The 72,089-nt window shown below is 47.6% G+C and overlaps 1 protein-coding gene across 1 annotated transcript; it reads right to left on the bottom strand.

Annotated features, from left to right (window-relative positions):
- Window positions 1-23,406: 23,406 nt before the first annotated feature.
- Window positions 23,407-67,396, bottom strand: EBI3 (Epstein-Barr virus induced 3). Its single transcript, XM_075347513.1, has 6 exons — window positions 67,149-67,396; window positions 34,831-35,076; window positions 33,664-33,781; window positions 31,440-31,618; window positions 26,013-26,176; window positions 23,407-24,624 (listed from the first exon to the last, which is right to left on the bottom strand). The coding sequence occupies exons 1-6, from the start codon at window positions 67,315-67,317 to the stop codon at window positions 24,451-24,453; spliced, it is 1,050 nt and encodes a 349-aa protein (XP_075203628.1). The 5' UTR covers window positions 67,318-67,396; the 3' UTR covers window positions 23,407-24,450.
- Window positions 67,397-72,089: the final 4,693 nt, after the last annotated feature.

Below are 72,089 nucleotides of genomic sequence, written 5' to 3'. Positions count from 1 at the left end.
AATGCCGTGCAGCGCCGGTGATCGGGGATCGGTGAGTATGAGAGAGGGGGGGACACTTCAGTCAATCGGGGGATTAGCGGTCACCGGTGAATCCTTCACAGGTGACCGCTAATCAGTACTCGACACAGACAGAGCCGCGGTATGAGGATGAAGTCGGGTGAAGTTCACCCGAGTTCATTCTCATCGCGCAACTCTGTCTGCTGTCAGCCGACATTTATAAACGACATTGTGCATCACACACACGGACATTACACACGGACATTACACGTACACATACACGTTAATTCCACACGCACACACGGACGTTCTGCACACAAACACGGCTAGCATACGCAATTCACACAGGTGCCACACGGACCATAAAAACGGACACAAAAACGGGACACGGACCCGAAAAACGGCCCGTAACACACGTGCGTGTTTTTCACGGACGTGTGAAGGGGGCCTTAAAGATAATCTGTCAGCAAGTTTTTGCCACCTTATCTGAGAGCAGCACACCGTAAGAGCAGAGACCCTGATTCCAGTGATGTGTCACTTACTGAACTGCTCAGTGTGGTTTAAATAAAATCACTTTAATTAGCAGTAGATTATCATTAGAGGACTACTTGTCCTGCTGCCAGGTAGTCCAACATATTCATGAGCTCGGTATAACTGCTAGATCTGCAGCAGAGAAAACATTGATTTTATCAAAATGACAGCAAACAGCTCAGTAAGTGACACCTTGCTGGAATCAGGATCTCTGTATTTACATTATGCTGCTCTCAGATGAGGGAGAAAAAAACCTGGTGACAGATTCCCTTTAACAAATGCAATTTTAACAAGATGGTCTATGCTATTTACTTTATCTCTCAATGGTAGAAGGCAGACAAGCCCTACTGTGGAAACGGCATGTGTCCAAATTTCTAATCAATGTGCGATGGGCAAAGGCCATATAATTTTGTGAGTAAAATTGAAATATTACCTTCAAAATTAGGCAGCTGTAGTCTAAAACTGCTGCAGTAAGGAAGGGATCCTGTCATCCGCTTTCGCGCCCATTCAATAAAGTGGGTGAAGCTTAGTGTGGAGGGGTCATCAGTTTAATATGCCAGAGATTGGCGTAAATAATAGTGCCATCCTACGTCCTTTACTGGCATAGTATTGATTTTCTGACACCCAGAGGTGTATACCTACCTTAATGACAGGGATGTGTCCTATAATAAATTACTCACATTTTGTTCCTGCAGGCTTTTCATTGAAACCAGTGTAAAATATACCATAATGCATTCTCCTTGTTCAGAAGGTAATATGTGACAATGCTACAAAATGAAGTTGTGAAATCCATTTTAGGTTCAAGAAATATTTTATTATATAAATGCTCTATCACAGGCGAAGAAACATATTACCAAAGGAAACAAGAGGGGAAGAATAAAATAAAAGCCGCATATACAAGATACAAAGTGTCATAATAACCATATATCTGCATAGTCAAGAGTGTAAAGGAGTTATAGAGCTTTGAATTGGAGACAGCACAAACTTTCTACTTTTTGTGTCACTGGTAGAGTTGAGCGCTGTTCGCGGTTCGAGGTTCTCCAGTTCGCGGCTCGAGTGATTTTGGGGCATGTTCTAGATCGAACTAGAACTCGAGCTTTTTGCAAAAGCTCGATAGTTCTAGAAACGTTCGAGAACGGTTCTAGCAGCCAAAAAACAGCTAAATCCTAGCTTGGTTTCCGCTGTAATAGTGTAAGTCACTCTGTGAATCAAACTATTATCACATTTCAGTGTATAGTGTGCGTGAACAGCGCCTTCAGATCACTGCTGTTTCTATAATGGCGATCGCCATTTTTTTTTTTTTTTTCTTGTCTTCCTTCCCTAAGCGCGCGCGTCTTGTGGGGCTGGCCAGCATGTCAGCCAATCCCAGACACACACACAGCTAAGTGGACTTTTAGCCAGAGAAGCAACGGCATGTGTGATAGGATGTCCATGTCACATGTCCCTGCATTATAAAACCGGACATTTTCTTCACGAACGCCATTATCTGCCTTCTGCGTCTTTGGTGTCAGACATCAGTGTCGCAGTTCCGTCCTTTGTCCTATCGCCGATACAGCTGTATGCGCTGCATACACAGCGTTAGACAGCTTAGGGAGAGCACTTTCTAGCAGTCCTTTTAAGGGCTCAAAGCGGCAGGGTCAGAGAGCCATAAGTGACAGGTCCTGCAAACAGCAACAGCGTCTGTGTAGCCCAGGTCAGGGATTTCCTCCCTGCATTTCACCATTAGGAGGGAATAGAAAGGCAGGCTTCCATTCCTCTACCCAGAGCCCCACAATCCTGCCACTGTACCCTCCTGTCCTCTGCACACTCCAACTCATTGTTACTAAGCCATTATACTAGCAAACACTCAGTGTACCTAGTGGCATCCTAAACGTGGCTATTGGACTTTGCTATAGTCCCACTAGTGCAAAGACATTTGCAGAGCACGTCTGCCTGCATTGCACACTACAACTTTTTTAAACTAAGCAATTTTACTAGCAAACACTCAGTGTACCTAGTGGCATCCTATACGTGGCTATTGGACTTTGCTATAGTCCCACTAGTGCCAAGACATTTGCAGAGCGCATCTGCCTGCGTTGCACACTCCAACTAATTATAACGAAACCATTATACTAGCAAACACTCAGTGTACCTAGTGGCATCCTATACGTGGCTATTGTACTTTTGTCAATTCACAGTATTGGAACGTTATTTGCATGACATCTGCCTGCATTGCACACTCAAACTTTTTTAAACTCAGCCATTATACTAGCAAACACTCACTGTACCTAGTTGTATCCTAAACGTGGCTATTGTACTTTTGTCAATTCACAGTATTGGAACGTTATTTGCAGCACGTCTGCCTGCATTGCACACTCAAACTTTTTTAAACTCAGCCATTATACTAGCAAACACTCACTGTACCTAGTTGTATCCTAAACGTGGCTATTGTACTTTTGTCAATTCACAGTATTGGAACGTTATTTGCAGGACATCTGCCTGCATTGCACACTCTAACTTTTTTAAACTCAGCCATTATACTAGCAAACACTCACTGTACCTAGTTGTATCCTAAACGTGGCTATTGTACTTTTGTCAATTCACACTACTGCAAATCTATGTGCAGCACCTCTGCATGACAACCTCGTGCTCTGTTTTTAATAAGCTATAATGATAGCACAAAATACTGCCATTTTGTGGCATCATAGAACTGGCTGTTGTATTCCATTAGTGCCCCACTGGTGACAAGCTATTTCTAGCACCTCTACATCACACCCTCATGCACATTTTGCTACGCTAATGTTATAGCAAACTCATGGAATTCATTGCTGCATTTCATAATTCGGAGGGATAGAAAGTCAGGCTTCCTTTAGCTTTTCCTTCTGTTCATAGACAGCATCTCCAAGACAAATTTCCCCTCCACGTCTAAGTGTGGAGAGGCAGCTAGTGCGCATGCGTGTGCCGATGTACCCCAGCTGCAGCATAATTACAGTGTTTCGCCTAGTGAGTATGCTCAGCCTGACTGTGCCATTCCTGACGCTAAGTTTTCATTTCGGGATACAGCGCATGCTCCCACACTAAGTGTGAAAAGCCTCTTTGCACAGGTGCTTGCATTCCGTGCCGGGTATAAGTCCTGTTTTGGGCATAGACACCATGCTAAAGCTGATAGTCTTTTTTCAGAGACTGTATTTCATGCTACTGAGCATGCTCAGGCACTTCCTGCATCAGAGACTAGGTCCGGTAATGAACTCTTTGGCCCTGGCCCTGATGTGGGGGTCCCATATAGACCACAGGGCATCAGGTGTCCTCCCAAATGGCTTGCAGAGGCCCACACCTATGACTTGTCACCGCATTATTGATGCTCAGACGATGACTGGTGAGGTGTTTGGGTCATGGCAGCCATGAGGTCATCATTGAAGTTGCGTTTCCAAATAGGACGCTAGTTATGCCACTCATGACGTGTCACTCTACTTTTGTCTCCAGGAGGTGCATTGTGGTTCACCCTGGTTTGGGGCGGACCCAGGTTATAAAAGGGGCTGGAGCCAACAAGGAGGTGCGCAGTCTTCTATTATGCTCCGAAAGAGCACACCTCCATGTGTTGAACCAATTGCGGCTTTAGGCCAGAGGTAGGCAGGGATCGGGTGGTGGATGCAGGCCACCACCACAGTTGGTAACGCAGAACGGTTAAGACCAGCTCCTGTCCTAACAGTCCTGCTTGTGCAGCCCAGTGGCATTAACAGGCCTGCTGCTGCTGATGCGCCTGCTGTCCACAGGTGTGGCCCCTACGCACACGGTCAGCGTACTCAATGGCCCCTGTGTTGTTAACAGGGAGTTCCTGGGCTGGGTGGGCATGTGGACCCTGTGACGCTAACAGGGCTCACAGTCTCCAGATCCGAATGGCGTCTAACTCGGTTCAGGCTACTATTAGTTTCATAGCCACACAGCTCTGTATCCTCCACCAAACCTTCAAGTTGCCAACCTCTCCTTTTCCAACTGGGAGCACGGTGGACACTGACTGCTGATGGGGATATATACCTTTCTCTTTCTTTTCTTATTAATTTTCGTTATATAGCGGTCACAGATTATATACCACTTTATCCAAATCTGCCAGTCCCACTGTAACAGATGTTGTTTCTTCAGCAAATGTTACAGTTGCTTAACCACCAAATCCACGGACCAAAACTTTTTTCCCTTTTCCAACACACCTGTTCCCCTTTCCAACAGCATCTGTCCTTTTTCAACTCATTTTGGGATATGACCAAAAGTGCAACTGTGCAGGGACACCGTACTCAACGCCATCTCAGCACAGCAGCCATCCCTCGGTCCCTCCGATGTGGACAAGTAAAAGACCATTTCCTCCTATCCATGACAAAGCGTTGAGATTCACTCTGTGCAGCACTGGTGTTTAGTGGACAAGTAGATCTAAGATTGCGTACCACATTCTGCAGATACTCCTGTATACGTGCGTCTATTTCTATGGCAGGAATTAGTTCGCCAAATTTTGTCTTGTACCGGGGATCTAACAGTGTGGCAACCCAGTATTCAGGATTAGTTCAAATTCATACAATCCGAGGGTCATGTAGGTAGTGCAGCAAGAAGGCGCTCATGTGTCTTGTGCATCCAGGAGGACCAAGTCCTTGGTGTGTTGGTGGCAGAGAGGTGAGAATCGTGCATCCTTCCTCTGCCCTCTCCCCCCAACCTCGCACAACCGAAATGTGAGCAAGCTCTCACTCATCTGCTGAGTCTTCCATGCCCATCGCCAGTTCGTCCTCCATTTCTTCATGGGCTCCTGCACTTTCATCAACACTTTTTGCTGATACTATGCGCCCTTGTTAATCCCTCTCCCTCACCATGACTGCCGCATAGGTGCCGCTGACCATCTGGACCTCGTAGATCTTGTTATCCCTTCCGCATATGACTCCTCCTGTACTTCCTCCCCTTCCTCTTGTCCCAACACCTGACTCCGAATAATAATTACAGTGTGCTCCATCATGTAGATGACCAGAATTGTCACGCTGAGAATGACATTGCCAGTGCTAAACATCTTCGTCGACATTTCAAAACTGTGTAGCAGGGTGCATAGGTCCTTGATCTGACACCACTCCAGCAGCGTGATCTGCACCACCTCTGGATCAAGTTATCCCAGGCTATATGTCTTACCGTATTTCAGCAGGGCTCTGCGGTGCTGCCACACACGCTGCAACATGTGCAGATTCCAATTCCTGCGTGTCGAAACATCGCATTTACGGCGTTTAACTGCCAGACCCTAAGACTTCCGGAGTGATGAAAGTTGTTGAGCTGCTGTGTGCGCACGATGGAAGTGAGCACATAGCGAGCGTGCCCACTGCACAAGGCCATGTAGGCCGTGATGGTGTTTTAAAAATTGCTGGCGAATTCGGTTCAACACGTGAGCCCTAAAAGGCACGTGTGTCACATTGCCCTGAGGATGGCCCGCAGCCAGGTTTGCATCATTGCCGCACACGGCTGTTAAGTCACCAACGGAGTCCGCTCCGTCAATTTGTACTCCGGTCGCCAGGTGACAACGTGTTCCTTTCATGAATAGTGCTGATGATGGGAGAGTAGTCGATGCCAGCGGCGCAGGTGGACGCAGGTTATGCTCACCCACTGGGCTGCATTACCTTGACAGATGCAGAATCTCTGGCTGAATGTAGCTGGTGGGTATCTCACAGATGAAATACCATCATTCAGCTACAACCAATGGGAAGACACCACACCCTTTTTTATGCCCATCCTGTCTGCAGACCACTGCCAGACATAGCTATGAACCTCTGGTTAATTTTACCCCCAGTTCAGTTTTATGATTTTGTGTGCTTGTTACCTGACTACTTTTCCTGCTTGCTGTTTATGTACCTTGTTGGCCGATACGCATTTCACCTCTGCTTGTTTTCTGATTCTTTCCTGGCCGTCCCATTCTGTTCCTGTTCCTCAATTAATGTTTTGACCCTGCCTGACTACTATTCTCTGTAATAGCGGTGTGACTCACATTTCCCATACATTTCAAAGTAAAACTTTGACCGCCTGATGGCATTGAGCTCTGCTGCCAGCATAGTAAGGAGGTGTGTGGTAGTCCTTGTGCGCAGTTGCAAGGAAGGGTGGCCTGACCACACAGGGTTTGCGCCAAGGTAGAGGACCCACACGAGGTTGAAGAGGCAGAAGCAGTGTATTAACTTCTACATACAGAACAAGGATTGAAACAACTCGTGGGGACGGCAAGACTTGTACAGCAGACCCTTCTCCATCTCTCACCATAGTTTGCCAGTGCCCAGTCAGTGACATGTAATGACCCTGTCTATGCTTACTGGTCCAAGTATCTGTGTTGAAATGCACCCTGTCGCACACAGATTTTCTCAAGGAAGTGGTGATGTTGTGTGCGACATGCTGGTGTAGCGCGGGCATGCTTTTCTTGGAGAAGCAGTGGTGATTGGGCATCTGGTACTGGGGCACAGCGACAGACATAAGGTCTGTAAAATCCTGTGTGTCCACTACGCGTAAAGGCAGCATTTCGGTAGCCAACAGCTTACAGAGGGATAGAGTCAACCACTTAGCTTTGTCATGGGTCGCAGTAAGTGGCCTTTTATTTGACCACATCTGAGGGACAGAGATCTGGCTGCTGTCTGTAGACGGTGTTGAGTAGGGTGTCCCTGGAAAAATGCAGGTTTGTGAGAAAAGTGCAGGCGGAGACATGATGTTGCCTTCATCTTGCCTTCAGATCTGTTCATCTTGTATCATTTTTAAAAAACACAGCAAGCAAGGGTTACTCCAAGCGGAGTCTACCTTTTTTCCCCAAATTGGGCACACAGACACCCCATCAGTGGCAGGACTTGTGCCCTAGTTGCAAACAGGATGTTTTGATTTGCATCAAGCACATTCCAAATCCACAAGCATTTACTCTCCCCAGGATGACACAGGGGTAGTAAATTCCTTCTGGATCCATGACTTGTTCATTTTGATGAACGTCAGTCTGTCCACATTGTCACTGGACAGACGCGTGCGCTTATCTGTCAGCACACACCCAGCAGCACTGAAGACACGTTCAGAGACAACGCTGGCAGCTGGACACGACAAAATCTTCAAGGCGTAACTGGAGAGCTCTTGACATTTTTCTAGATTTGAAGCACAAAAGGAGCAAGGCTCCATTTGCAAAGTCATTGCATCGATGTTCATTTGGAGATACTCCTGTATCATCCTCTCCATCCGTTGACTATGTGACACACTTGATGTCTCTGGTGGCCTTGCAAAGGAGGGTCTAAAAAAATTATGAAAAGATTCCATAAAATTGCTGTTACCAGCACCAGATACGGTCCTACTGGTACGGGTAGACTGTTGAAGATGACGAGGCCGTCCCATGTTTGTCAAGTTACAACTGGGAGAATCACTCCCTTCACCTGCACGGTTGTTTGGTGGAAAAGCCGAGCTAAGATCGAGTAACAGCTTCTGCTGATACTCCTGCATACGTGCGTCCCTTTCTATGGGTGGAATTATGTCACAAAATTTGGACTTGTCCCGGGGATCTAATAGTGTGGCAAGCCAGTAGTCATCATCACTTCTAATTTTGACAATACGAGGGTCATGTTGGAGGTAGTGCAACAAGAAGGCACTCATGTGTCTTGCGCAGCCATGCGGACCAAGTCCACGCTGTGTTTGTGGCATAGAGGTGCTAACCGTTCTTTCTTCCTCTGACATCTCCCCCCAACCTCTTTCAACTTAAATTTGACCAAGGTCCCCCTCATCAGCTGAGTCTTCCATGTCCATGGACAGTTCGTCCTCCATATCTTCATGTCCTCCTGCACCTTCCTCAACATCTCGCCTGCTACCATGCGCCCTTGTTGATCCCTGTCCCCCATGGTCCCATGCCTGCCGCGTTGGTGATGATGAACGTCTGGACCTTGGTGATGTTGTTGTGTCTTGCGCATATGAATCCTCCTGTAGTTCCTCCCCTTCCTGTTGTCCCACCCCCTGACTCCGAATAGTGTTTAGCGTGTGCTCCAGCATGTAAATGACTGTAATCGTCATGCTGATAATGGCATTGTCAGCGCTAAACATATTCGTCGCCATGTCGAAACTGTGCAGAAGGGTGCATAGGTCCGTGATCTGAGATCACTCCATCAGGGTGATCTGCCCCACCTCTGCATCTCGTTGGCCCAGGCTATACGTCATGACGTATTGCACCAGGGCTCTGCGGTGCTGCCACAGTCGCTGTAACATGTGGAGAGTTGAATTCCAGCGTGTCGCCACATCGCATTTCAGGCGATGAACCGGCAGGCCGAAAGACTTCTGGAGCGATGCAAGTCGCTCAGCTGCGGCGCTTGAACGGCGGAAGTGAGCACTGCAGACAGTTTCCGTGCCCTGGTCAGAAGGCCATCTAGGCCGGGATAGTGTGTTAAAAATTGCTGGACAACAAGGTTCAACACGTGAGCCATACAAGGCACGTGTGTCACCTTGCCCAGGCGAAGGGCCGCACCCAGGTTTGCAGCATTGTCGCACACGGCCTTACCAGGCTGCAGGTTGAGTGGAGACAACCATTTATTAAACTCGGACCGCAGAGCTGACCACAACTCCTCAGCTGTGTGACTCTTATTCCCAAGACATGTCAAGCTAAAGACCGCCTGATGCCGTTGCGCTCTGCTGCCAGCATAGTAATGAGGGGTGCGTGATTCCTTCTGCGCAGTGAGAACGCTGGTGGCCTGACCAGGCAGGCTTGGGGCGGAGGTGGAGGACCCAGATGAGGTGGAGGATGCAGAAGCAGTGGCGGAACTTGGACAGACAGAGGATTGACACACAAGTCGTGGGGACGGCAAGACTTGTGCAGCAGACCCTTCACCATCTATCACCATAGTTACCCAGTGCCCAGTCAGCGACATGTAACGTCCCTGTCCATGCTTACTGGTCCAAGTATCGGTGCTGAAATTCACCCGTTCACACACAGAGTTTCTCAAGGAAGCGGTGATATTGTGTGCGACATGCTGGTGTAGCGCGGGCACACCTTTCTTAGAGAAGTAGTGGCGACTAGGCATCTGGTACTGGGGCACAGCGACAGATATAAGGTCTCTAAAATCCTGTGTGTCCACTAGGCGGAAAGGCAGCATTTCTGTAGCCAACAGCTTACAGAGGGATAGAGTCAACCTCTTCGCTTTGTCATGGGTCGAAGGAAGTGGCCTTTTATTTGACCACATCTGAGGGACAGAGATCTGGCTGCTGTGTGTAGACGGTGTTGAGTAGGGTGTCCCTGGAAAAATGCAGCTTTGGGAGGAAAGTGCAGGCGGAGACATGATGTTGCCTTCATCCAAAGTTGGTGCTATCGATGTCTGAGAGAGCTGTACACACTCACTTGTTTCCCCTTCCAAACCAACTGACGACCTACCAAGCAAACTGCCTGTTGCGGTTACAGTGGTGGAAGTTGTGGGTGGAAAAACAGGTGTGACAGCTGTCCCCACAGTCCTAGAAGATGACGAGCGCGCGGATGCCCTGGAAGGGGCAGGCGGTGGATGGTTGGCTCCACTAGGCCGCATTGCAGCACGGTGAGCTTCCCACCAGGCCATATGATATTTATTCATGTGACGATTCATGGAAGAAGTTGTCAAACTGCTGAGGTTTTGACCTCTACTAAGATAACCATGGCAAATGTTACAGATCACATAATTTGGCCGATCTTTTTTTATGTCAAAAAAGGACCAGGCTAGGCAAGGCTTAGAGGCCATGCGACCTGTTGATCCACCCCGAATAATGCTCAGAGGCAGAGTGGTGGCTGAGGATGCAGTTGTAGACGTGCTACCAGTGCTCCGACTGTGTCCAGGAAGGCGCCAGGTTACTTCGACGTCGGTTGCATCCTCCTCCACCGCCTCTATTGACCTCCTCGAGTGTCTGACTGTGGGTTGACAGTAGGTGGGATCTAGAACTTCATCATCAATTGTTGTGTTTGCACTCCCCTCCCCCTCAGACCGAGTTTCTTCTTGCCCTGACCGAATATTTAAGTTGTCATCCCAATCGGGTATCTGCGTCTCATCTTCATCAGTATGTTCCTCATTGCCTATAACCACAGTTGTTGGAAAGGCAGCATTTTGGTAGCCAACAGTTTGCATTTTATGAAAGTCAACCTCCAAGCCATGTCATGCCCTTCTAAAAGCATGTATAACACAGCGAGGGGACTCCAACCACAGTCTCCCTCGTTGCCACTCACTGGGCCACACACACCCCACTTGACTGGCATCGGTTGAGCCCCCTTTTGAAAAAGAAAAAGATGCTTTGCATGAAGCACTCTCAAAAATACGCGTGCCTTTCCCGTCCCCTGGCTGACCCCGGGGAAGAAAAGTCCTCTGAGAGCCATGACTTGTTCATCTTGGTTCTTTTAGAAACACAGCGAGGGGACTCCAACCACAGTCTCCCTCGTTGCCACTCACTGGGCCACACACACCCCACTTGACTGGCATCGGTTGAGCCCCCTTTTGAAAAAGAAAAAGATGCTTTGCATGAAGCACTCTCAAAAATACGCGTGCCTTTCCCGTCCCCTGGCTGACCCCGGGGAAGAAAAGTCCTCTGAGAGCCATGACTTGTTCATCTTGGTTCTTTTAGAAACACAGCGAGGGGACTCCAACCACAGTCTCCCTCGTTGCCACTCACTGGGCCACACACACCCCACTTGACTGGCATCGGTTGAGCCCCCTTTTGAAAAAGAAAAAGATGCTTTGCATGAAGCACTCTCAAAAATACGCGTGCCTTTCCCATCCCCTGGCTGACCCCGGGGAAGAAAAGTCCTCTGAGAGCCATGACTTGTTCATCTTGGTTCTTTTAGAAACACAGCGAGGGGACTCCAACCACAGTCTCCCTCGTTGCCACTCACTGGGCCACACACACCCCACTTGACTGGCATCGGTTGAGCCGACTTTTGAAAAAGAAAAAGATGCTTTGCATGAAGCACTCTCAAAAATACGCGTGCCTTTCCCGTCCCCTGGCTGACCCCGGGGAAGAAAAGTCCTCTGAGAGCCATGACTTGTTCATCTTGGTTCTTTTAGAAACACAGCGAGGGGACTCCAACCACAGTCTCCCTCGTTGCCACTCACTGGGCCACACACACCCCACTTGACTGGCATCGGTTGAGCCCCCTTTTGAAAAAGAAAAAGATGCTTTGCATGAAGCACTCTCAAAAATACGCGTGCCTTTCCCGTCCCCTGGCTGACCCCGGGGAAGAAAAGTCCTCTGAGAGCCATGACTTGTTCATCTTGGTTCTTTTAGAAACACAGCGAGGGGACTCCAACCACAGTCTCCCTCGTTGCCACTCACTGGGCCACACACACCCCACTTGACTGGCATCGGTTGAGCCCCCTTTTGAAAAAGAAAAAGATGCTTTGCATGAAGCACTCTCAAAAATACGCGTGCCTTTCCCGTCCCCTGGCTGACCCCGGGGAAGAAAAGTCCTCTGAGAGCCATGACTTGTTCATCTTGGTTCTTTTAGAAACACAGCGAGGGGACTCCAACCACAGTCTCCCTCGTTGCCACTCACTGGGCCACACACACCCCACTTGACTGGCATCGGTTGAGCCCCCTTTTGAAAAAGAAAAAGATGCTTTGCATGAAGCACTCTCAAAAATACGCGTGCCTTTCCCGTCCCCTGGCTGACCCCGGGGAAGAAAAGTCCTCTGAGAGCCATGACTTGTTCATCTTGGTTCTTTTAGAAACACAGCGAGGGGACTCCAACCACAGTCTCCCTCGTTGCCACTCACTGGGCCACACACACCCCACTTGACTGGCATCGGTTGAGCCCCCTTTTGAAAAAGAAAAAGATGCTTTGCATGAAGCACTCTCAAAAATACGCGTGCCTTTCCCGTCCCCTGGCTGACCCCGGGGAAGAAAAGTCCTCTGAGAGCCATGACTTGTTCATCTTGGTTCTTTTAGAAACACAGCGAGGGGACTCCAACCACAGTCTCCCTCGTTGCCACTCACTGGGCCACACACACCCCACTTGACTGGCATCGGTTGAGCCCCCTTTTGAAAAAGAAAAAGATGCTTTGCATGAAGCACTCTCAAAAATACGCGTGCCTTTCCCGTCCCCTGGCTGACCCCGGGGAAGAAAAGTCCTCTGAGAGCCATGACTTGTTCATCTTGGTTCTTTTAGAAACACAGCGAGGGGACTCCAACCACAGTCTCCCTCGTTGCCACTCACTGGGCCACACACACCCCACTTGACTGGCATCGGTTGAGCCCCCTTTTGAAAAAGAAAAAGATGCTTTGCATGAAGCACTCTCAAAAATACGCGTGCCTTTCCCGTCCCCTGGCTGACCCCGGGGAAGAAAAGTCCTCTGAGAGCCATGACTTGTTCATCTTGGTTCTTTTAGAAACACAGCGAGGGGACTCCAACCACAGTCTCCCTCGTTGCCACTCACTGGGCCACACACACCCCACTTGACTGGCATCGGTTGAGCCCCCTTTTGAAAAAGAAAAAGATGCTTTGCATGAAGCACTCTCAAAAATACGCGTGCCTTTCCCGTCCCCTGGCTGACCCCGGGGAAGAAAAGTCCTCTGAGAGCCATGACTTGTTCATCTTGGTTCTTTTAGAAACACAGCGAGGGGACTCCAACCACAGTCTCCCTCGTTGCCACTCACTGGGCCACACACACCCCACTTGACTGGCATCGGTTGAGCCCCCTTTTGAAAAAGAAAAAGATGCTTTGCATGAAGCACTCTCAAAAATACGCGTGCCTTTCCCGTCCCCTGGCTGACCCCGGGGAAGAAAAGTCCTCTGAGAGCCATGACTTGTTCATCTTGGTTCTTTTAGAAACACAGCGAGGGGACTCCAACCACAGTCTCCCTCGTTGCCACTCACTGGGCCACACACACCCCACTTGACTGGCATCGGTTGAGCCCCCTTTTGAAAAAGAAAAAGATGCTTTGCATGAAGCACTCTCAAAAATACGCGTGCCTTTCCCGTCCCCTGGCTGACCCCGGGGAAGAAAAGTCCTCTGAGAGCCATGACTTGTTCATCTTGGTTCTTTTAGAAACACAGCGAGGGGACTCCAACCACAGTCTCCCTCGTTGCCACTCACTGGGCCACACACACCCCACTTGACTGGCATCGGTTGAGCCCCTTTTTGAAAAAGAAAAAGATGCTTTGCATGAAGCACTCTCAAAAATACGCGTGCCTTTCCCGTCCCCTGGCTGACCCCGGGGAAGAAAAGTCCTCTGAGAGCCATGACTTGTTCATCTTGGTTCTTTTAGAAACACAGCGAGGGGACTCCAACCACAGTCTCCCTCGTTGCCACTCACTGGGCCACACACACCCCACTTGACTGGCATCGGTTGAGCCCCCTTTTGAAAAAGAAAAAGATGCTTTGCATGAAGCACTCTCAAAAATACGCGTGCCTTTCCCGTCCCCTGGCTGACCCCGGGGAAGAAAAGTCCTCTGAGAGCCATGACTTGTTCATCTTGGTTCTTTTAGAAACACAGCGAGGGGACTCCAACCACAGTCTCCCTCATTGCCACTCACTGGGCCACACACACCCCACTTGACTGGCATCGGTTGAGCCCCCTTTTGAAAAAGAAAAAGATGCTTTGCATGAAGCACTCTCAAAAATACGCGTGCCTTTCCCGTCCCCTGGCTGACCCCGGGGAAGAAAAGTCCTCTGAGAGCCATGACTTGTTCATCTTGGTTCTTTTAGAAACACAGCGAGGGGACTCCAACCACAGTCTCCCTCGTTGCCACTCACTGGGCCACACACACCCCACTTGACTGGCATCGGTTGAGCCCCCTTTTGAAAAAGAAAAAGATGCTTTGCATGAAGCACTCTCAAAAATACGCGTGCCTTTCCCGTCCCCTGGCTGACCCCGGGGAAGAAAAGTCCTCTGAGAGCCATGACTTGTTCATCTTGGTTCTTTTAGAAACACAGCGAGGGGACTCCAACCACAGTCTCCCTCATTGCCACTCACTGGGCCACACACACCCCACTTGACTGGCATCGGTTGAGCCCCCTTTTGAAAAAGAAAAAGATGCTTTGCATGAAGCACTCTCAAAAATACGCGTGCCTTTCCCGTCCCCTGGCTGACCCCGGGGAAGAAAAGTCCTCTGAGAGCCATGACTTGTTCATCTTGGTTCTTTTAGAAACACAGCGAGGGGACTCCAACCACAGTCTTCCTCGTTGCCACTCACTGGGCCACACACACCCCACTTGACTGGCATCGGTTGAGCCCCCTTTTGAAAAAGAAAAAGATGCTTTGCATGAAGCACTCTCAAAAATACGCGTGCCTTTCCCGTCCCCTGGCTGACCCCGGGGAAGAAAAGTCCTCTGAGAGCCATGACTTGTTCATCTTGGTTCTTTTAGAAACACAGCGAGGGGACTCCAACCACAGTCTCCCTCGTTGCCACTCACTGGGCCACACACACCCCACTTGACTGGCATCGGTTGAGCCCCCTTTTGAAAAAGAAAAAGATGCTTTGCATGAAGCACTCTCAAAAATACGCGTGCCTTTCCCGTCCCCTGGCTGACCCCGGGGAAGAAAAGTCCTCTGAGAGCCATGACTTGTTCATCTTGGTTCTTTTAGAAACACAGCGAGGGGACTCCAACCACAGTCTCCCTCGTTGCCACTCACTGGGCCACACACACCCCACTTGACTGGCATCGGTTGAGCCCCCTTTTGAAAAAGAAAAAGATGCTTTGCATGAAGCACTCTCAAAAATACGCGTGCCTTTCCCGTCCCCTGGCTGACCCCGGGGAAGAAAAGTCCTCTGAGAGCCATGACTTGTTCATCTTGGTTCTTTTAGAAACACAGCGAGGGGACTCCAACCACAGTCTCCCTCGTTGCCACTCACTGGGCCACACACACCCCACTTGACTGGCATCGGTTGAGCCCCCTTTTGAAAAAGAAAAAGATGCTTTGCATGAAGCACTCTCAAAAATACGCATGCCTTTCCCGTCCCCTGGCTGACCCCGGGGAAGAAAAGTCCTCTGAGAGCCATGTCCACATTGTCAGTGGACAGACACGTGTGCTTATCTGCCAGCAGACCCACAGCAGCACTGAAGACAGGTTCCGAGAGAACGCTGGCTGCAGGACACGACAAGATCCCCAAGACGTACGTGGCGAGCTCAGGCAATTTATCAAGATTGGAAGCCAAGAATGAGCAGGGCTCAAGTTGCACAATAATGGCATGTTTCCTTGCATATACTCATATATCTGTGTGTCCTCCTCTTTTTCCTTGTCCAGCTCTTTTGTTTTCGCATGAGTATATGTCCTTGTCACTTTCCCATGTGTTGTGAGTTGTTTGTGACCTTTTGGACACCTTTGAGGGTGTTTTCTAGGTGTTTTTCTGTGTTTGTGATTGCCTGCCATTGTTTCCTATGCAGTTCGAGTTCGGTTCGTCGAACGTTCGACGAACCGAACTCGAACGGGAGGTCCGTTCGGCGAACCAACCTCGAGCCGAACCGCGACCGGTTCGCTCATCTCTAGTCACTGGATATAATTAAAATCCAAGTATTTATATAGATTTATTAATTTGCATGATTATGAAAAGCCCATTTTAAAGGGCTCCTGTAGATATAGGCAACTTCTTCTCAAAAGTGGAGCAACATGAATAGAACAAATCTTATAATACAAATTCCTGAGTAAGGAGTAAGCAGTAAGGAGTAAAGTATAAGACACAATAGTATTAATTAGCCTGCGAACGACTATATGTAAAAAATGTACAGTAGGTGGTCGCGGTAGCTGGGGGCGTGCTGAAGGCCTTACGTTACCTTAATGGTCCTACTGTGAAGCCCACCCCGTGAGTGAACTTCATAGGAGAATGACTTCTTCACTATATATTGCAGTATTATTGAAATCTGTAGTATAAGAGATGGAACGATCACAAGTTCAAGCCCCCTAAGGGGGCTAAAAATAAGGTTTATAAATATACATTGAGGCCCTGTGCGTACGCTGTGGATTTGCCGCGGAATTGCTGCAGAAAATGTGTCTAAAGCCCTGTGTGCACTAGATGGAATTTCCCGTGGATTTCCTGCGGATTTGCTGCATGATTCTCTGCATATTATGTTCATAACATCTCTGCAGTGATTCACCAGCAAATCCTATGGGAAAAAAAAATGCTGTACGCACTAGACGGATTTTGACAGCTGCATGTTTTGCTGCGGGATTCCCGCAGCAAAAACAATTGCATGTCCCTTTTTTTCCGCAGGTAGCTGAGGGACTGGCTAACGGAGGAATCTCCAGTAATGCCAGGCCTAGATTCAGTAACCTGCACTGAACACCGGAGCTGTCACCTGAGCTCCAGAGTGCAGCCTAGACTAAACTGCGAGCGCCGAGTGATTGATTCCCCAGCGATTGCAGTTTAGTTCAGGCCGGGCTGATCTCCGGAGCTCAGGTGACAGCTGTAGAGAGGCCGGGCTGCACTCCGGAGCTGTCACCTGAGCTCCAGAGATCAGCCCGGCCTGAACTAACCAGCAATCGCCAGAGAAACAATCACTCGGCGCTCGCAGTTCAGTTTAGGCTGCACTCCGAAGCTCAGGTGGGAGCTCCGGAGTTCAGTGAAGGTAACCACGGCCAGGCCTGTTATTACTGGAGATTCCTCCAGTAGCCAGTCCGACGCTGGCTGTGGCATTTCCGCACCAAATCCGCAACAAATCCACAGCAAAACGCAACAAACCGCATACGGATTTGGAAGCGGATTTCGGTGCGGTATTTTCCCGCAGGTGCGGAAATCTTACTGATACTGAGCCTCCGGAATTTTCTTAAGAAAATTCGTTTTTCTAGTGTGCACAGGGCCTAACATTGCTGCAGTCATTCCTCAGCAAATTCTATGGGTTTTAAAAAATGCTGTGCGCACACTGCGTTTTTTTATACCAGCTGCGGAATTAATGAGCATGACACTTCTTTTCCGCAGGTACCTGCAGTTTTTGCCATAGATAACGGTAAAAACCGGGGGGACCAACTTGCAGAAAATCCGCGGTAAATCTGCGGCAAACCGCGGCAAATCACGGCAAAAACGTGGGTGCGGTTTTACCGCGATATTGACCACGGGGGCGGGATTCTTTCATAGGGTCCGTTTTTTCTCAAGAAAAATGCACTTTCTAGTGCGCACTAAAGGTGGCTTTACACGCTACGAGTTCACTAAAGTGATCTCGTTGGGGTCACGGAATTTGTGACGCACATCCGGCCGTTGTAGCGATCTCGTTGTGTGTGACTCCTATGAGCAATTTTAAATTGTCGCAAAAACGTGCAAAATCGCTCATTGGTGACATCCCCCCTCTTCCCAATTATCGTTGCTGCTGCAGTAACGATGTTGTTTGTCATTCATGTAGCAGCACACATCGCTGTGTGTGACGCCGCTGGAACGAAAAACATCACCTTACCTGCATCCACCAGAAAAGGAGGAAGGAAGGAGGTGGGCGGCATGTTCCGGCCGCTCATCTCCTCCCCTCCTTTTCTATTGGGCGGCGGTTCAGTGACGCTGCTGTGACGTCGCTGTGACGCTGAACAAACCGCCCCCTTAGAAAGGAGGCGGTTCGCCGGTCACAGCGACGTCACTGCACAGGTATGTGTGTTACGCTGCCGTAGCGATAATGTTCGCTGCAGCAGCAATCACCACATATCGTCCGTACGATGGGGGCGGGTGCTATCACGCTAGCGATGTCGCAGCGTGTAAAGCCCGCTATAGCCTTAACCATTTTTCCATTTAAAAAAACATATTTGGTATCACCTTGTTCATAAAAAGTCCAATTTATCAAGATTATTTTAACCATATACAGTCATTTGAAAAAGTTTGGGCACCCCTATTAATGTTAACCTTTTTTCTTTATAACAATTTGGGTTTTTGCAACAGCTATTTCAGTTTCATATATCTAATAACTGATGGACTGAGTAATATTTCTGGATTGAAATGAGGTTTATTGTACTAACAGAAATTGTGCAATCCGCATTTAAACAAAATGTAACCAGTGCAAAAGTATGGGTACCTCAACATAAAAGTGACATTAATATTTTGTAGATCCTCCTTTTGCAAAAATAACAGCCTCTAGTCGCTTCCTGTAACTTTTAATGAGTTCCTGGATCCTGGATGAAGGTATATTTGACCCTTCCTGTTTACAAAACAATTCCAGTTCAGTTAAGTTTGATGGTCGCTGAGCATGGACAGCACGCTTCAAATCATCCCACAGATTTTCAATGATATTCAGGTCTGGGGACTGGGATGGCCATTCCAGAACATTGTAATTGTTCCTCTGCATGAATGCCTGAGTAGATTTGGAGCGGTCTTTTGGGTCATTGTCTTGCTGAAATATCCATCCCCTGCGTAACTTCAACTTCGTCACTGATTCTTGCACATTATTGTCAAGAATCTGCTGATAATGAGTTGAATCCATGCGACCCTCAACTTTAACAAGATTCCCGGTGCCGGCATTGGCCACACCGCCCCAAAGCATGATGGAACCTCCACCAAATTTTACTGTGGGTAGCAAGTGCTTTTCTTGGAATGCCGTGTTTTTTTGCCTCCATGCATAACGCCTTTTTGTATGACCAAACAACTCAATCTTTGTTTCATCAGTCCACAGGACCTTCTTCTAAAAGGTAACTGGCTTGTCCAAATGTGCTTTTGCATACCTCAGGCGACTCCGTTTGTGGCGTACTTGCAGAAACTGCTTCTTTCGCATCACTCTTCCATACAGCTTCTCCTTGTACAACGTGTGCTGTATTGTTGACCGATGCACTTTGACACGATCTGCAGCAAGATGATGCTGCAGGTCTTTGGAGGTGGTCTGTGGATTGTCCTTGACTGTTCTCACCATTCTTCTTCTCTGCCTGATATTTTTCTTGGCCTGCTACTTCTGGGCTTAACAAGAACTGTACCTGTGTTCTTCCATTTCCTTACTATGTTCCTCACAGTGGAAACTGACAGTTTAAATCTCTGAGACAACTTTTTGTATCCTTCAGCTGAACAACTATGTGGAATAATCTTTGTTTTCAGATCATTTGAGAGTTGTTTTGAGGAGCCCATGATGCCACTCTTCATAGGAGATTCAAATAGGAGAACAACTTGCAAGTGGCCACCTTAAATACCTTTTCTCATGATTGATTCTAAAGTGCCTGCAGGCAAATGGCAGCGCTTAACCCTGAAAAAAACCTGCTATATTCTTGCAGCTTGGTTCTATTGGCAAAGACACCCCTTTACTTAGCCAGGTTTTAATAAGTTATATAAGGGATTTTATACAAAAAATCCACAAAGAACCAGCGCTAAATGGGTTTTTTTATATATAAATTTATTGAAGAAAATATTGCTATCCTTGTTCCAAGGCAAGGTATTTAATAGTACACAATACACTAAAAAAATTTTTAGAACCACATATACCAGAAAAAACACAAATTGAATAAATCAGAATTGAAAATAAAAAATAATAAAAATAATGAAAATAATAATAATAAAAATAAAAAATAAAAATAATAATGAAAATAATATGGTACAGATAAATCAAAAACCACACAATGGGTTTTGGTATAATCCCGTTTCCTCAGAGGTGATCCGAAATTCACAATAATTAATTTCTAACTTAGCTATCGTAATGCCCCGGCCGGTGGCATATACTTAATTTAGTAAAATATTGTGACTGATAGCATATAGGTGTACCTCACCACCTCTGACTGATTTGCAAGCCTATTTTGCACACATCAAGCTTTGCACAAGCTGTTGTAGAAATCAAAAACCCTCAATCCACAATGTGAGATCAGTGGGATTTGCCAGCAGATTTTGGTCTGCAGTAATATAGACTTGATTCCTCCGTTAGATAAACTGAAGTCGTTGTCAATGCAGGATTAACTTGTTAAATTTTCCAAGCACCTACTTGGAAGCATGTGGTCATGAACAATACAGGTTGTGGAGGAGATGTCAGGTTACCACAACCCCCTTAGTTCGAGTCTCTAGACCACTTTACGGTGCCACAACTAAGCGGTCCCGTATTGTCCCAGTTACCCAGCAGCTAGGTACAGCCGCTGGAAACACCGATTATTTGCTGCAAATAGAATGTAAAATCAGCGGTTTTACTCAACCTCTCCAGCGGGCAGTCCGATCTGTGTCCAGTGTGAGCTGAATGTATCCACACACCGAAGGAATTTACTTGGCAAGCTGACACTACACAGGTAAAGCAGACAGTGCAAGATTCCACTCCAGTCCACTTCCAATGTGAACAATGAGTAGCCGTAGAGGGCACCACTGGAGGATGGTCGCAGGCAAAAATAACAGCGGTAACTTCTCAACCTTTTCAGCAGACAGTCCGGACCATGTCCTTTAGAGGCTGACTAGTGCCGCACAAGGGAGAGGTTGTTTGACAGAGTATCACCACACTGCTCACACTGGACACAGATCGGACTGCCCGCTGGAGAGGTTGAGTAAAACCGCTGATTTTACATTCTATTTGCAGCAAATAATCGGTGTTTCCAGCGGCTGTACCTAGCTGCTGGGTAACTGGGACAATACGGGACCGCTTAGTTGTGGCACCGTAAAGTGGTCTAGAGACTCGAACTAAGGGGGTTGTGGTAACCTGACATCTCCTCCACAACCTGTATTGTTCATGACCACATGCTTCCAAGTAGGTGCTTGGAAAATTTAACAAGTTAATCCTGCATTGACAACGACTTCAGTTTATCTAACGGAGGAATCAAGTCTATATTACTGCAGACCAAAATCTGCTGGCAAATCCCACTGATCTCACATTGTGAATTGAGGGTTTTTGATTTCTACAACAGCTTGTGCAAAGCTTGATGTGTGCAAAATAGGCTTGCAAATCAGTCAGAGGTGGTGAGGTACACCTATATGCTATCAGTCACAATATTTTACTAAATTAAGTATATGCCACCGGCCGGGGCATTACGATAGCTAAGTTAGAAATTAATTATTGTGAATTTCGGATCACCTCTGAGGAAACGGGATTATACCAAAACCCATTGTGTGGTTTTTGATTTATCTGTACCATATTATTTTCATTATTATTTTTATTTTTTATTTTTATTATTATTATTTTCATTATTTTTATTATTTTTTATTTTCAATTCTGATTTATTCAATTTGTGTTTTTTCTGGTATATGTGGTTCTAAAAAATTTTTTAGTGTATTGTGTACTATTAAATACCTTGCCTTGGAACAAGGATAGCAATATTTTCTTCAATAAATTTATATATAAAAAAACCCATTTAGCGCTGGTTCTTTGTGGATTTTTTGTATAAAATCCCTTATATAACTTTTCTCATGATTGGATACACCTGCCTATGAAGTTCAAAGCTCAATGAGGTTACAAAACCAAATTAGTGGTTTAGTAAGTCAGTAAAAAGTAGTTAGGAGTGTTCAAATCAAGAAATTGATAAGGGTGCCCATATTTTTGCACCGGTCAAATTTTGTTTAAATGCGGATTGCACATTTTCTGTTAGTACAATAAACCTCATTTCAATCCAGAAATATTACTCAGTCCATCAGTTATTAGATATATGAAACTGAAATAGCTGTTGCAAAAACCCAAATTGTTATAAAGAAAAAAGGTTAACATTAATAGGGGTGCCCAAACTTTTTCATATGACTGTATTATATGCTGAAAAGGAAAAAAAATGTCAAAATGCATGAACAGAACTTTTTTCAGTCTCTGCTCCACCCATAAAAAATGCAATAAAAATAGATCAAAATGTCATAGGTACACCAAAACAGTATGAATAAAAATGTAGGCTCAGTGCACAAGAAAACAATGCTTCAAACTGCTCCACTGATGGAAAAATACAGTTGCGAGTGACACAAACCTTTTTTTTTCATTTCAAATCTCTGAATCTTTTTACTATATATGTACTGTATATATACACCTACAGTATATGTGGTAAAAGGATTCAGAGTTTTGTAACTCCCCAAAAATAAGACCTATCCTGAAAATAAGCCCTAGTAAGATTTATTGAGCATGCTTAAAAGATAAATCATACTCCAAAAATAAGCCCTACTCCAAAAATAAGCCTTAGTTGCAGTTCCATAAGGAAGTGTCCAGGCAGCTATAAAAGTAAAAAAATACAGCAGGACTCTTCAGCAATGGAAGCAGACATCTCCAAAAGAAAGTAGACACCCAGAAAAGAAAGTAAATCGCACTCACCTGACTCCAAACAATTACAGTTGGCAAGTGCTGATGGTGGATGGACTCTCACACTGAGATCATCATCGCTTTCAGGTCCCTCACCGTTTTAGCTGCATTGCACTGCAGCTCTCACAAGCAGATCGGGTACCAGTATCGCTGCATGTGAGTGATACTGCTTTCAGTCACAAGAGGGAGCCAACCACTGTAGAATGCAGGGGAATCTGACAGCGACGCAAATTTGTATGTGAGAGCCCATTCACTTTCCAACTGTTTGGGGTCTGGTAAGTGCGATTCTTTTAGGGGGTGTCTGCTTTCTTTTGGGGGTAAACTCAACAGTACATAGAGAATAATACATTTAAGCAAGTAACTTAAACCTTTTGTAAATATGATATGTACACACCACTATAGGACTGGTTCTGCACTATGAGAAAAGCAGATCAGATAAGAAAATGTGCATCTGAACCAGTAATAGGATTAACACAACATGTTGATGTTCCAGAATGTGATGACATGATGATTTTTGAATAAATGTTGATTTTTTTTTTGTGTTGAAGAATAAATGTGGATTGTTGTTCGTGGGAAAATATAAGACATCCCCTGAAAATAAGCCTTAGTGCATCTTTCAGAGCAAAAACTAATATAAGATCCTTTCTTATTTTTGGGGAAACACGATAACTGCATAATATAATATACATATTATTTATTTATTGTGTTTCCCCAAAAATAAGACTGCCAGGTTATTTTTTTTTACCAGATAATGATTGCCGTAGGAACATTAGGAACATAAAAAAAGCAGACTTTTTTTCACCATTTTACCAGACTTAGATTTTTTTTCCTTGTATTTTAGTACATAACATAGAAAATTGCATCATTCAAAATGTAATATTTCCTCTCACAAAAAAGCCTGTATAGATGGAAAAAGAAACAAGTTATAGAAAAAAAGTTACATTAATAAAAAAAATTAAACTCAAAAATATAACATTAAGGAATTAAAGGGAATCTGTCAGCCCGTTTTTACCATGTAATCTGAAGACAGCATGCTGCAAGGGTTAACATTCAGATTACAGCTATTTGTTTCTTATCTCAAAACTGTGCTTTTGTTTACCTGCAATGTTAGGCTGCTTTCACACTACGTTTTTTTAACATGCGTCATGAACGTTTTTTTGCTGTAAAAGCGGATCCTGCTTTTACAGCAAAAAAACGCATGCAAACGCATGTGTTATTTTGCAGGATCCTGTCACTTTAAGTTTATGGGCGGGCATTGGAGTCATGTGATCGGGAGTCAGTGGAACTGAACGTGATAGACTTGGAGCCGGATCGTAACCAAGGTAAACATCGGGTAACTTGCTTGGATACCCGATATTTATCTTTGTTGCCAGCATCTGCAGATGCTAGGAGCCGGGCTCCCTGCCTCCCTGCACATGTAACCAACGTAAACAATGTTAAAAAAACGTAGTGTGAAAGCAGCCTTAGTGTAAATTCCTGGCTTTATCATTAGTCTGACTGAGGAGCAGGAGAGCTGACATCTAACTCCGCCCCCTTCTGTGATTAGCAGTTTCTGTCTATGGAAATGTACACTGAAAGTCTGGTGTGGGCGAGGGCAGCTCCCAGAGCTCTGCTACATACAAAAAAATAAAATGTTTGATTATATCAGAACGCCTGCACCCAGCAAATTAAGTGATACATCTTTAGATTCAGGATCTCCTTGCCTACATCATGCTGCTCTCAGATGAGGTAGCAAAAACCTGCTGACAGATTCCCTTTAACAGAGCTCACTTTAGCCCCCTAAAGCAATTAAGGTATGCGCAGACCATATAGGCAATTTGAAGTATGTGATACAATGTGTAATTATTGCTTATATAGAAAAACACATAAAATCATGTGGCTTCCATGGACGACCAGTCACTACTTCACTCCAATCACTGTTGTGTCCCATGTCAGTAATATCTTTAGCAGCCACCTGAACATGTACAAAGGTCCCTGGTCGAATTCCAGTGAGCACTATGGAGGTGTGTTCATAGGGTCCAACCTGCAGGGTGAAGAAAACATAATGTGCAAATTGAATATAGTCACATTTCTGTAAGTACATGACGGAGAATCTGTCACTGAGTTTTGCTACCTCATCTGACAGCAGCAATATAGAGGTAGAGACCCTGATTCTAGCAATGTGTCAGTTTGTAGGGCAACAGTTGTGATCAACTCACAGCTTTCTCTGCTGCAGACGTAGTCATTCTCTGAATGCTGAGCCCTGCATAACCCCACCCACACCACTGATTGGCAGTGTTATAGGTACACTGTATATTGACAGCTGCTAATCAGTGATGGTTGTCGGGTTGCACAGAGCAGGAGGACTACAGGGCACAGGACAACTACTCCAATAAGCGATTAGCTCACTGATTTTATTGAAACAGCATAAGTGAATCAGTGTCTTAGCCCCTACATTATACTGATGTCAGATTACATAGCAAAAACCTGCTGACAAATTCACTTTAAGAATTGTCTGGTGAAAATAAGTTATCACCTATCCACAGGATCAGTAGGGTCTGGCTGCTGGGACTTGCACCGATCAGCAGAATAAGCCATAATATACATGCTAAACCTGCACTCCATTCATTCTCTATGAGGATGCTGAGTGGTTTATTACTACATCCCTAGTGAGCACGGTGGCTCAGTGGTTAGCACTGAAGTCTTGCAGCGCTGCGGTCCTGGGTTTGAATCCCACCAAGGACAACATCTGCAAGGAGTTTGTATGTTCTCCCCGTGTTTGCGTGGGTTTCCTCCGGGTTCTCCAGTTCCCTCGCACACTCCAAAGACATACAGATAGGGAATTAGATTGTAAGCCCCAATGGGGACAGTGTTGCTAATGTATGTAAAGCGCTGCGGAATATGTTAGCGCTATAAAAATAAAGAATTGTTTTATTTTAAATGTGGTCGGGTGTGTGACCTGACACTTTATATGGTATAAGGGATAAAAATTCCCCATTCTGCTGATTGTCCCATCGGTCAGATACCCAATGATCAGCAAGTTGATAGGTGATGAATGATAACTTGTTTCTACTGATCAACCTCTTCAAAATGTTTGCTCAATTTTATTTGCAGCTATGAAATCAATGACAGGTTAGGGAGTACAGCACTGAAGCACAAACTGCTCCTCTGAAAAAGGACTGTGCTGTAAATTTGTTAATCATGGGTATACACATAAGAGATTGTAGTTATATGGGGGAGGAGGTTGCACAAGTGCAATATGCTGATGAATATGGGATGAATATGGGATGGCTGCTTACTATAATACTTAGACATGGATAAGGCTTCCATACAGTTACATTGTTACATATAGGGCACCGTGTCGGTTCATGACCTTTAACTGATGATATGTTGTGTACATTGAAAGACATAGTATATATTTGTGTTTCTTACCACTGTGTAGAATTTGGAGCCCTCCTTTCTGTAGCGGACATTGTACTTTAGGGGAAAAAGGTCTGGATATGGCCAAGAATATGGAGGTCGCCACTGCATATATAATTTCTTGCTTTCATGACATATAGGAGATATGCTGACATTCACAGGAGGATCCGGGCGTACTAGTAAAGAAAACACATTAAATGTAATGAACTATATACCCTCTACAAGTGCTCACATGGCAAATCTTTAGCTCTATCAGATTGACTGTTTCTCCCATGGGAGTACTGATCCTGTCACTGCTATGGGAACAATGGTGCGCTTACTGACTACCATGGCCATTATTAAATACTACATTCCCCCTTGTAAAAATAAAAATACCCTATTTTCCTTTGAAGGGAGCACTCAGGCGACCGTTTAACACAGTCGATGATCCATATTGATGGTATGTCTATGCAGGTGCCGTGCTCGGGCCACTGGCCAGTCTGAGCGTTGTGATGCGATCTTCATGCGTACTATACGACCATCTGACGGCTCCCTTAGCGCCGGTCTCCCAACACTTGCAAGGCATTGCTATGCCATGTGAACCCTGCAGGCAATCAGCGGCAGATATTGAGCTGCTGTACTATTGTGGCGCCCCTGCGGCTTCAGTGAGGTGCAGTACTCATCTCGGATGCGGAGGAGGTCGTTGCCGGTAACAACCACACTCAACCAACACATAACACGGGGGTTCTGTCACTGGGACCGGGCTAGGGTAGTGCTAGGGTGGCCATCACGAGGTATGGGACCTTATGCCCACAAGTCAGGAACCCGGGAGGCGGGGCACCCACAGGGGAAGTTAGAAGTCATCATACACACAAGAGGCAGTCAGCACTGGACAGTGTCCGTGTGAGGAGAAGACAGCAAATAAACAGTTTGGGGCCTGTGGTCAGGAACTGGAGGCTCGACCCGGGTTCTTAAGGAAAGAAGGGGAATCCCAGGGTTCGCGGGGAATGCAGCAGGCACCCGTGACCCGTTCCACGGCCCAGGAGCTGGGGTGGAGGGGACCATTGAAAGGAGACTAAAGGAAGGGACCACCGGTCATGACCTCCAAAGTATTCGGGTCGGCTGGAGCCCATCACAGCAGGAATCGGCACTACCAACGACAGTGTGTGTGAGCAGTGAGTAAACAGAACTTGAACTGCACCGCTTGTGTCATCCTGTTACTGCTGGCGCCCTTGACTCGCCCACCCCAAGGCTATGGGACACCCGGTGCCTGGCCGGACTAGTCCGGGGGTCGTCAGTGGTGGCGGGGCCCGACTCCGTGGCCCTGGTGGGTGTCAGTTAAATATGGCTGGTGAATAAAGTTTATGGTTGTCATGACGCCACCTGTGGTTTGCGGCTATTAAGCCGCCACTGCTGTATGGGGCCTCCGGGGCTGATGGAATGGCAGCTTGGATGGTCCTGCCCCCCACAGGTGGAGCGGTACCCCGGGGCAACAGTTGGTGCTCGTGAGAGTCTATGGTGTGATGTTGTGTGAATAATACAGTAGAAAAAGCCACAGCCACACCATTATTTACCAAACACATATATGAGCATTACGGATCATATTATGACTAGAAAACTGGATGGGGACTGAGGAAAAGTCGCAATTATATCAAAAAACAGGAGAAAACACACGACCATGATCCAAGGTGCAAAAGTGAAATCTTTATTGACATAGGAATAGGTGCGGGGCGGCACAGAGCAAGTGAGGACAACGACCATCTAGCAATGACCAAAATACACACACAGTTGTCAAAGTGGTAGATGTATAAGTCCATCCATAGTGTACTGCAAAAAATAATGTATTCCACATAACAGTATGTCAAAATATACCATATAATGATAAATATATGGACACAAATGTCAGTAACCACAAGCATAAACATTCACATTGTAAACAGGGAATAATTTCCCATCGATCCCATCCATATGGGTCCCCAATGAAAATCAGGGATAACAAAATAGATTGGTTAAATTAGGGTGATGTGAAAAAGGATAATGAATATACTTGTAAAATCACATATTTGTGAGCTGACATTCCCTGTCCACATATAATATGGAAAAGTCATGTACCAACAAACATTGTCCGCAGTTACTGCATATAGGACAAAAATACAAGTGTCAACCAGGTTGGGCAAGACCACTATAGTGTGAGAGGGAATAATTCCTGTGTCCCATCCACATAGGTCCCTAGGTCAAAAATCAATGGCCAATAACATAGCCAAAATCTCACCATGATGGTCCATGGAGAGAAGTGGAAAAAGGGACCTCCAAACTACATGGTTCAAAGGATTGATAATGCACTATACCTGGGAGATTTGTGGTCAGAGGGCAATGTCCTTGTCCTTCCCGACGGCCGTTTCGGCAGAGAAGCCTTTTGCACCTTGGATCATGGTCGTGTGTTTTCTCCTGTTTTTTGAATAATACAGTGCAGAGCCGACAGGCAGTGAAAGAAACAGGCACAAACAGTAGTCTCTTTACCTTCTCCTCTTTTACTTGGCAACAGTTTAGTCCAGGGAGACCGTCACAGGTGGTAAAGATGATCCGGCCGGCCTGGAAGTGCCTGGGGGTGATATCCTTGGCCAGTTGAGTATGAGGCCTACTCCCTAATCTTTATTTTCTTCTACAGGACCCTGCACTCTGAATTTAGCAATGGCCCTCTTGCTGCTGGGACCGGTGGTTCGTCCCTTTTTCTGTGTGGTAGGCTGCGCAGGCCCTCTCTGGTGCTTCTCTGCTGGAGTCCACACCGGGCCCTTGGGATGCAGCTGTACCTTCAGATTGCTTCTGGGCCAGGGGGCTTGCAGCTCTCCTGCCCTCCGGATTCGGACACCAGGGAAGGATTTTATACCCTGGCAACCACAGACTCCGATGTCTGAGTCTCTTCTGTGCCTCTCTGCGAATCTTGCTTCACTGGGCCAAGCTATTCCAGCTCCAGGCCCCAGTTCCACAAGACAGCACACTCTGCGTCTGCTTTCTCTGCTTTCCCTCTACAGACTGACTCTAACTCCTCCCTCAGGTCAGACTTAAGGAATGCTCCCTGGAACTCCACATTCAGAGCTCCCCCTGCTGGCCTGAGGGAGAAACTACGTTGGATGTTAAACTTACTAGCCAATGATTCCCCCAATTACCTCCAGGCTCAGCATTACCCCTTTGGAGGGGCAATGCTGTTGTGGCGACCAGGTCCTGGGGCGCCACACCCTCACTATCGCACACCCAGCGCTGTCAGCGTCTGCGAGACTATAACCACCATCATCCTCCCTGGGGCCTAGCTCTACCTGTGAAGAGCTGCAACACCCGAGCTGTGTCACCATCCGCCCCAGCAGAGAAAGCACCCGCAGCGGCAGCTGATATTGGCCGCGCACCACAGGTGGCGTCACAAATAACTACCCCCATCAGCCCCATCCTTTGCTTTATTGACACTGCCAGGATCATGGAACCGGGCAAGGCCTTCGCCACAACTCAGCAGAAGCACTGCGGCCCGGTAACAAGTAATCCCCCGACCCCGTGGGTGCATCACTATCACTTCCATCAAATGAGCCTGGGATGTCTGGGGGGAGGTGTGAGCACTGCAGCCCAATAATGGCCACTAATTGGCTGCAGGGCTAATATGACAAATCAATGTCACGTGAGTCTTGGGGGGACGCAGCAAAGACATCGCTGGAATGGCGCCAGTTTGGGTGGTGACTATAGGGTATCTTTATTTTACAAGGAGGAATATAGTATTCAAGATGGGATAATCTAAATAGTGCACAACCCCTTTAAGGAAGAAATTAGCATTATTAGTGCAGCTACTACAATAATGCTAATTGCAATATTGTACCACTAACTGTTCTCAGCTGTATCATTATTGTCCATTATACTGTTCGTAGCAGAGTAGTAATATTGCTATGATTGGAAACTGCAACAATAGCAGTCTTAATGAACCGGCCACTATGTGACCATTTACAAAAAAATATCAAAGGGGCTCTCAAAAAATTGCAAGTTGTCATTTATCTATATTATTGCTGGAGATTGAGCGTGTACACCACCGCTCCGTTCATGGTAGAGCTCCATTCTCTGGATCATTTGGGGTCTTAGGCTCAAATCCCCAGTGATCGGGCAGACCTCCTTTATGGTGTAAATATCTTTATTTTATGAATTATGTCATGTCTGCCTTGTTAAAGTGGGGATGAAAATATATTCTTAATTTATGAATATAAAAAGATACAAATGTAAAATATATAGAAATGCTAGTGTTGGCTGTGTTTTTATTCTACAGAGTGTCAATGTTTTCAATCTCAGCCACAGCACTGTCCTGTGTGAATAAGCCTATAAAACTGCAGAACATTGTATATACAATCACACCTATATTACTATTAGTGATGGGCAAGCACTACCATGCTCTGGTGCTTGGTACTCAAAATGATTAGTGATGAGTGAGCACTACCATGCTCGTGTGCTTGGTACTCGTAACGATTAGTGATGAGTGAGCACTACCATGCTCGGGTGCTCGGTACTCGTAATGATTAGTGATGAGTGAGCACTGCCATACTCGTGTGCTCGGTACTCGTAATGATTAGTGATGAGTGAGCACTACCATGCTCGTGTGCTTGGTACTCGTAACGATTAGTGATGAGTGAGCACTACCATGCTCGGGTGCTCGGTACTCGTAATGATTAGTGATGAGTGAGCACTACCATGCTCGGGTGCTCGGTACTCGTAACGATTAGTGATGAGTGAGCACTACCATGCTCGTGTGCTTGGTACTCAAAATGATTAATCATGAGTGAGCACTACCATGCTCGGGTGCTTGGTACTTAAAGTGAGCAGTTGGATGCTCGGATGGACATAACTTCAGTACCCAAACATAAACGAAGTCAAAGGGGAACTTGAGCATTTTTCCATTGACTATATTATACTTGGTACTCAAGTTGCGCCCATCCGAGCGTCCAACTGCTTGTTACGAGTACCCAGCACCCAAGCATGGTAGCACTCACTCATCACTAATCATTATGAGTACCCAGCACCCAAGCATGGTAGTGCTCACTCATCACTAATCCTTACGAGTACCGAGCACCCGAACATGGTAGTGCTCACTCATCACTAATCATTACGAGTACTGAGCACCCGAGCATGGTAGTGCTCACTCATCACTAATCCTTACGAGTACCGAGCACCCGAGCATGGTAGTGCTCACTCATCACTAATCATTACGAGTACCGAGCACCCGAACATGGTAGTGCTCGCTCATCACTAATCATTACGAGTACCGAGCACCCGAACATGGTAGTGCTCGCTCATCACTAATCATTACGAGTACCCAGCACCCGAGCATGGTAGTGCTCACTCATCACTAATTGTTATGAGTATCCAGTACCCGAGCATGGTAGTGCTCACTCAACACTAATTACTATAACTCGTCAGTTATTGTATGAAACTCACTGATGTTCTCCGCAAAGAAATAGTGCAGTTGTGTTATCGATCCCAACTGGTTAAGAGCTGTTACATTCAGTAGATAAGGAAACGCTTCAAACATCTGAAAGTTTCTTATCACGCAACTCCTTGGATTCATTTCATGCTGTATACACTTCTTAGGAGATCCTGGACCTAGCAAGCCCAACCTAGAATGAAATACATACTTATAGTGTTATCATTTATATGGTTAACTTCCAGTTCCTGCAATTGCGACAGAATGACAGCTATATATTACAGCTAACACTCATTGATGATTGTGCTAGCCCCACTCCTGTCAGTCGATTCTGACGATATGCCCAATCCTTATACAAATTGTGCCTTTCTGTATCTTGTGGCCAACTCTGTTTGCAAACATACAGCCTGAGAAGTACACGGCCATTTATCTCAACTTGCAGAAAGGGACAATTTGGATGACTCTATACACTATCCCAGTATTAAAATTAATTTCCTTGCTCCATAATGGAACTGAGTTTTTGTTGGTCTTTGATGTATGCCAATAGCCTTGAGGCTAGGTGCACACAACCATTTTCTCTTCATCCTAGAAAGACTGTCCAATTATGCTAATCAGACTTGGAGCAGAGTGGGATCCATTTTTCTTGGCCGTCGAGAGAAAAAAAACGTTTCTCCACCTCCATTCTGTCAAGTTGTGAAAATCGATTTTTTTTCATGGACCCATAAACTTGGATAGGTTTTCAGAGGCAAATCATGCATGCTGTGATTTATTTTTTCTCGGCCCACTAGGTATACAACCCCTTAGAATAGCTGTCACAATGATTGGGGAAAGCAGGGGACAGGGGCTACTAGACTGGCCCTCAGACAAGGGAGACCCTAGCTATCCCTTATCTCAGAGTTACTTTTGAAGTTGAGGATGTCTGAGCTGCTTTCCTGACCAGCCCTGATCTTATAGGGTCGGCACAGGAGTGTGATAAAACCAACAGAGAAACTTTGTCTGAGTTGTGCTGCGTTTTTGGTGCGGACGTCCTGCGGATATGCTGCGGTCATTCTGCATTGATAATACAGTACCATGGCTTCGGCACTGCATCCTCAATGCAGAACAAGTGCTGAGTGATCGGGGGAGTTCATACTTACCTGTATCGCACAGCAACTTGGTTTCCGGCCGGCTCCTGGACGAGCTCCGGCTGTCAGATGACCATAGCTCCATATGAAACCCATGGCAAATGGAGGGTAACCCGTATGTGATCCATTTTTTATGCACCCATTGACTTATAATGGGCAAGTCTGATCCAGAATACAGAAGTGCATGCTGCAATTTATTATATGCAGACCATTGATCCAAGAGTAAAAACGTTCATGTGAACTATCACAGTGACTTACGTTGGTCATTGAGCTTTCTGTATGTCATCAGTTTTGCATATTTGACAGCACACAGACTGATTATATGACCGTTTGAATGAGCACTAGTAGGAAAACCTGTTTTTTTTCTAAATATATATTTAACCCATGACTTAACAGTAACACATCAGTCTAGGAGGATAGAAAAGCACAAATCTCTGATGATAGATTACAGTTTCTTATTTTAATAAGTGCTATTAATTCATGAAATAAAAACTAAAATGACATTAAAGTTATTTTATGCCCTTTTAGGCTACTTTCACACATCCGGTTTGAGCACTGCGGCTCAATCCGGCTGTGCAAGCTATGCAACGGATGCGGTGAAAACACCGCATCCTTTGCATACGTTTTTCCTTTGCGGCCAGTCCGGTTTTTGCCGCTTGCGGCATGCTATTGAGCATGCGCAGTGGCAAAAACCGCATGCGGCGGCCGGATGCGGTTATTGCCGCATCGCGCCGCATCCGGCCGCCATAGGCATGCATTGAAAAATGCGCCGCATCGCCGAATGCGGCGCGATGCGGTTTTTTTTGCCGCACGAAAAAACGTGCCAGGCAACGTTCCATCCGGCCGCCGCATCGGCTAAATCTGCCACATGCGGCAAAAACCGGATGGAACGCAAGGCTATGCGGCACAATGCGGCACTAATTAAAGTCTATGCAGGAAAATCGCAACCGGCAGCAAAAAAAAAACGGTTGCGATTTTCCTGCAAAGTGCCGGAGTGTGCCGCATTGCAGAAACCGGAGGTGTGAAAGCAGCCTTAGTATTCATTTGACTCTATAATGCCTCAAATACTTTATATTTCAAAATACTTCTAATTCACTAATTTTAGAAACATTACCTGTATGTTGTAAGGAACGTGGTGTGTATGTTGGTATCAGGATGGAGGTGCCAGGTACATTTTATTTTCTCTGGGTAACTAGCAGACCAACAATGGATTTGGAGCTCTTCTGGAGGAACTAAGTAGACAATAAAATCATCAATCAAGTCATTCTAATATGGTATGCATTTTGTATAATAAAAAGGTTATAAAGCTGTGTGCGCACAATGAGGTTTTGTAGCTACGTATTTTTGCTGGATATTACTTCTCTAACATATCCTCACACACTGGCCATCTCTATAATATCTCTCTATACTGCTACTCTCTATAATATCTTCCCACACTGCCCCTCCCTAAATTGTCCCCCCACACTGCTACTCTCTAAATTATTCCCCGACACTGCCCATTTCTATGATAGGCCCCACGCTGCCCCATTTCATAATATTCTCTCCCCATTGCCCCTTTCCATAATATCCACCCCATTTCCTCTCTGCATAAAGTCTCTTCCCACACTCACCCACAACATAATGACCTCATCTCACTACTGCACGTTGGGGTGGGGGCTAACCACTCGATGGTGACCAACCACTCGATGGTGACCACTCTTTCTTGGTCCGGCTTGCTGTATCTCTTGCAGCCAGTACCATACTTCTTCTCAAACCACTCTCAGGCAATCTGACTCCTGTTCCTGCCCCCCTCTTTCTCTCTTTCCTGCACTTTTTGGTGCCAGGTTAGACCAAGCTCGCAGTTCAGAAGGGGTGCACGGCTCAGCTGGCTAGTCCATAGCACATATAAAACAGGGGAGCACTGCCTTTTAAAGTCATAGCACCCTTAACCATCTCATAGGGATGATACCCCTACAGTAGGATAAGAGTGCCCACTTTGAACTTACATTCCTTATAAGTAGACACAAATGCAGTATGAATGTGGTGTGGTACAATTTGGTGAAAATGGCTTTGGGCCACCACCTTTGCTTTACCCATCGAACTATTCACAGTAGTGGCTAACTGTAAGCTTTAATCAGATTGATAGACTAGGGCTACTGTTATCTGGACACTGGATGGTAGAGATATTAGGAATATATTACAGCTGTTGTAGTTAGTTTGTTTTTGGTTGGGGGGCTTTAATTTTGCTACATATCCATAACCTGTACTGCATTTAATAACATTTGAAATGGTTTAAACTTACGTCCAAGTTGTAGTTCCGTAAGGAATAAAGTCTTGTTGCTGTGGGGGCGATGACAGCTGTAATTACCACTCTCGTGTTTCTTCGCTTCCACTAGTGTGAGATGGTGACTTCCATTCAAATTCACATCATCGCTGTTCTCAATTTCCCTACCGTTAAACCTCCATTCAACATAAGGAACAGAAGTATGACAATGCACTACTATCTCTTTTCCTAGTATACCAAACTGACGAGTAAATGGTATTGCCTCTGTGGAAAAAAAATAAGAGGAAAAATTTAATTATTCTTCTTCTTGGTCAGTAATCAGTACATAGCTTTTAAAATAAACTGCTGATGGAAATATCATTTATGTCACGTACATTTATTTTGATGCTTACTGAGACTCTATTCACACCACGTATGTGTAGCGCCCAGGGAAGGGGGTACTCGGTCCCAGGCGGTAACGAATGGGAATGTCACTCTGGTGCCCTGGGCCCCTTTTTTTAAAAGGGGATATTTACAGGGGTGAATAGAGTTAATGTCATGTGACGCCACCTGCGTGCTTGGGAGATGATGGGGGATAATAACGGAGACCACATCAGGTTGTCTTTAACAGTCTCTACTCACTTGGACCCAGGAGTTGCTGGTTCAGGTCCCTTGGACTATCAGTGCCAATGTAGTGACCCAGGTTGCTCTGTCATCGGCACTCTCTGTTTGTTGGGTCCCCGTAGCGTGGAGCGTTTGGGGCCCGACTGTCCCTTTTGGGGTACAGTCTCCTTCTCCGTACGGCGGGCAGTGCGGACCCTGATCCTAGTATACTGCTGATGCCCCCGGATTATTTGGTTTGGTGAAGTCCGTGAAGGTGTCCTCACGGGCAGGTATTTATCAAGCCGTGTAGAACTGGCGCCTGATCTAGAGCCCTGTGCCCCGTGTGTGCTCCGGTCCTAGCGGTATCTCCGGTACCCAACCTAGCGACCTCTCTTCTGGTCACCGCTGCATTCCAGCTCAGGTACGTCCGCACACCTCTCCTGTGTGATACACTCTCTAGACTCTCTTCTGACTGCTGACCCCTCCAACTTGGCTGGCTAATCCCAGGGACTCGTTTCTTTCCATGGCGACCATCCCCTTACATGGTTAACCCTCTATGCCCGGTGTGGAGTGGAGAAGTAGGATTTTAGTTGTGCTATGGTGGTATCGGCACTAATACTCCAGGTCACAGGGGGTAGGTCCTGCATCCCCAAGAGGATGCAGTTCCTTGTAGTGCCCTGAGTGTCTCAGGCGTGCTACATATGGTCTTATAAAATCCATACTTTTAAAATCCTTTGGATGGTAGACTTGGTGAGTTCTTATCAAACTATTGTTCTGGGTTAAAGCCATGAAGCCAAAGTAGACTTCAAACTGGTTGGGATGGCACATTATAGGGATCGACAGAGGGGCACTAGCGGTTGGACCCCCACAAAACTAGCTTTTATTATAATCTGATACTTCAGTGTCTGCTGTTGTATTTTAAATATTAGGAAGTGAAAGTTGCAATTCACACAAGTTTTACCGACTTCCCATTTTGCATTAGTAGAAATGACAAACTGAGACCTCAGAGACTAAATGTTATGGATTTTCACAATGACGTTGGACAATTAGTGCTATGATTCACTGTTTGTCAAGCCACTGTACAATGCAGACAATGAATGAAGGTGTGACAGGTTTACAATAAATAATAACAATATTGTTTGTAGTAAATCGTCCAGGACAATTATGGAAACACAATGGGAAAATGTAAATGGTGTTTATATTAAGGCTTTACAAAATTCACTCATTTTCATTTTGGCTCATCATATTCTGAATTTTGTCATTAGCTTTAAAATAACAAAATAAGCTACAATGCCTCTGCTATACTCTGATTAGAACTGCAATCTGCCAAAGGTGTGGCTTGTTTGTCAAAAAAATATGGGCTTTGTGAGAAATTGGAGACTTTAACTAGGACTTGTCATTGCGTTTAAAAAAAAGAGTTAAACACTTTGTTTAAATCCCTGAGCTCCCCTGAATCTGCCTCTCTTTTCTGCACTGTTTCATTCCATTGCAGAGATATTCACATTTGTTTCTTTTGGAGAGCACTATGTGAAATCTCTGCTTGCAGGCCAACTGTACATTTCTTAGAGTCTTCACTAGAGGTGTGCACGTTCACCCCTCACTCCCAGAAAATGCCAATTATAGCTTGGCAGTGTCTGGAATACTAGATTAGCTGCCGAGCTGTAATTGGCAGTGACTGAGAATGCTAGATCAGCTGCTAAGCTGTGATTAGCAGTGTCTGGAATGTTGAATCAGCTGCCGAGCTGTGATTGGCAGCATCTGGGAATGCTAGATCAGCTGACGAGCTGTGATTGGCAGCATCTGGGAATGCTAGATCAGCTGCTGAACTGTGGTTGGCAGTGTCTGGAATGCTAGATCAGCTGCTGAGCTGTGATTGGCAGTGTCTGGAATGCTAGATCAGCTGCTGAGCTGTGATTGGCAGTGTCTGGAATGCTAGATCAGCTGCCAAGTTGTGATTGGCAGTGTCTGGAATGCTAGATCAGCTACCTAGCTGTGATTGGCAGCATCTGGGAATGCTAGATCAGCTGCTGAGCTGTGGTTGGCAGTGTCTAGAATGACAGATCAGCTGCTGAACTGTCTGGAATGCTAGATCAGCTGCTGAGCTGTGATTGGCAGTGTCTGGAATGCTAGATCAGCTGCCAAGTTGTGATTGGCAGTGTCTGGAATGCTAGATCAGCTACCTAGCTGTGATTGGCAGCAACTGGGAATGCTAGATCAGCTGCTGAGCTGTGGTTGGCAGTGTCTAGAATGACAGATCAGCTGCTGAGCTGTGGTTGGCAGTGTCTGGGAGATAGAGGTGAAAGCACAAATCCCCAGTGAATACGGTGATGAAACAAGCTGAGATTTTCCGTATTGAGTTCCACAAGAAACAAATATGAATATCTATTAAATGGAGCAACACAGTGCAAAATGGAAAAGAGTATCCCAATCAGGGGACCTCAGGGATTTTTCCAAAGGTGTTTAAATCAATTTTTTACTTAGAACGTGAAAAGTTCTCTTTCCTAGTTTCAAGAAAAGCTAAGAGTAGATGACACATCTCTTAATACTTTATAATTACCTTAAGTAGAAACCAAGCTTCTAAGAAACAAGCAAACCTGAGCTATTAATTTACCTTTATTGTTTGAAACTATCACAAAAATATATTTTCTGTGCAAAATTAAATACTGTTTATTTTAATTTATTATAGTCGTAAGCAATTTTCATTCCTTAGTTAAAAAAATGTCCAAAATTAAAAACTAGTCGTTACTGCAGTTATAAAGACATCCACTAGGTGGCCATGATTCTTTTGTTCATAAATCCCTATTAAAGTGACAAGGGAAGGTCTGCGAAACCAAGAGATTAAAAATGGAGTGAAAACATCACATGGGAGGGAAGAGCAATGAGGCTAGACTGGCTCATCTTGCTTCTTCTGGGAGTCTTGCCAAACAACAATAATGATAAGATACAATTTCAGTTCTCATAATAATAAAGTACATGTAGCAAAATAAACTAATATGGAAACAGCCCTATCACATTTCAAAGAATAAATGAAACAAGGAGGTTTAATGCCTTACACCAACCACTGGGATGCTGCAGCTTTACTGTTCATTTGTAAACTAAATGCATAGAGAACATTACTTGGCTATTGAAGCAAACCAGTCAGCCAGCCCCCTTCACACATAGCAACTCAGTCAGCCAGCCCCCTTCACACATAGCAACTCAGTCAGCCAGCCCCCTTCACACATAGCAACTCAGTCAGCCAGCCCCCTTCACACATAGCAACTCAGTCAGCCAGCCCCCTTCACACATAGCAACTCAGTCAGCCAGCCCCTTTCACACATAGCAACTCAGTCAGCCAGCCCCTTTCACACATAGCAACTCAGTCAGCCAGCCCCTTTCACACATAGCAACTCAGTCAGCCAGCCCCCTTCACACATAGCAACTCAGTCAGCCAGCCCCCTTCACACATAGCAACTCAGTCAGCCAACCCCCTTCACACATAGCAACTCAGTCAGCCAGCCCCCTTCACACATAGCAACTTAGTCAGCCAGCCCCCTTCACACATAGCAACTCAGTCAGCCAGCCCCCTTCACACATAGCAACTCAGTCAGCCAGCCCCCTTCACACATAGCAACTCATCCTCGTGTCAAGCGCAGGCCATGAATTGAAATTATTAGAACCAGCACAGGTATTGTCACAATGATTTTGGGATAGTGAGGAACCAGGTGTCACGTTAGTCACTATGTGCTGTGTCACTTTTGACAGGCTCAGGCCATTGTCATTTTGCCTTCTGTTACTATGTTGATTAAAAGTGTTTCTTTCTTTAGGCACGCTAGGGGTTAATGTCCGTTTCTGTTTCAGCAGCAGACTCCTCATTGCAGCTCAGCTGTTCCTGCTGATGGCCACGTCCGGCCTGGATAAATACCCTCTGCCTCCTGCAGGGGATGCCGGCTATTCAGATCATTCTGGAGCTTGGTCCGGAGGTGGACGGACGTATTTCATTTGCTGCAGCTTCAGCTGCTGGTGTCTGGTGCTGGGTTGTGTAAAAGTTCCCTGGGGTAGTTACTTTCCCCCTTCTGATGTTGGTTCCTGTTCACCTCCATATGTGTTCCCCTACTGTTTGTTTAAGGGTGTCTGTGTGTTGTTGACCCCTCTGTCTGTTGTTTGTTGTTGGTGGGGTTTTTTTGGATCTCCGTCCCGGTCTGGCACCGTGGGTGGGGAGGTGGCTTTACCATTAGGGCCAGGACAGGAGATAGGGAGAGGCTGGGAGCTCAGATGTTGCTACCTTTAAGCGTAATTCAGGGATGAGAGTCAGCCTAGGGCCTACCTTAGCTTGAGGGTAAATGGCAGGAGTTCCTGCCCAGTCATTCTCCTATCCAGTCTTGCTCAGCATGACACCGGGGCTGTTAAGCTATCCCTCAAGCTAGAGGACCCAATGCTATCCCAAATCTCAGGGTTACTCCTAATGGTGGAGAGGCCAGAGTCTCCTTCCTTGCTCTGCTTCTGACCAGTCCTGATCTAATTCCACCTGCCCTGCTCCTAGGGAAGGACAAGACAGGAGTGTGTAGAAATCACAGAAAAAGACAGACAAGAAAAAAAAACCTCTGTCACACAGCACACACACACACACACACACTTAGACAATAAGAGATTTAGGAGGAAAACAAGAGCAGGAAGGAAGTACAAAACAACAGGGTACACTCCACTACAACACCAGGCAAAAAAGCACCACTAAGTACAACTTTCACCAGAGAGAGTCTGGGACACCACACCTCACAGGCCAACATAGAATATATATAGCTGGCATGGGTAGAAGTATTCCAACAGTATAAATAGGAGGGTAGCAGATGTGATAGGTTTCCCCACAACATGTGATTAAAGAAGCAAGCAGACAAGCAGAGATTAACTCTTACTAGCCTGCCTATGAATCAGCACACAAGTTGACACCCGAGTGTGCCCATGTTGATCCCAGACTCCAAAGAAACCATCAGGCAGAGTGTCAGAATCTGCAATTTGAACAGAGTCCAATGCCGCCATGACAGTTGCCAATGTTTGTGCAAAAATCCACGTGACAGGTATCTTCAGATTAGGACATAGTATTTTGCTCAGTTTGTTAACTATTTTAAACACATTTTACATGATATTTTTTCAGCTTGCCAATTTATTTGTCACGGACGATGAAAAAGAACTCTGCACACAAGTTGTAAGACTGCATATAGTATTTAATACCTTGTGATGTTGAACATAATAGACTGTTAGCATCTTGTCTTTTAATTAAATACTGGGTAACATTCGTGTGTGCGATCCATAGGCTGACAGTATGGTGCAATACACTGGCACCTCATAAAAGCACTAAGCCACCCTGCCCTAAATAGTAGGTGTGTTAGATTTTTATTAGTATTTCATCCATGTGCGGCCTAATAACACTGTGACTACTATGCATTCTGAAGGGAACAATTATTTCTGATTTGTTCTCTCACCAAGAGAAACAGAACTCTTACCCACTGTACCAACAGATACATGTCCAATTTCACCATTGCACGGGCAGTAAAACATCCTGTTCAAATAGTTCTTAAAGTTCCCTTGGTCATTGGTTTGCTTCAGACCAGTTCAATGCTGAATGCTAACAAGGTCAGAAAGGAAAAACATAACTCAGACAGCACGTCACATGGAGGATTTTGTAGGCATCGCTGACTGCCATGGTGGTGTCATGTTCTGTGGAGACTACAGATTCTGGAACACTGCCTGCTAACTTCTCTGATGTCTGTGATCAGCAAAGGAGACTTGGCGTCAACCCACAGACTAGAAAGCCATGGACCCCATAGGGGGAGGGGCGACATGACCAGAGGGAAGGGAGGGAGTGAGGGGTTAATAAAGTGAATTAAAGGGCATTATGGGCCCTTATAGGGGATTGGTGGAATAGGGTCACTGTAGGGTGGGGAGGGGGCTAGTATATAAACTATAGGGGAGGGGTCTTACCTTCCTTGTGACTCCGGACAGTAAAGGATTCCGACCTGTCCAACGGCATGGCGGACCTCCAGGAACGGGACAGGACGATCCGATCAGCGATGGCGGTGCACGGGGCCCAGGCAGTGCAGTCCCACTTCAGGGCTGCCTGGGTTTCCCCCCCCCCCCCATCATCAGGTATTCTCCGGCCGCAGGGGGGGCAAGGAGGCCCAGTGAGAGCCCCCCTCGGGACCCTCCGCGGCGGGGCGGGCAGCGGCTGCTTCCAGCGTCTGCCCCGGCCGCAGGGAGGAATCTCCGGCGAGGCCGCGGCGGCCGCAAAGGGGGCGTGGCCAGCCCGGGGCCTTCTCCTGATGTCGGGCCTCGGGCTGGAGTGAGGAGCCCAGCGGCGTCTCCCGGCCGGGAGCGAGCCCGGCGACGATCTGAGGCCAGCGGCGGCCTGGACGGAGGCGGGCCCGGCCTGGGGCCTACTTCTGGTCCCAGGCCTCGGGCTCAATTACCAGGCCAGCGGCAGCCCGGGACCGGGGGGCGTGCCCAGCGGTGATCGGAGGTTTGAGAGGGGGCGTGCCCAGCCTGGGGGGCCTGCTCCTGGTGACGGGCACCCTGCGGAGTGACACGGCCCTGCGGCAGCTTCCAAATGGGAGCGGGCCCTGCAATTGAATGAGGCCAGCAGTACCCCCCGTGAGTGGCGGGGGGGCTGGGCGCAGGCAGCCAGCGGGGGGACCGGTGTGTGCAGGCGGCACCCGGATACCCGTGAGGCTGCGGGGAGCAGGGGGGACGGCAGGAGCCCTGCGGTTCCCGCCAGGTCCCTCAGGTCATCAGTACTGCGCCCGGCAGCAGCGGTCTCCCCCTCCCGGGGAGGACCCGGCGGGATGCCACGGTTGGGGCCCCTGGAGGGCTGGAGGCGACGGTGGGGAGCCACCTGAGCTCAGGGAGAGGCTCCTCCAAGAAGAGGATTCGGTCAGCGGCGGCCCGGGGGACAGGACGGTCTCGCGGGCTGTCGCCGCACAGGAAGAGACGGATGCCCACCGCCAGTGCCCACGCGGCGGCCCAGGAGGGCGGCCGTGGTGGAGGGGAGGCATCGGCTGCGTCCCCTGGAGCTGGAATGGTGGAGGACGACTACAGCGAGGAAGAAGAGGGAGCCCTCAGGTCGGGGGGACGAATCTGACGAGCAGATGGCGGAGGACGTCGCGGTTCCAATTTCCATTTCTGCGCCACGGTCGGGTGAGCTAGCCGTGGATTCGGCATTGCTTGCGGCGCGGGGTGCTAGTTTTGGGGAGGTGGCTGCGGGCACGGCAGCGCCAAGGGGGGTCAGCATTGCTTAGTCAGTTGCTGGGCTTGTTGCAGGGTTTAACGCGCGCGCCGGCGGCAGCAGCGGCCTGGACGGGTCGACGGTGGAGGGCGCAGCGTCGGTCAGCAGTGAGGCGGCGCCGGTAGGGACGGGTGCGGTTGGTGGAGTAGTGGAGCCCGCGGGTTAAACAGCGGTAGAACAGGAAAATGGGGATGAGGTGGTGCGTTTGGCGGATAGGGCTAAGTTTACGTGTGCTTTGAGGGACCGTTAAGGGCTCACCTCCAGAGGGAGGTGAGGGACAAGATTGGGAAGGGGGAGTATGTGAAGATATTTTCCCTGCTACCCCTGTTAAAAAAAAAAAAAAAATTTAATCTGGACAAGGTGAAGCCGAACGACTCCCAAGAAGGAAGGGGAAGAGGAAGAAAAACGCCGTTATATGCTCATTCCTCGCCCCCCTTTTTTCCAATTGGCTGCAGGCGTTTGCAATTTGGCAAGTGTCATAGGGGAAAAGGAGCCGGAGCACTGCTCGGCTCTGTTTGACTATCGGGATGCAATGGGGGAGGCGTATCGCACGGACAGGGGCTTGCCATGGCTGCGGTATGATGTGCAGTTTAGGCGGCGGAAGGCGTTGCGGCCCGGCATGCGGTGGGACCGTGAGGACATTTCCTTAGGGATGCGTTGAATGGCGGCCCCGAGCCAACCCCTCCCCCCCCCCCTTTCATGGCGGCGCCGGGGGGAACGGGAGCCATGCCCTCGGGTACCCAGAAAAAGGGATTGTGCTGGCAAGTTGGCGACGGCCGGTGCAAATTTGGGGCAGCATGCAGGTTCGAGCATGAGTGCTCCGGCTGAGGGGGGACGGGTTTTGGTAAAAGGGAGGACGCCAGTGAAAATAGGGGCAATGGCGCCATCTTTTAAATAGGTATCCGGGCGGGGCAGCGGCGTCAATTTTGCGGTTTGGTTTTTTATACGGTTTTCAGATTTCGTCGGCGGTCGAGGCATGGCCTCCGGTTTGTCGTACTTTACGGTCGGCAAGGGACCACCCTATGGTTGTGGGTGGGAAGTTGGGGACAGAGGTTGAGTTGGGCAGGATGGGGGGGTCCATTTGAGAGCCCGCCGTGCAGTAATCTGGTGGTGTCCCGGTTGGGGGTGGTGCCAAAGAAGGAGCCGGATAAATTTCGGCTCATCCAGCATCTTTCATTTCCGGGGGGGGTCGTCAGTGAATGATGGCATCGCGCTAGAATTGTCGGCAGTGTACTACGTCTCGTTTGACAAAGCGCTGGACTTGGTGCGGGCGGCGGGATGCGGTGCATTGATGGCAAAGGTGGATGTAGAATCGGCGTTTCGTTTGCTGCCGGTGCATCCGGAGAGCCAGCACCTTCTGGGTTGCTGGTGGGGTGATGAGTTTATGTTGATCATTGTTCGCCTATGGGCTGTTTCAATTTCTGGTTTGTATTTTGAGGCGTTTAGTTCCTTTGCTGAGTGGGTGGTGCGGGACGTGTCTGGGTGTCCTCCATTATCCTCTATCTAGATGATTTTCTTGGTGTCGGTCCGGCGGGATCCATGGTTTGCGCTGGCTCGTTGTTCGCCTTACAGAGAGTGGCGGATAGCTTTGGGTTCCCTTTAGCACAGGATAAGTCGGAGGGGCCGGCGACGGTTATGCGGTAATTTTTTGTTTTCTTTGGGGACTGAGATTGACTCTTTGGCTATGGAATGCAGGCTGCCGGAGGGGAAGATGGTGGCCTTGTGGTGAGTGGTAGCAGCAATGCTGGCAGCACGGAAAGGGCGGCTGAAGGTGGTGCAGTCTTTGCTCGGGAAGTTTGAACTTTGCGTGCAGGATTATGCCAATGGGGCGGGTGTTCGCCAAGATTTTGGCGGCAGATAGGGTAGGCGTACGGTCCCCGGCGCATTTTGTACGGGTCACGCGGGAGATCAAGGAGGATTTTCTGGTTTGGGATGTTTTTCTTGCAATGTTTTAACGGCCGAGCCTTGTGGTTGAAGAAGGTGGTGCCCAATGGTGTGCTAGAACTGAACAGGGACGCGGCCGGGTCGGCAGGTTTCGTCACCACTTTTTCAGGGACATTCGTATGTTGGGAGGTGGCCTGAGGAATGGCGGCAGGTTGGTCTGGTTAGGAATCTGGCCTTGCTGTGGTTATTTTCGATCGTGGTGACGGTGGAATTGTGGGGGGTCGCAATTTTCGGGATGTAAGTGTGCGATCACTGCGATAATCAGGCGGTGGTGCATGCGATAAACAGCTTGTCAGCAGAGTCCGGACCGGTAGTGGCTTATCTGCGGCATTTGGTGCTCAAGTGTTTACTGTGGAACGTTCATGTGGTTGCGAAACACGTGGTGGGGGTTGATAACGGGGTGGCGGACGCTTTATCTCATTTTCAGTCCACAGGTTGTGGGAGTTCATGCCGGGGGGCAGACGAGATCGGAGCAGTGTCCAGAGGACTTGTGGAGCCTGGTGAGGCATTGATTGCGGGTTTCATTATGAATTCGGTGAGTGGCAGGAGATGCTGGGAGTTATGTTTGGTGACGGGCGAGCAAATTACTTGTTGGCGCTACTGGCACTAGTGAGCGAGGATTTCAGGGCTGGGAAGTCAGCATCAGCAGTGATACTTAGGGTGGCGGCTGTGGCCTTTTTTGGTTGAAGGTCAGGGGTGAGTGGGGCGTGTCGCGGAATTTTGGGGCGGCAGGCCTTGAAGGGTTTTTTCGAAAAAAGGGCGAAGGAGCGGGACACTAGGTGGCCCATTTCTTTGGTTTTGTTACGGCAATTGGTGGACGGTTTGCGGGAAATTTGTGTCTCAGTTTATGAGAGGGTGCTTTTGAAACGGCTTTTGTGTTAGCCTTTTTGGGGCGTTGGTGAGCCCTTCCAGGTTCAGGGGGGGTGGTCTGATGTCCGAGGTTGTGGCATTGGTGGGACGGAGAGTAGAGTGTCAGCTTAGGCGGTCCAAAAACAGACCTGATGGGTCGAGGCAGGTTGGTTGTGATGGATGCGTTGTGCCCGGGGCAGTTGGTGAGGAAGTTTTGCGGCTTGGGGGCGGTCCTCCGGGCCTGCTGTTATGGCACTTGGATGGGTCTTGGTTTGTCTCGTTACCAGTTTGTGGCCGTACTGAGGAGTTGTTGCGCTGTGCGGGGGAATGCTCGGGAGATTATGGGCCTCATTCCTTCAGGATCGGGGCGGCTGCGGAGGCTTCGCGTTGTGGCCTGGGTGATGACATGGTGGGACGAATCGGTTGGTGGGAGTCTTATCGTTTTTCGGGGTTATGTGCGCCCACAGTTGTTGTCCCAGTGAGGGCTTTATGGAGTAGTTGGTTGTGACTTTGTCGGGGTTTCATGCTAAAAAATTGGTGTTGGTGGGGTTTGTTTTGGTAAAGTTTTTGTGGTTGTAGGAATCTGCCTGATATGGATTCTGGGGCTCTCCTTCGTGTTCTGGGGGGCCCGTCGGGCCGATGCTCGCCTGAATGGTCGGCAGTTGGGTGGACAGATCGCTTGCGTTGGTCAAGTGGTTCGGTGTGCGGGGCATGGAATGGAGCGGGGTCGTGACGGAGTTTGAATACTATTGCAGGGTGGATAGACCTCCGAACGTGTTGGTTTTTGCACGTGGGGGGGGAAGTGACTTGGGAGTGCGGGCATCACGTGATTTGATCTGGGACATCAAGATGGATCTATTGCGTTTATGGACCAGGTATCCGGGTTTGATAGTGGTATGGTCGGATTGTGGCCACATTGGTGTGGAGGGGGGCACGGTCAGTTGAGAAGCTGAATCGCGCCCGGGATCATGTGAACAGGGTGGTTGCGCGTTTCGTGCGGAGAAACGGCGGTAGTGTAGTGTGATGTGCGGATCTGGAGTCGCCAAAGTGGCAGTTTCGAAGGGGTGATGGGGTTCACCTTACTGAGATTGGTTCTGATCTCTGGGCCTTGGGTTTGCGTGATGGTGGAGCAAGCCTTGGGTGTGTGGCGGGTCCAGGCCACGTAAGGTGTCACGTGTCCTGTCCTGTGGCGGGGGTAGGTCTGGTCCAGAGGCGGTTGTAAGGGATTGGTGGCTGGACTGAGAGGCACTGTCTTGGTATGGTGTCTCCGGGTTCCGGTAAATTGCAGGCACGGGGTTCTGCAAGGTTTGGGGGGTATTAATCCACGGGGTGATTAATACCTCATCTCTGGGTCGGAGTGTTGCGGCCAGGGATATTGGTGGAGGAAGTGGTTTCTGGACCGGGCCTACATGGGGTTACATGTACAGTTATTATTTATGTGTTACCTATTATTTGTTTGGGGTCGCCCGTTGGACGGCGCCCCCTTGTGTTAGTATGTTAATAATAGGTAATAAAGGCTGCTGTGGCCAATTTGTTTAACCAAGTCACATGCAGTCGGTGTGTTATTTATTAGGTTAAGTGGGTATACTAACCATCACGACCGGAGAATCCTTCCTCAGTGGTCATGTAGTTCATAGGCAGGCCAGCAAGAGATATTCACTGCTGGGGCTGCCTGTTAATCTCCTTTGATCTCATGCTGTGGTGGAGCCAGCCACATTCACTCCCCTCCTATATATGTTGTTAGACAATATCTTTAATGCCAGCCATAGCTAGTCTATACTGGTTAGTGAGGTATGGTGATCCAGACTTACTGGTGGTTGTAGTACTTTTTTGATGTGAGCAGTTGTGGTGTTATCTCTTGTTATCCTTTTGTTGCTGCCTTGCTTCTTGTTTTTCAACTCAATCTGTTTGTTCATATGAGTTTATAATGTGGCTGAGTTTTGTTTTTTCCCTGACTGTATTTAACTGTGTTGTCATCACACTCCTGCCCCTTCCTTCCCTGAGGGTAGGACAGATTAGTTTTGATCAGGAGACTAGCCAGCCACAGGACTTAGGCATCTCCACCATTGGTGGTAACCTTGAAATAAGGAATAGTCTAGGGTCCCCTAGTGTGAGGGACAGTATAGGAGCCCCCTGTCTCTCCCTATACCGCAGTCATATTGTGATATTATAGCTGGCTATAATTTCATTACATTTCAGTATGGATCCGGTTGTTCCATTAGCAAAACAATTGCAGACCTTGTCTCTTCAGGTGGCTGAATTAAAAGGAGCAATACAACAATGACCTCAGCCTGCCACATCGGTGCAGTCTGTCCTGGTTTCTGGATCATCAGAACCCAAACTGTCTCTCCGAGAAAGATTTTCAGGGGAGCGCCATAACCGGTTTTGCTATGTTCAGATAGGTGTGTAAGTTGTATTTCTGTTTACATCCCCACTCCTAGCCAGCCAAGATTATTTAAATTCTTGTTTTAGGGATTTTCATCCATTCTTCCTTGGAAAAGTCTTCCCATTCTGTGATATTCCTGGGTCATCTTGCATGCACTGCTCTTGTGAGGTCTAGCCATAGATTTTCAATGATGTTCAGATTAAGAGACTGTGAGGGCCATTGCAAAACCTTCAGCTTGCACCATTTGAGGTAGTCTATTGTGAATTTTGAGGTGTGTTTAGGATAGTTATCCACTTGTAGTGTGGCGCCCTGGACAAGCCAGGACGTCACAGGTACTGCAACAACACACCCCACACCCCGCTTAGGAACATCTAAGTCAGACACTAATCCTTGTTGCCTCCCTCCAGGGGCTGATGTCCACACCAGGTGGGGCGGAGCCAGGCGGTTGGCTCCTCCCACCAAGGAGTTCACAGTCCTGGAGGCGGGAAAAGGAAGGCAGTTGAGTTGGGAGTTAGTGACGAGGAGTTGAGAGTGAGAGTCAGGGAAGTGGTAATGGAGGAACTGACTGGCCGTGTCCGGGTACGTGGCCCGGGCACCTGACAGCAAGGTTGGCAGACGGTGGTGACCGTCTGCAGGAGAGGCCGATTGAGGCACAACCATAAGGACCGGGGACGGGCGGTGGCCCGCCGGTACCGGATCAGGGAGCGAAGAGAAGCCAGCACCATCCGGCAGGGCCTACGGACCCCGACCAGGCTAGGAGTCACCGTTAAACCGGTCAAATCCGTCAGCGACGGGAACCTCCAGGGTTTCCAGCAGTAAAGACCCGACTGAAGGCAACCGTCCAAACCGTGAGGGAGAGAAAGCTACCGCCAGAGATAGAGCTCCCAGGGCCAGAGCCTGCGGGCAAACAGGGGCTCCCTTAGCCAACCTACCGCTGCGGAGCGGGTTACCCGTGGGAAGCCATCGGGGCCGAGAACATAACACCGGTGCAGGGAGAGACAGTTACCGCCAACCTACCGGGAGTGACCGTCGCAGCCGTCTGTGGGACTCGTCCATCCAGCCGTTTGTTTTACCAGAGACTCCGTGTGCATTACTGGCTAAGTAAGTACCACCGTGCCGTCTGGCACTGCGCTGCCCCGAGACCCTGCACCTGGCCAGCCCCGCAATCCATCAACCAGACAACAACTCCGGGCCCCGGGACTACCAAAATCCCCCTACCCACGGAGGGGAGAGAAACATCCCAGCTGCTCCCTGTCATCGCTCCCGGGATTCCCGTACAGAGCAGCGGTAGTGCCCCAACCTCACCACACACCGTGGGTGGCGTCACAAACCGACATCCTAAACCCCAACAAACTGCCCCTTTCACTCACGGGCAAGCAGCGCCGCTCGAGTCCCTGGATCCGGCCCACCGCTTGAGCCACCGAGCAGCAGCAGCAGCGCCGGACCCGAGCGTGGTGAGCGCAGCGCCCCGCCGCCCGCGACAGTAGAAGCCATCCTCTTTTCAACTTCAGCTTTTTTACAGATGGTGTTATGTTTGCATCAAGAATTTTTAATTTCATTGAATCCATTCTTCTCTCTAGCCGTGAACTGGTCCTCATGCCATTGGATGCATCATAACCATAAAGTATGATTGATCCACTCCCCATGCTTGGTGATATGTTATTTTCCTGAAATTCTGGACCCCTTTTTTTTCCACACATACCTTTGATCATTGTGGCCAAAGAGTCACATTTTAACCTCATCGGTCCACAAGACTTGTTTTCAAAACTCATCAGGTTTGTTTAATTGTTCTTTTGCATATTTCTGATGCTGAATATTATGGTGAAGAGGTTTTCTTCTAATGACTCTTTCATGAAAGCATATGTGTGCAGGTGTCTCTGAACAGTAGAACAATGTACCACAACTCCAGAGTCTGCTAAATCTTCCAGTCTTTTGCAGTCAGGCAGGGTTCTGATTTGGCTCCCTAGCATTCCTACGAGCAGACATTTTCCTTGGTCTTCCAGACCTTATCTTGACCTCCACTGTTCCTGTTAACTGCCATTTCTTATTTACATTTCAAACTAACTAAAAGGCAACAACAAAATGCTTTCCTATTTTCTGTTAATCGTCACTTGCTGTGTGGGCCCCACCATTTTCAGAGTGCTAGTCAGGTGCTTAGAAGAACCCATGGAATTACCAACTAAAGCAAATAAATGTGGAGACAGATCCATAAATAATGGGGTACTCCACCTATCTAGATATAAATTGGAAAATTAATACCTGCTGAGCTAAAACAGCAACTCCTTTTTGCCACAGCCAATTGTTGTGTTTGTTGTTTTGTTTTTGCCTCCACCACTTCCAAGAATAATAAAAAAGTTATTTGTTTCCACCAATATAGCCATGTGGGGCTTGTTTTTTGCAGGATGAGTCGTAATTTTGAATAACACCATTTAATTTAATATGTCATGTACTAGAAATGGGAAAAAATAATCCAAGTCTGGTGAAATGTTGAAAAAAATAAGCAAGTCTGTCCTAACCCGGCGAGGCGCTGCTGTGCGTGAAATGGTCACCGTAGTCTGAGATGTCTCCCGCATCCCTCCCCTGTAATTTTAATTTTTGGATGAAATAAAGAAGGTTTTTTCTGAAGAGTGAGTGCTTCCTCTTTTCTTTTCCTCCTTATTGGATATGGATTTGTGGGCTCACTGTTAGGTCGAGCACCGCCCGGTTCTGATGTCTGATACACAATGGACTTTACTTGCTAAGTGGAGCTAGGTACAGTGGGTATGGTAAGTATTCAGACCCCTTTACATTTTTCACTCTTTGTTTCATTGCAGCCATTTGGTAAATTCCAAAAAGTTAATTTTATTCACATTAAAGTACACTCTGCTCCCCATCTTGACGGAAAAAAAACAGAAATGTAGACATTTTTGCAAATTTATTAAACAAGAAAAACTGAAATATCATGTGGTCATAAGTATTCAGACCCTTTGCTCAGTTTTGAGTAGAAGCACCCTTTTGAGCCAGTATAGTCTTCTTGGGAAGGATGCAACAGGTTTTTCACACCCGGATTTGGGAATCCTCTGCCATTCTTCCTTGTAGATCCTCTCCAGTTCTGTCAGGTTGGATGGTGAATGTTGGTGGACAGCCATTTTCAGGTCTCTTCAGAGATGCTCAATTTGGTTTAGGTCAGGGCTCTGGCTGGGCCAGTCAAGATCGGTCACAGAGTTGTTCTGAAGCCAGTCCTTTGTTATTTTAGCTGTGTGCTTAGGATCATTGTCTTGTTGGAAGGTGAACTGTCAGCCAAGTCTGACGTCCAGAGCACTCTGGAAGAGGTTTTCTTCCAGGATATCTCTGTATTTGGCCACATTCATGTTTCCTTCAATTACAACCAGTTGTCCTGTCCCTGCAGCTGAAAAACACCCCCATAGCATGATGCTGCCACCACCATGTTTCACTGTTGGGATTGTATTGGGCAGGTGATGAGCAGTGCCTGTTTTTTTTCCACACATACCGCTTCAAATTATCACCAAAAAGTTCTATCTTTGTCTCATCAGAGAATCTTACTTCTCATAGTCTGGGAGTCCTTCATGTGTTTTTTTGCAAACTCTATGCGGGCTGTTATATGTCTTGCACTGAGGAGAGGCTTCAGTCAGGCCACGCTGCCATAAAAGCCTGACTGGTGGAGGGTTGCAGTGATAGTTGACTTTGTGGAATTTTATCCCATCCCAGAGAGTACAATAATGAGAAAAAAATGAACTTTTTTTAATTTACCAAATGGCTGCAATGAAATAAAGAGTGAAAATTTATAAAGGGGTCTGAATACTTTTCGTACCCACTGTATATGTTTGGTCTCTGGTGTCGAACGAATTGTTGCTTTGTGGATCTTTTTACCTCAAGAAGCGCTGTCACATTCCTTACAAGCAGTTATACAGCATTAATCATTCTATTGATGTTACCAATCAGTGGCTGTTTAGTGTAGTTCAAAGTGCAAACACATCACTCTTTCACACTGAGGGGGGGCTGCCAACAGTTGTGGAATCACAATCTGCTTGCTAGGATCCTTCCTGTGTGATGCCTGTCTTTTTACATTATTGCAGCATTGTCTGTGACCAGGGATTATATGCTCTCCTGGCTGGTGCACACTTGGGATTCTGTATCTGGACACTTGGTGTTTGCTCTTGTCTGTTTTGGGCCTCCTGATCAACCGCATGAATGGGGAAACGCGTCGAGGAGGGCAATTATTTGCTAATCTCAAACAAAGAGGACCCTTTTAATACAGCAAATCCATATAGCAAGTGGACTTCTAATGGTGGAGAACTCCACAGAGACGCTGATTGCTGGATTAGGGCGTTTTCACCAATTGTGTACAAGACTTATGCAAAGGACTTTCTATAATATATGAAGCTAAGTATTGCTTATTGTGGATCTCCTTATTAAGTATGTGTACATCTTATGTCCTCGTGTGAATATTACCATTATGGTGTAAATCTGGTTTCTGTTCAACTCTGCCTTTTGGGGTATTTCTTGGGCTGCCGTATAGCCAATATTTACATAATCTTCATCTTATTATTTATGTGTTGGCTGTCATGGTGATTAAAGTCTATATGGTGGAAGGCTGATTAAATAGGGTGGATTTTTTCCATTGTTATTGTACTTCTATAGAATAATTAGTTGAACCCCTACGTATACTATGATATAAGGATTGCACTGTCAATTTATACATGTTCTAGTGTGTTTTTTGCACGTTTGCGTGTAAATTTTAATAATATGTTGTAATAAAATATTGTATTGTGTAATTTCGTGATTTTTTATCTGAAGGCCTTCATCCTAAAAAAGGTAACCTTAACATGTGATGTGTACTTTCAGCATTTTCAGTGCAGTACTCAATGACAATGATTAGCTGTTCAAGTTGTACCATAAGATTTGCTGGACCACTGGAATTTCTAGTTAGAATTAAGGCCTAAAACACACTTCCGCAAAAAAAACGTACGTGTCTTACGGTCCGTTTTTCGGGTCCGTGTTCTTTTTCTAGGGACGTTTCTCCGGTACGTATGACATCCGTGTTGATGGCGTATGCTGTCCGTGTGTGCGTGTGGAATGACCGTGTGTGCGTGTGGCATGACCGTGTATGTGTACGTGGAATGTCCGTGTGGAATGTCCGATTGTGTGTTGCACAATGTCATTTATAGATGTCGGCTGACAGCAGACAGAGTTGCGTGATGAGAATGAACTCGGGTGAACTTCACCCGACTTCATTGTCATGCCGCGGCTCTGTTTGTGTCACGTCCTGATTAGCGGTCACCTGTGCAGGATTCACCGGTGACTAGTGATGAGCGAGTACTAAAAAGCTCGGGTGCTCGAGGCTCGGGCTGAGCATCCAAAGATACTCGTGTACTCGGCCCGAGCACCGAGCCCAATGTTATCCTATGGGAGACCCGAGTATTTTTCTAAAATGACCCCCGGCAGCATGTAGAAACCCTAAAAATGTCACAAAAGTCTCAGAAGAGTGCTCAAATGACATGGCAGCAACATGGGAAGACCCCTTGAAGCATTTATCACTCAAAAGTCACAGCTGTGAACAATATTGTCCGCGTTTTACGCCATTTTTACGGACTCACCAGAAAACCTTCCAAAATGACACCAAATGAATTTCCATGGCGGAAATGTTAAGGGCACATACCCAATAGTGAGATAGAGCTGGTGTATGTTACTTTTGGAGATTACATGAAAGATTTTACGTGAAAACATTGTGTGGCACGCCGATGTCCCTGAGAAGAGACGTACATGAAGGCCTCTTGAGTCTAATGTGCCCCATTTTGAGGAAGTGAGTCTTTGTAGTATTTTCCTTTGCCAGGGCAGTCCAAAATTGTGAGGTTCACCAATGCCCCTGCATACAGACGTGCAAACCTGAAGTGCCCATTGTAAGAAAGTGGGTCTATTGTAGTATAGCCCTTAGATAGGGCAGCCAAAAATTGAGAGGCTCCACATTGTCCCTGGATAGGGACATGCATTGAGGGCCTGTAAACCTAAAGTGCCTATTGTAAGGAAGTGGGTCTTTTGCAGTATAGCCCTTTGGCAGGGCAGCAAAAAATTGGGAGGCTCCACATTGTCCCTGGATAGAGACGTGCATGAGGGCCTGTAAACCTGAAGTGCCCATTGTAAGGAAGTGGGTCTTTTGTAGTATAGCCCTTTGGCAGGGCAGCCCAAAAATTGGGAGGCTCCACATTGTCCCTGGATAGAGACGTGCATGAGGGCCTGTAAACCTGAAGTGCCCATTGTAAGGAAGTGGGTCTATTGTAGTATAGCCCTTAGGCAGGGCAGCCAAAAATTGGGAGGCTCCATGTTGTCCCTGGATAGAGACGTGCATGATGGCCTGTAAACCTGAAGTGCCCATTGTAAGGAAGTGGGTCTATTGTAGTATAGCCCTTTGGCAGGGCAGCCAAAAATTGGGAGGCTCCACATTGTCCCTGGATAGAGACGTGCATGATGCCCTGTAAACCTGAAGTGCCCATTGTAAGGAAGTGGGTCTTTTGTAGTAAAGCCCTTAGGCAGGGCAGCCAAAAATTGGGAGGCTCCACGTTGTCCCTGGATAGAGACGTGCATGATGGCCTGTAAACCTGAAGTGCCCATTGTAAGGAAGTGGGTCTATTGTAGTATAGCCCTTTGGCAGGGCAGCCAAAAATTGGGAGGCTCCACATTGTCCCTGGATAGAGACGTGCATGATGGCCTGTAAACCTGAAGTGCTCATTGTAAGGAAGTGGGTCTTTTGTAGTATAGCCCTTTGGCAGGGCAGCCAAAAATTGGGAGGCTCCACATTGTCCCTGGATAGAGACGTGCATGAGGGCCTGTAAACCTGAAGTGCCCATTGTAAGGAAGTGGGTCTATTGTAGTATAGCCCTTAGGCAGGGCAGCCAAAAATTGGGAGGCTCCACATTGTCCCTGGATAGAGACCTGTTAGGTTCTTAGTGCGTCCGTGCTTGCATTTAAAAACCGCACGTGTGTGCCTGTTGGTGGCAGCGTTCAGGTGCACTTGTGTGCGTTTTGCACAAACTTGGATATAACGCACAAGTCTAGTGAATACACATCAGCACAGCATTGCAAAATGCGCAATGGCGTTGGCAACGAACAAGGAAGTGGACGTGATGGTGGTGCAGGCAGAGACCGAGGTCGTGTGCAAGCTCTAATTTCGCCACAACAAAGGGCCACATCTACTCGCTCCCACGTCCTGTCCCAAATTCTTGGGGACCGCAGCAGTACACCGCTCTTGAACCAAGACCAGTGTCAACAGGTTGTTAGTTGGATAGCGGATAATGCTTCCAGTCAGATTGGCACCACCACAAACACTCTGTCTTCCACACGGTCAAGTGTCAGTAGCCGTGATACTGCACCGCACATTTCAGAACCTGATCCTCCTTCCTACCACCAGGCCGAGTACACGTCCACGGACATTACTGATTCCACACTTGGACACTCGGAAGAGCTGTTCACGTTTCCATTCACACATTCTGGCCTCTCGCCAGCTCCTGTTGAAGTGGGCCATGACGAGATTGTATGTACAGATGCCCAAATATTTGAGCAGCCACGTTCTCACGAAGTTCGCAACGTGTCTCAACAAGGGGTGGACGATGATGAGACACAATTGTCAGGAAGTCAGGAGGAGGAGCAGGGTGCGGAAGAGGAAGACGACGTGGTGGATGATCCAGTAACTGACCCAACCTGGCAGGAGGATATGCAGAGCGAGGACAGCAGTGCACAGAGGGAGGGAGGCGTAGCATCCCAACAGGCAGTAAGAAGCAAGGCCGCTACATCTCGTTGACGGCACACTGGGTTAATATTGTGGAAGCTGGGACCCAGTCTGAGCGAGGGACGGAACACGTCCTTCCCACACCAAGTTTTGCAGGCCCTACCTCAGTCAGGGTTTCACCCACACTCTACAGCTCCGGAATGTAATGCTCCTCAGCCTTCTCCTCCTCCTGCGCATCCTCATCCACTTTACCCTCCACACCAGTCCCAAGCTGGAAGTGTCGCGGGCGGAGGAGGGGACGCTGCGCTCTCCCACTGCTCGGGTCCGGCTGCCGCTGCTCTACGGCTGCTGCTGCTCGGTGGCTTGAGCGATGGCCGGATCCCGGGGACTCGAGCGGCGCTCCTCGCCCGTGTGTGAAAAGGGGTGGTTTGGGTTTTGGGGATATTGTCCGTGACGCCACCCACGGTTATGGTGATTGTGTGGACACCACCGCTGCTCTGGACGGGGATACCGGGAGCGGTGACAGGGAGCAGCTTTGTTGTTATTTCTCCCCTCCATGGGTAGGGGGGTTGGTTGTCCCGGGACCCGGTGATGGGATAGAGATGGATGACAGGCGGGTTGCGGGGCCTGATGAGGTGCAGGGTCGCAGGGGCAGCACTGTGCCGCACGGCACGGAGATACTCACTCAGCCCAATGATGATGACACAGTTCACGGTAAAAAAAGCGGCTGGATGAGCGGGTCCCTCGGACGGCTGCGGTTGTTCCTCCCTGCAGGTTAGTGATGACTGTCTCTCCCTGCACCTAAGTTCAGTGTTGGTAGCGATGGGTTTCCACCGGTAACCCGCTCCCCGACCTGGATATGGGCCGGAGGAGCCCCTTTTGCCCGCAGGCGCTGGCCCTTGAAGACGGTTGCCCTTGGCGGTGGCGGTGTCTCCCTTTCACGGTTGGACGGCTGCCTTCTATCGGGACTTGGCTGTTTGGAAACCCGGAGGTCCCCTTCACTAACGGATTTGGCAAATTCACGGCGACTCCAAGCGTTGCCGGGATCCGAAAGGCCCCTGCCAATGGTGCTGGCTTCTCTTTGTATACCGGTCCGGTACCGCCGGGTCACCACCCGTCCACAGTCCTTACGGCAGAATCCAATCGGCCTCCACTGCAGACGGTCACCACCGCCTGCCAACCTTGCTGTCCTGTCCGGGCCACACACCCGGACCAACTTCAGGCTCTTTGCTGTCACTTTTCTCCTCTCTACTACTTTCCTCCTTCCACTTCCTTACCTTAACTCTCACTGCCTGTGTTTTCCCTCCTCCAGGACCGTGAACTCCTTGGTGGGTGGCTCCACCCCCTGGTGTGGACAACAGCCCCTGGGGAAAGCAACAAGGATTTTGTGTTTTGACTATGATGTGCCTGCATTGAGTGTGGGGTGTGTAAGTGTTGTGCTCTGTGGCCCCTGGCTTGTCCAGGGCGACACAGAAGCACTGTAGCACTGCCTCGGCGAAGCGGCAACAGGCTGTGCTGAAGCTAATCTGCATAGGTGACAAACCCCACAATGCAGAAGAGGTGTGGACAGCTCTGAAACAGCAGGCAGATCACTGGCTCACACCTCTGAACCTAAAGCCAGGAAAGGTCGTGTGTGACAATGGCCGGAACCTGGTGGCGGCTTTGAGGCGAGGCCAGCTGACACATGTTCCATGCGTGGCCCATGTGCTCAACCTCGTGGTTCAGCGGATTCTAAAGTCATACCCAGAGCTGTCTTATCTGCTGGTAAAAGTTCGCAACCTCTCTGCACATTTTCGAAAGTCACCTACTGCTTCAGCCGGCCTTGCCGGCTTTCAGCGCCGTTTGCATCTTCCGGCTCACAGACTGGTGTGTGATGTCCCCACGCGTTGGAATTCAACTCTGCACATGTTGGTCAGGATATGTGAGCAGAAGAGGGCAGTTGTTGAGTACCTGCATCACGTAAGCCGTCGGGAAATGGGTCAAACTCCACACAACACCTGAGGAGTGGAGATGGATGTCCGACCTATGTACCATCCGCCAAAACTTTGAGGACTCCACCAAGATGGTGAGCGGCGATGACGACATTATTAGCGTCACCATACCACTTCTCTGCCTTCTAAAATGGTCTCTGCTCAAAAACAAACATTATGCATTGCAGGCGGAGCGCGATGAGTTGGAGCAAGGAACAGTAGAGGGTGTGGGTGATAACACACAGCCCAGCCTCGTCTCATCACAACATGCAGTGGAGGACTATGACGAGGAGGAGGATGAAGACATGGAGCAACTCTCCGGCCAAATTGAGGATATGACATGCACACCAGTCATATCCTCGGTTCAGCGTGGCTGGCCGGAGGACAGGGTAGATGATGATGAGGAGGAGGAGGAGGAGGACAGCATGTTCAGTCATCGTGTTGGTCAGGATACTGAAGTGATGGCTGTTAAGAGTCTGGCGCACATGGCTGACTTTATGGTAAGCTGCCTGTCTCGTGACCCTCGTGTTAAGAACATCTTGGCCGACAATCATTACTGGTTGGTAACACTGTTAGACCGACGATAAAAGGAGAACTTTATGTCTCTTATTCCCGAGGCGGAGAGGTCAGGCAAAATGCAGCAGTTCCGGAAGGCCATAGTCACGGAAGTAGGCAAAGCATTCCCCTCACAAAACGCAAGCGGCATAGGTCAGGAATCAGTGGACAACCAAGGCGTACAGCCGAGAGGGGCACAAGTCCAATCCGCCAGAGGTAGGGGAACAGTCTTTAAGATGTGGGACAGTTTTCTCAGCCCCTCACGTACCACAGCCCCTGAGGTACGGGGTAGTGCCACAAGAAATGCTAAGTCTGCCCAGATGCTCAAGGAGTACCTTGCAGATCGAACAACTGTACTCCGACATTCCTCTGTGCCTTACAATTATTGGGTATCCAAGCTGGACACGTGGCATGAATTGGCACTCTACGCCTTGGAAGTCCTGGCCTGCCCTGCCGCTAGCGTTTTGTCAGAGCGTGTTTTTAGTGCCGCAGGTGGAATCATTACAGATAAACGCACCCGCCTGTCAACTGAAAATGCTGACAGGCTGACTCTGATCAAGATGAACAAGGGTTCGATTGGGCCAGACTTCACACCACCAGCAAATGACAGCGGAATTTAAAGTTTGTAACGGGAATTTGCCATGTACCTCCACTCACCCATGGGTACACACTTCTGGACTTTGGATAATCGCTGGACTGCTCCTCCTTCTCCTCATGCGCCACCATGATGACCGTTACAATAGTTAGGCCGTTGTTTCAGGTATACCCCCAGTGGTAAATTTTTTCGCCCATTCTTTCAGAATGGGCATTACAACGACAGGAGACCCGCTCCTTTGCAATGGGAACAATGTTTTGAGGCCCTCATGCACATCTCTATCCAGGGACAATGTGGAGCCTCCAAATTTTTGGCTGCCCTGCCAAAGGGCTATACTATAATACACCCACTTCCTTACAATGGGCACTTCAGGTTTACAGGCCATCATGCACGTCTCTTTCCAGGGACAATGTGGAGCCTGACGCTGCCACCGACTGCCACACACGTGCATTTTTTAAATGCAAGCACGGATGCAATAAGAACCTAACAGGTTTTTAGGAGCGACAATTACTGAGAAGTTTGACACTATCAGACACTGCTGACTGACGTGTATTATTCACTAGACTTGTGCGTTATATCCAAGTTTGTGCAAAACGCACACAAGTGCACCTGTACGCTGCCACCGACAGGCACACACGTGCGTTTTTTAAATGCAAGCACGGACGCACTAAGAACCTAACAGGTTTTTAGGAGCGACAATTACTGAGAAGTTTGACACTATCAGACACTGCTGACTGACGTGTGTTATTCACTAGACTTGTGCGTTATATACTAGTTTGTGCAAAACGTGCACCTGTACGCTGTCACCGACAGGCACACACGTGCGGTTTTTAAATGCAAGCACGGACGCACTAAGAACCTAACAGGTTTTTAGGAGCGACAATTACTGAGAAGTTTGACACTATCAGACACTGCTGACTGACGTGTATTATTCACTAGACTTGTGCGTTATATCCTAGTTTGTGCAAAACGCACACAAGTGCACCTGTACGCTGCCACCGACAGGCACACACGTGCGGTTTTTAAATGCAAGCACGGACGCACTAAGAACCTAATAGGTTTTTAGGAGCGACAATTAATGAGAAGTTTGACACTATCAGACACTGCTGACTGACGTGTATTATTCACTAGACTTGTGCGTTATAGCCAAGTTTGTGCAAAACGCACACAAGTGCACCTGTACGCTGCCACCGACAGGCACACACGTTCGTTTTTTAAATGCAAGCACGGACGCACTAAGAACCTAACAGGTTTTTAGGAGCGACAATTACTGAGAAGTTTGACACTATCAGACACTGCTGACTGACGTGTATTATTCACTAGACTTGTGCGTTATATCCTAGTTTGTGCAAAACGCACACAAGTGCACCTGTACGCTGCCACCGACAGGCACACACGTGCGGTTTTTAAATGCAAGCACGGACGCACTAAGAACCTAACAGGTTTTTAGGAGCGACAATTACTGAGACGTTTGACACTATCAGACACTGCTGACTGACGTGTATTATTCACTAGACTTGTGCGTTATATCCTAGTTTGTGCAAAACGCACACAAGTGCACCTGTACGCTGCCACCGACAGGCACACACGTGCGGTTTTTAAATGCAAGCACGGACGCACTTAGAACCTAACAGGTTTTTAGGAGCGACAATTACTGAGACGTTTGACACTATCAGACACTGCTGACTGACGTGTATTATTCACTAGACTTGTGCGTTATATCCTAGTTTGTGCAAAACGCACACAAGTGCACCTGTACGCTGCCACCGACAGGCACACACGTGCGGTTTTTAAATGCAAGCACGGACGCACTAAGAACCTAACAGGTTTTTAGGAGCGACAATTACTGAGACGTTTGACACTATCAGACACTGCTGACTGACGTGTATTATTCACTAGACTTGTGCGTTATATCCTAGTTTGTGCAAAACGCACACAAGTGCACCTGTACGCTGCCACCGACAGGCACACACGTGCGGTTTTTAAATGCAAGCACAGACGCACTAAGAACCTAACAGGTTTTTAGGAGCGACAATTACTGAGAAGTCTGACACTATCAGGACTGTTTTAGCCCTAGATATGGTGATGAAGGCTGGTATACGGTCACCACTAGGAATGGCTATATACCCTGCCTGCCTGCCTGTATACAGCTACAATAGTCCTGAGAAGGACTCTTCTGGTCCCTAGCCTGTATTCCGACCTGGCTATACCCTGCCTGCCCTGCCTGTATACAGCAATAATAGTCCTGAGAAGGACTCTGCTCCTGTACTCCGACCTGGCTACACCCTGCCTGCCTGTATACAACTACAATAGTCCTGAGAAGGACTCTGCTTCTGTACTTCGACCTGGCTATACCCTGCCTGCCTGTATACAACTACAATAGTCCTGACAAGGACTCTTCTGGTCACTAGCCTGTATTCCGACCTGGCTATACCCTGCCTGTATACAGCAACAATAGTCCTGAGAAGGACTCTGCTCCTGTACTCCGACCTGGCTATACCCTGCCTGCCTGTATACAACTATAATAGTCCTGAGAAGGACTTCTGGTCACACTGTTTGCAGCCCTGCTACGGAAATAACTATAAAGGGCCGCAAACCTTTCCCTGAAGCAGCAACACTCTCCCTGCACTGACTGTCTGGATGGCTGTGAGCAGAGCACAGCGCGCCCGCCGGTATAAAGGCTCGGTCACGCTGTGCAGGCCGGCCAATCACTGCAATTCCACAACTAACAGGGTTGTGGCATTGCAGTGGTCTGCCAGCCAATCCCTGCATGAGGGCTGGCTCTCAAAAGAGCGCCAACATGCTGGGATGAAGACGACGAGTACAGCACGAGTATCGCGAGATGACTCGGTCCCCGCCGAGTAGCCCGAGTACAGTGATACTCGTGCGAGTACCGAGTAGTGACAAGCATACTCGCTCAACACTACCGGTGACCGCTAATCCCCTGAGTGACTGAAGTGAGCAGACCTCTCTCATACTCACCGATCCCCGATCTCCGGTGCGGCGCTGCTCAACTGTTATTAAAACTCCGGCGGCTTTAACTATTTTGAAAAAGCCGGCCGCTCATTAATCAATCTCGTATTCCCTGCTTTCCCCGCCCACAGGCGCCTGTGATTGGTTGCAGTCAGACACGCCCTCCACGCTGAGTGACAGCTGTGTCACTGCACCCAATCACAGCAACCGGTGGGCGTGTCTATACTGTGCAGTAAAATAAATAAATAAATAATATAAAAAAAACGGCGCGGCCACCGCTGGATCCTCCAACTGTGACAGCAAGTCGCCCGAGTGACAGCGATGTAGTCACAGGTGACTTGCTGTCACAGTTGGATGATCCAGCGGTGGTCGCGAGTTACCTCAGTGACAGCTCAGCTGATCGTGCGGCTGTCTTCAGTTGCTGCGTGGAGCTGACAGGAGCGGCGGTGTCTTCTGCAGCTCCTGTCACCTCCATGTAGCAGAGCTGGATGCGACGCTGGACCTCCGTGGATTACGCGGACATGGAGGGGTTTTTCGTGCTTAATAAAGTGGTGAACGAGGGTACTTGTTATTGTTTTTTATTGCAAATAAAGGATTTTTTCTGGTGTGTGTTTATTTACTGTAACTTACAGATTACTCATGGAAGGTATCTCGGGGAGACGCCTGCCATGATTAATCTAGGATTTAGTGGCAGCTATGGGTTGCTGCCATTAACTCCTTATTACCCCGATTGCCAACGCACCAGGGCAAATCGGGAAGAGCCGGGTACTGTCCCAGAACTGTCGCATATAATGTATGCGGCAATTCTGGGCGGCTGCTGACTGATATTGTTAGGCTGGGGGGCTCCCCATAACGTGGGGCTCCCCATCCTGAGAATACCAGCCTTCAGCCGTATGGCTTTATCTGGCTGGTATTAAAATTGTGGGGGACCGCACGCCGTTTTTTTTTTATTATTTATTTATTTATTTTACTGCACAGTATAGACACGCCCACCAGCTGCTGTGATTGGTTGCAGTGACACAGCTGTCACTCAGTGTGGGGGGCGTGTCTGACTGCAACCAATCACAGGCGCCTGTGGGCGGGGAAAGCAGGGAATACGAGATTGATTAATGAGCGGCCGGCTTTTTCAAAGTAATTGTTGCCGCGCATTCTCTGCACAGCTGTTCCTCGCAGCGCTGGTGATCGGGGAGCGGTAAGTATGAGCCGGGGGAAGAAACAGACCGAGCGCCAATGTAAGTATGACTGAGAACATCATGAAAAAAGTTAAGTATACTGAATTTAACAAAAAAACAAAAAAAAACAACAACATCGTTCGTTTAAAAACGCACACGGACGAAACGTGCTGAACACGGACATACTCCGTGTGCGGTCCATACAGGCACGGACCCATAAACTTTAGCGGGTCTGTGCCTGCGTGATGCCAGCCAAAAACGGACATGTTGTACGTGTCAAAAAGCGCACACACGTACTTACCACACGGACACGTTCCGTGTGATTTTACGTGTGTGTGCCATCTACCATTGAATAACATGGGTCTCCGTATCTCCGTGTCTTCGGTACGTGCAAATACGTACCACACACGTACAAAAAAAACGGATGTGTGTTGCGGGTCTTAGAAAATATTTAATCCTGCTGTGGATTAAACCTAATAGTATCATCTAAAGTACCACGTCACTCATCGCTACACTTCCGCTCTCCCCTCTGCAAATCCATTCATTGGCTCCCAATTCCCCAACTAATCCAGTTCAAATTATTAATATTGTACCCGCCATATATCTCTGTACTAATCTCCCGATATCTTTCCACGTGTAAGCTCAGGTCCTCCCAAGACCACCTTCTCTCCTCCACACTGATTCATTCCTCACCCAATCACCTCCAAGACTTTTCCAGAGTATCCCCCATCCTCTGAAATTCAGTGCCCCAATATTATCACCACACTAAGAAATTTCAGACAGAACTTGGAATCCAATCTCTTCAAGAAAACATATAGCCTGCAATGACCTCCCTGACACCTCATCACCACTGGAGCTGCTGCAACCCCCCAACCTGCTGGCTCATTTCTCATTACCCTGTAGCCAGCAAGCCCACAAGAGTAGGGTCCTCTCCCCCTCTGTTACTATTTATCATTGTTAGATTGTTAAGTGTAACAAAAAATTAAAAAAAAACCACAGTGTGAAAAACTAACTTAAGGCTGTGTGCCCACGCTCCGTTGTTATCGCGTTTTAGCATGCGTTTTTTCTTGCAGATTTTAATCATGCTGCAAGGAACAATGCATCGCAGCAAACTATGAGAATTCTGAAGTGCTGTGCCCATGTTGCAGATTTTTTCTGTGCAGATTTTGGTGTAGAAAAAATTTGCACCAAAGAATTGATATTTCAATTATTTTCAGCATTTTTTCCACCGTTTTTCCTATGTCAATGCATAAAAAACACGCATGAAAAAACACGTATGAAAAAAAAATGCAAAACCGTGGTAAGAGATGCATGTTTTTTCTACAGTGTTTTTCCTGCCAAAACATGCCATTTTGGGTGTAGACAATCTGCACACAAATCTGCAACGTAGGCACATACCCTAACAATATACATCCCTTGACAAGGGCCATCTTAATCAATGTTGTCTGACCGATGTATTATCATTTATTTTGTGATTTTAGTGTTGGCTTTAAAACCCCCAAACTAATCTTGTCTGCACCAGTCTATTTTGGTTTTGTGTATTGGGACACCGGCCAAGTGATTGTTGGGGAAGCGGTCAATCAAACATGTCTGATTTGAATTGGTTCTCCTTGAGATAAGCTACTAGCAGAGATGTCCATTAGCAGCTTTCTGACTGAAGTATTTTTCCCAGAAAATAATTATTATTAATAATAATACAATCTCTACAATGCCCTCTCCATAATCCCTCCCACACTGCCTCTCTGTATAATATAATATGTATAACACACACACACTGGCCCTCTATATACAGTTAGGTCCAGAAATATTTGGACAGTGACACAATTTTCGCGAGTTGGGCTCTGCATGCCACCACATTGGATTTGAAATGAAATCTCTACAACAGAATTCAAGTGCAGATTGTAACGTTTAATTTGAAGGTTTGAACAAAAATATCTGATAGAAATTGTAGGAATTGTACACATTTCTTTACAAACACTCCACATTTTAGGAGGTCAAAAGTAATTGGACAAATAAACCAAACCCAAACAAAATATTTTTATTTTCAATATTTTGTTGCGAATCCTTTGGAGGCAATCACTGCCTTAAGTCTGGAACCCATGGACATCACCAAACGCTGGGTTTCCTCCTTCTTAATGCTTTGCCAGGCCTTTACAGCCGCAGCCTTCAGGTCTTGCTTGTTTGTGGGTCTTTCCGTCTTATGTCTGGATTTGATCAAGTGAAATGCATGCTCAATTGGGTTAAGATCTGGTGATTGACTTGGCCATTGCAGAATGTTCCACTCTTTTGCACTCATGAACTCCTGGGTAGCTTTGGCTGTATGCTTGGGGTCATTGTCCATCTGTACTATGAAGCGCCGTCCGATCAACTTTGCGACATTTGGCTGAATCTGGGCTGAAAGTATATCCCGGTACACTTCAGAATTCATCCGGTTACTCTTGTCTGCTGTTATGTCATCAATAAACACAAGTGACCCAGTGCCATTGAAAGCCATGCATGACCATGCCATCACGTTGCCTCCACCATGTTTTACAGAGGATGTGGTGTGTCTTGGATCATGTGCCATTCCCTTTCTTCTCCAAACTTTTTTCTTCCCATCATTCTGGTACAGGTTGATCTGTGTCTCATCTTTCCATAGAATACTTTTCCAGAACTGAGCTGGCTTCATGAGGTGTTTTTCAGCAAATTTAACTCTGGCCTGTCTATTTTTGGAATTGATGGATGGTTTGCATCTAGATGTGAACCCTTTGTATTTACTTTCATGGAGTCTTCTCTTTACTGTTGACTTAGAGACAGATACACCTACTTCACTGAGAGTGTTCTGGACTTCAGTTGATGTTGTGAATGGGTTCTTCTTCACCAAAGAAAGTATGCGGCGATCATCCACCACTGTTGTCATCCGTGGACGCCCAGGCCTTTTTGAGTTCCCAAGCTCACCAGTCAATTCCTTTTTTCTCAGAATGTACCCGACTGTTGATTTTGCTACTCCAAGCATGTCTGCTATCTCTCTGGTGGATTTTTTCTTTTTTTTCAGCCTCAGGATGTTCTGCTTCACCTCAATTGAGAGTTCCTTAGACCGCATGTTGTCTGGTCACAGCAACAGCTTCCAAATGCAAAACCACACACCTGTAATCAACCCCAGACCTTTTAACTACTTCATTGATTACAGGTTAACGAGGGAGACGCCTTCAGAGTTAATTGCAGCCCCTAGAGTCCCTTGTCCAATTACTTTTGGTCCCTTGAAAAAGAGGAGGCTATGCATTACAGAGCTATGATTCCTAAACCCTTTCTCCGATTTGGATGTGAAAACTCTCATATTGCAGCTGGGAGTGTGGACTTTCAGCCCATATTATATATTTAATTGTATTTCTGAACATGTTTTTGTAAACAGCTAAAATAACAAAACTTGTGTCACTGTCCAAATATTTCTGGACCTAACTGTAATACACCACCACATTGACTTTCTGGATAATATCCCTGCACAGACACTGCCTCTCTCTATAATATAGTCCAACAGAAACTGTTTTTCTGTACAATATCCCCCACACACACACTGCCTCTGTGTACAATATCTGCCCACAGACACTGACTCAATGTAAAATATACTCCCAAACACTGTCCCTCTGTATAATATCCCCCCACATACACTGCTACTAGCAATACGGTGCCCTTTTTCACAATTCTCCCTATTGCCTTATAATGTGCCCTTGCAGTAACACTTTGCCCCCTTCCCATCTGTCACCTCCAGAGTAAATGTTAGGACATAAAATCTTTAGCTCCTCTATGGAGCGCTTACCATTTCTCGCCAGCTTTGCACAGCCTGCAGCAGTGTGAGGAGGTTGCAGTGTGATGACTTAATCACGCCGCTCTACGTTGGGCGAAGATGATGATCACTGCTCTGCCCAACTGCCTCTGGCACCTCCACATGGCTAATTTGTATGCAACGGCACCTGAAGTGCATCACATGCAAATTAGCCATGTGGTTGTACACTTTCACCCAGCATAACAAAAGGCAGCTGGCCGTGTCTGACATCACCGATGTCAGACACAGCCGGTCCCCTCAGCTGTGGACACTTTTTGCTGGGTGAGTGTGCACGAACACATGGCTAATATGTATGTGATGGGCCGTCACATGCAAATTAGCCATGTGGTGGACCCAGTGGCAGTGAGGGTGAAGACAATCATGCTATGATTTGGGCCCAGGGCTTAATAAACCTAAGTGATTCCCTCGGGCCCCCCTCTTCACTGGGCTCCATACACCAGTAAGGGCAGTAATGCTCTGATGGCAGTCCTGCCTTGTTGTATCAATATATAAATGTTTGTTTGTCCTACCTTTGCTCTCCAGGACTTCACAAGAAGGAAGCAGAAGCACAGCTGCTAGTGTTACTGTCCAGATCATTGTTGAAACTTGAAGAGAACAGCTCCTATAATATAAGATCACTCTGAATATATGAAGTAAGTAATGGCAGTGTTCAGGGAGTGAAGTGTGGTCCGACCTCATTTACAGTACTCCTAGTCACAAGCTATGTAGTATATACTGATCCTGATATCTGCTACATTAGATCCTCTCATTGGTCAGGAAAACAAATTGGAAGCTAAAAGAATGATCAGAAGAGGAACAAAGTTTATCATTGCAAAATCAAAAGTGAAAACCTCAAACTAACTCTTCCAATTACAGTCATGTGCTTTAGTCATTTCCAATTCACTGAGCAAACCTTGGAAAACCCATGGTTTTAGTGCTTCCATGCTACCAAGTATTAAATGGGTTTTCTGCTTTCAGAAAGTGGACCCAAAACACACTAATGTCGCGCCCAGGGAAGGGGGTACTCGGTCGCGCTTGCAAATGGGGATGTCACTCTGGTGGCCGTTGCCCGGTCCCGTGCCCTGGGGCTTCTTTTGTAATAAGGGGTTATGTACAGGGGAGATAATAGTCAATGTCATGTGACGTCACCTGCGGGTTGCGGTTAAGGATGGAGAACCGCCGCTGCTAAATGTGGGTACTCCCAGAGCTGGTGGTGATTGCAGCAATGGTGTTAGGCCCTCCGCAGGTAGGACCGTGCCTGGGAGATGATGAGGGATAATAACGGAGACCACACCAGGTCGTCTTTAACAGTCTCTACTCACTTATACCCAGGAGTTGCTGGTTCAGGTCCCTTGGAGTATCAGTGCCAATGTAGTGACCCAGGTTGATCTGTACCCGGCACTCTCTGTTGGTTGGGTCCCCATAGCGTGAAGTGTTTGGGGCCCAACTGTCCCTTTTAAGGGGAACAGTCTCCTCCGTACGAAGGGCAGTGCGGACCCTGTGGGGAGGTAAGTGTCTGAACCCCGATCCTAGTTTACTGCTGATGCCCCCGGATTATTTGATTCAGTGAAGTCCGTGAAGGTGTTCTCACCGGGCAGGTATTTATCAAACCGTGTAGAACTGGTGCCTGATCTAGGACCCTGTGCCCCATGCGTGCTCTAGTCCCAGCGGTATCTCCATTACCCGACCTGGCGACCTCTCTCCTGTGCCCCCGGATACCGTTGCACCGACCCAGCTCAGGCACGTCCGCACACCTCTCTGTGTGCCACAGTTTTCTCTACTCTCTACTGACTGCTGACCCCTCCCACTAGGCTGGCTAATCCCAGGAACTCGTTCCTTTCCATGGCGACCATCCCCTTACATGGTTAACCCTCTATGCCCAGTGTGGAGTGGAGAACTAGGATTTTTGGTTGTGCTTTGGTGGTATCGGCACTAATACTCCAAGTCCTAGGAGATAGGTCCTGCATCCCCAAGAGGATGCAGTTCCTTGTAGTGCCCTGAGTGGCTCAGGGGCGCTAAACTAAAATAACAAACAAAGCAGGTGTTCACCCTCCTCTGTCTGTTCTGGCTCGCCGCCATTGTTTGGTTTTCATGTTTTAGCTGCCTAATAGATGTCACTTTGACAACTCACATCAAATTATCAGCAATCACTGAGCTCAGCAGCCTTTGCTGTCTACCTCAGCCAAGCAGCTGAGCTCAGTGATTTATTACAGTGATGATGCTCATTGACAATTTTAATTTATCACTGTAGTCAAAACATAGAGACCCGAGCAGCGTTAAGGAGCCGGGCCTAGACCCGTGGAGTATGAGGACCTCCTCTGACAGCCAGTTAACATTAGAGGAGGCAGTCAGTCAGTCCGGAAGGTGCGGATACAGCTGCTGCTCTTTATACACGGAGCGGTGACTGAACCTACGCTAGTGCCGCCCCCGTGATTGAAGCCTGAATGCTGCCGGAAGGATTAAAGTAAATTTCCTGTCAATAGCGAAGTTTAATGTGCAAGCACTGGGCAGGTTCAGAATGCTGTTAATCTGCAGTTTAACCCCATATCTGCAGGTTAATAGCATTTTTCCATGTGACAGGTTCCCTTTAAAGCAAACCTATCATAAGATTTCACAAACTAACAAACTATGTAACACATCTGAATTGTTTTTCTTTGTCCTTGGGTATCATAGGTGTTTTCCCAATCACTTATGACTAAAGTGAAAAGAAAATGGCAAAAATTCCTAAGAAAGTTTGCTTTTGTGGTCAGGACATTGATAATTTGAAATCTATGTTTTCTCGAACATTCGCAAAAAGTGCAATGTTGTGTAGACCGCAAGAAGAGAGAAGAGTTCTCTGTGGGAAAGAATAACGTGAAGTGATAGCCATTGGTGGACCCACGGAAAGTGTTGATGCTACCCCTGCACATCAAGTTAGGCCTAATAAAACAGTTTGTCACAACTCTCGACAAAGAATCGGCAGCCTTCAAGTACCTACAAGATCTCTTTGCTAAGCTGTCTGAGGCAAAGGTAAAAGCTGGTATCTTCTTCGGACCACAAATCAAGCAGATTCTAGAGAACGAAGGATCCATAAAGAAGCTGACTATAAAAGAGAAAGCAGCTTGGCGCAGCGTTGCTGCAGTGGTGCATGGTTTCCTGGGCAATCACAAGGATGAGAGATATGTGTATGTGCAACTGGTTCAGACTCTGATAAAGATCTTTGGAAAAATGGGATGTAGGATGTCTCTTAAAGTACAAATCTTGGATGCTCATCTTGACAAATTCAAGGAAAACATGGGGGCTTTCTCAGAAGAGCAAGGCGAGCACTTTCATCAGGATTTAAAGGACTTTGAACGACGCTACCAAGGACAGTATAACGAGAACATGATGGGAGACTATATTTGGGGGTTGATTCATGAAAGTGATTTGCAGTATAATCGTAAATCATCAAAAGCTACTCACTTCTAAACCACTCTTGCTCATCTTGGCCAATATTAAACGCATATACAATGTTTTTGTAACTGTATCAACAAAAAGAAATGATGAACATTTTTTATTTCCCTATGCAAATACGTAAAACTGAATATTTCATTGTCCTGGTCACAAAAGCAAAGTCTATAATTAATTAAATCATTTTTCTTGACTAGGCATGAGTAACGGGAATATAACACTTAAAAGCTTGAGATAAAAATTGTGTTACATAGTTTTATTACGTAAATCTCTTTAGACATGATGAGAAAGGTATACATACTTTGAAAAGCCATTGTGTAAAAACAGTCAGATTTATTTACGGATGTACTCACTTTTGTTGCCAGAGCTTTAGACATTAATGGCTGTGTGTTCAGTTATTATGGCCTCATTAGCATATAATAAATGATCTTTAGAAATGCTTTTTCTAAAGATCTCTTTATCTATGCTAGCTAGTGTATAGAGACACAGTTAGGTAGGAATTAGCAATATGCACCCAGAACTGCTCGTGGTTCTGGGTGCATATTGCACCTGACAGGTTCCCTTTAAGATCTTTAGGCACTACAGACTGTTTTTTTCCCATAGAGGAGGCAATCGCAGTACACGTTTTAGCAAGGGGTGTCCATGTTGTCACTCCATCCAGCCGGACTTTGAACACAGTCGAGCATATACCCCATGAGCAGATATGCCGAATAGTAGCCACAAATGCAGTGAGGATGTAGCCTATAGGTAACTTAGGATATTCCTTACAACAAAATGGTACCATTTACTGTGTAGGCAAGACACTGTCCTGTCGCGGGCGGAGGAGGGGACGCTGCGCTCTCCCACTGCTCGGGTCCGGCCGCTGGTGCTGCTGCTCGGTGGTGGCTCGAGCGGTGGGCCGGATCCCGGGGACTCGAGCGGCGCTCTCGCCCGTGAGTGAAAAGGGGGTTTGGATTGATTGTGGGGATTTATTGTCCGTGACGCCACCCACGGCTGTGGTGATAATGGTGACACCACCGCTGCTCTGGACGGGGATCCCGGGAGCGGTGACAGGGAGCAGCTTTGTTGTTAGTTCTCCCCTCTGTGGGTGGGGGGTTGGTTGTCCCGGGGCCCGGTGATGGGGTAGGGATGGATGGCAGGCGGGTTACGGGGCCTGGCGAGGTGCAGGGTCGCAGGGGCAGCGCTGTGCCGCACGGCACGGTGGTACTCACTCAGCCCAATGATGAAGATACAGTTCTCGGTAAAACACTCGGCTGGATGGACGGGTCCCACCGACGGCTGCGGTGTTGTTTCTCCCGGCAGGTTGATGGTGACTGCCTTTCCCTGCACCTAAGTACGGTTGATGGTTCCGATGGGTTCCCACCGGTAACCCGCTCCCCAGCTTGGATATGGGCTGGAGGAGCCCCTCTTTGCCCGCAGGCGCTGGCCCTGAGAAACGGTTGCCTTGGCGGTGGCGGTGTCTCCCTCTGTTGGTTGGACTGTTGCCGTCTGTCGGGACTTGACTGTTTGGAAACCCAGAAGATCCCCTTCACTAACGGATTCGGCAAATTCACGGCGACTCCTAGCCTTGCCGGGGTCCGAAAAGCCCCTGCCAGATGGTGCTGGCTTCTCTTTGTGTACCGGTCCGGTACCGCCGGGCCACCGCCTGTCCATGGTCCTTACAGTAACTCGGATAGGCCACTCCTGCAGACGGTCACCACCGTCTGCCAACCTTGCTGTTCCGCCCGGGTCACACACCCGGACGCTGTCAGTCAGTTGCTCCACTACCACACTTTCCTCCTTCCACTTTCACTGTCAAAACTCGACTGTTTTCCCGTCTCCAGGACTGTGAACTCCTCGGTGGGTGGGACCAACCGCCTGGCCCACCCCCTGGTGTAATCAACAGCCCCTGGAGGAAGGCAACAAGGGTTTTGTGTCTGACTTCGGTGTGCCTGCTGGGAGTGTGGGGTGTGTGGGTGTTGTGCTTTGTGGCCCCTGGCTTGTTCAGGGCGCCACATTCCCCCTTAGTTAAATGCAGACCGTCCGCGGGCTGCCCGTCCATC

Source organism: Anomaloglossus baeobatrachus, chromosome 5, assembly GCF_048569485.1.
Source record: "Anomaloglossus baeobatrachus isolate aAnoBae1 chromosome 5, aAnoBae1.hap1, whole genome shotgun sequence".
Classification (NCBI taxonomy): Eukaryota; Metazoa; Chordata; class Amphibia; order Anura; family Aromobatidae; genus Anomaloglossus; species Anomaloglossus baeobatrachus.
This window is presented reverse-complemented; position numbering and strand designations above follow the sequence as displayed.

Excerpts from the sequence above, each read along its gene's own strand:
- EBI3 (XM_075347513.1), bottom strand. The coding sequence starts at position 67,317 with ATGAGGTCGGACCACACTTCACTCCCTGAACACTGCCATTACTTACTT. Across the intron at positions 31,619-33,663 it reads ACGTTCCTTACAACATACAG|GTTGGGCTTGCTAGGTCCAG; the intron begins GTAATGTTTCTA and ends ATTTCATTCTAG. Across the intron at positions 26,177-31,439 it reads TTTCTTTGCGGAGAACATCA|TACGCCCGGATCCTCCTGTG; the intron begins GTGAGTTTCATA and ends TTTCTTTACTAG.